We start from the raw sequence: 56,993 nt of genomic DNA on the forward strand, positions 1-56,993 counted from the left end.
ATATATATATGTATATATGTATATATATATGTATATATATGTATATATACATATATATATATATATACATATATATATATATATATATATATATATATATATATATATATATATATATATATATATATATATATATATATATATATATATATGTATATATACATATATATACATATATACACATATATATATATATATATATATATATATATATATATATATATATATATACACATATATATATATATATATATATATATATATATATATATATATATATATATATATATATATATATGTATGTATGTATGTATGTATATGTATATATATATATATATATATATATATATATATATATATATATATATATATATATATATATATATATATATATAAATTGGTAGGTCATAATACATTAGATAGTAAGCAATCAATCAATTTTTATTTCTTGTAATTAATGTTCTGGACGATGGAGAAGATCTGAGCTGCACAAGCAAAATGTAATGGTAAAACTACTAAGTATCTCTGAAATGGCAAGGCAGTGGGTTAACAAAAACGATATTTGTCCAAACCAGAAAACAAAGGCAACACAAAGAGGCTAAAAACGATCATTGGATACCTGAAGTACTTTTATTACTTTACTTCAATTTGGTGGCCTGGCTTGAATGGCTTCTTTACATTCAAACAATGGTAACATTAACAAATTGTTTTTAACATAGTCATCAAAAGAGGGCTTAACATGAAGTAAAGTGCTTCTCCACAATGTCATCTGTAGCTTTAATTTGCATGCGTCCTTTACATTTAAAAAAATTCTGACTGTCTATCAGCGTTTTATAGTTTGTTGGTTGGACAAAGATGGTTCTCAAAGTGATCCCAAGGATATTATTTCTCTACTTCTTAATCCTTATAGTCTGAGCTCTGCCTTTGTTTTAACACTCAGAGCTATGTCTTTACTGTTATAAATTAGTGTGAACGGCCCTTTATTCCTGAATAGCAGTGATAAGAATTGCTCAAAAAAAATTTCACATGGCAAAAAATGGCCTCAGGATGTTGGACTCCCAAGGCTCTTTGAGGCTTGAAGGCAATAGAGGCTGTCCCATCTGGCCCAAGCCAACAGAAAAGTACAACACATTTAGATGGTTAGGGGGGGAATGTATTGCAACTCTGCCGCTTATGGTAGCATAACATAACACAGCATAACAGTAGACCAATCAGACTGCAAATGATGACCACCAGTGGATGTGCCTACAAGGAGCACAAGAGTGTCTGAACTGGACGGAAGTGCCTACAAGAAGCACATGAGTGTCTGATCTGGACCTTGTAGCAGTGGAAGAAGGCTGCCTGGTCCAGCGAGTACAGTTTTCTTTGTATGAACACGAGAAGACAATGAACTCCACACGATCCCACCCCAGAAGGTACGTTTGCAAGACTTGTGCTGTTTCATATCATGTTCAAAGTGCCTTAAAGTACACTGGCTGCTTTCTTTACTCTCAGATGAAGGGAGACCCACCTGAGTGTAGACTAAGTGAGGTATCCTTCTACATCTTGTTTCATGTTGGGAGACTCTCAAAGTGATGAGCAGGTGAAAAACCCAAGGTCTTTTTGCCAGGTCCTTGAGTTTCTTAAGCTTCCGGAGGACTCTGAGGGGAAACGTTATATCTCGTGTTTAATAAAAATTTCAGAAGCAACTCACATATACACAGACACACGGAAGGACCTTAATACACAAACGCCACTTACAAGTTCTGTAAAGTTGCCTTTGTCTTTGTTTTTCCTCTTCGGATCTCTTTTGCTCCCTTCCCTTTTCTCATTTGAGAGACTGTTTCCCGCTCAACCCCTGCCCTTGAGTTTTTCCCAATGTCAGCGCACACTTCAAACACCAGCTGACAAGCTCAGAAGAGTCCGCTGAGAATCCCTATTCCAAACAATTATTCGTCTGCTACACGCTGGCAGATTCTTCCCAGAGCATTATGCCTAATCAAAAGGTCCCTTTGACCCGTCAACAACACTGTGGACGTGCTAAATGTGCCTCTCGCCGGTAGGTGTGAATATAGTAATGATAAAGTGATGCACACATATGTTTAATATATATCAACAAGCATCCCTGCTGCCGATTCCTACACCCAAGAACGCCTGGAGAATTTGTTTTGCAAACTCTGTATCTTGAACCTTTGGCAGGCTTCAGGCAGTGACTGTACCTGGGAAAGTTTTGCTCAACAAAACAAACAGGCTTTCATCTTGTGAAACTAGATCATTTAATATAGATTAAAGCTGGGGTAAACCACCTCAGGAAACCTGTCCGCAAGCACTGAGAGCTTCTCTAGATACAGATTCTCCTGCGAGGGACCTTTCTAAACCCTAGTTTTTACTTTGCAATAAGTTTGCTCGAAAGTCTTGATGTTTAAATTAAAATTTTAAAATAGCCAAACCGACGACCCTTAAATCATGACGTGCATTTATAACGGCCTCACAGGAGTCAATGATTACACTCACTGATTAGAAACAAGATGATCAATAAAGATCACCGCCATGTTTTTGGAGTATCCATCAAGTGTTGTAATCTGCGAACGGAGCTTGATCTTTCAGCGCCCCTCCCTCAAACTCATCTCCACCACCTGAACCTCCTCTGCGGGCTTTTTTCATTTATTTGGAGAGCAGACGACTATTTCCATATTGATTGCACTGCAACTGTGGCCTTTTTGTTTGGTAGACCTCAAAGCCAGCATGAAATATGTGCCTGGCTAATGTATATCAGGTTGCAGATGATTAGTTTCAGCCTTATCAAGAGGCTGAGTGCTTCAATTTGGTCACTGCAAACCAACTATTCTTAACTAAAGTTATGTCCATTTAATTAAAGACCTTACTACTACACAATTCCTATACATTATGCAATTAAATGAACAACAGTGCCAAGACTGCATGCTGTTGTGTAGCACTTTTTAAATTTTCTTATAAACTATCATGCTGCTGACAACATTGCAGGCCTACTTTGTGTTCAGGATAGAATCTTCAACGCCAGTCCTTGAAGCTAATGCTAAATATCTAGGCTAATAACAAAAATTAGATAATAATAATAGTAATAATTAGTAATAATAGATAACTAATTAGTAATTGGTGTCTCAGAAAAAATTTGCTTATTCTTCAATGCGGATTTAAGTTAGACAACTAGGACACAATTGTTTTAGGACTTCAGATTCATTAACCTATGAGGGAAATGACTAGGAATAACAACCTGCTGTAAAATGTCAGAGTCAGACTTGCTCTACAAACAAGTTTATGACAATAAATAAATATAATAATTAGGAAAACAAACTAGCTTACAAAATCAAGAACCGTAACAAGCTGTTTTTTATGGTTAGAAATCAATGGAAGTGAATGATGGCGGAAGTCTGGAGACCTCACGTTTAAAAATAAGGTCTGCACAAGACTTTGATTTAATAAATAAAATAAAGTCTTCAGGAATGACAACAGTCACAATTTTCAGCCTGTAATACTGATTGAGGGGCAACACGGTGGCGCAGTGATTAGCACTGTCGCCTCACAGCAAGAAGGTCGCTGGTTCGAGCCCCGCCCGAGCCAGTTTGCATGTTCTGTTCATGTGGGTTTCCTTAGGGTACCCCGGTTTCCCCCGGTGAATTAGGTAAGCTAAATTGTCTGTACATGTCCTGGTCCTTCAAGTTGGGGTTGACCGTTGGGCTAACGATCCACCTCATAAAATCTAGATGTTACGAATCATCAATATGGTGCGGTTAAATATCAACTTCGATATAAAATGGCCCTGGGAGTAAGCACTTCTAATTGTAAGCCTAAAAACACAGGCTACATACTACATACATTTCCCATCATCAGGCCACATAACCTTTTACTTGAATGAGGATTTATTGATATTGGGTAAATGCCAGCAGTTAAACTCACGTTAGTCTTTGTAAAAAGCCATTTAACCTTCTGTCTCGTCCGCAATTTAATAGATTATAAATACTCGGCTGATCTGCCAATGACAAATAATTTATCTGAGCGGGATCAAAGCTTATGAACTTTTCCTTATTAATTTCGGCAGCTGAGTTTTGACAAGAGTGGCTGAAGCAGAGGCAGACATCGGGCCGTTGGTGCCAGGTGAGACCCGGGCGCAGGTTTGATCTCGTATACATGTATTCCTTCACTACTCTGTCTTTTGGGAGCTTCGTGCCAAGGTCAACATTGAAAGACGAGTGTGCGCGGTGAGATTCTCCTGCACGAGCGGCGCGCGCCTCTCTTTTGTTGTGCGCATCACCGCAGCTTCAGAGGCGGCGGATTGACACCAGTGAGTCCCCGGATAACAAGACATCGAGAGCGGTTTCCGTCCCCTTCATGGGAAAAGCGGGTATATGTTCTAATTGCATCATTAATATCATTAGGGATTAATTGGCTTCATCTTCTGCTTCGCTTTTGCAGTGTTGATAAGGCTCAAAGTGCAAGTTTTGATGACCTCCAGTCATTAGTGAATGAAAGAAATCTTGTCTCCGCTGGATGAATGGAGTTTCTTGATGTGTGCTTGAAGGACAGCTTTTATTGTGCGCGGGATTCATTTTCCTAAACTATTATCCGTTCGCGTATGTCTCTTTTAACCTTTATGGAAGATGTAGAGGTTTGGAGGAAGGCAGGAAAATTCAACAAGAAAACAAATGTGCTGATATACAATAAAATAGATGCTCAAGTTAAGTTTAAAAACTAAATAAACAACAACAAAACAGTTTTTAGCTAAAAAGCCACATAAAAGCATTGAGCTTATTTGGCTGAAATTAAAAAGGCAAATCAAAAACAAAACAGTTAAAACCAACATAGGGTCATTCTGACAACGTAGCCCTATATACATTTCCGGAGATCACGAATTGTGTAGCCAGAAGTACATATGGCTGCATTACGTCTTTAATACAAACGATATGGGGCGGTATGACGCCGTTCCTTTTCGCGCTTCCCAGCTGACTGATTACCCCGTGTAGACAGCTTTCCGCTGTTACCAGTTTGTTCAGTTAGCTCGCCATGTACGTAGGCGGACTTGAGACCACTCTGCGTGAGTTAGACAAAAACAGAAGCTAAAAAAAAAACAAGTAAATAAGGTGAGAATGTGGTAAAATTTGAAAACGTGGTAAAAATCAAGCAAGGGCTTTTCTTTTTCTGGATTGCTTTTGAAAACTCTCGCTTGGGTTTAGGGAAGGAGGAGGGTGGCTCAGTCGATTAGTCAGTCAGTCAGTCAGTCAGTCAGTCAGTCAGTCGACAGCAGCCTCTGGTGGATTTATGTAAGAACTGCAGACACGTAGTGCACTCGTAAGAGAAATTTGAGATCTAAAAAAGCATATGCAGCGGCCTCTAGTGGATTTGCGAAAACAAAAACTGCAAAAAAAATGTAGCTCCTAGGACGTATTTGACGCTCTCTAGAAATGTATATAGCGGTACGTTTTCAGAATGAGTTTGGGTTGGTTAAAACAAACAACTAAAGATGGCCTAATATTAGATAGACTATTACATAAAATCTTCATTTGGTTTGTTAGCAATACCAATCTTCCAACAATCCAATCGGTTCCCAAAGAATGAAATCACGCACCGCCCTACATTTCTTTCTTAAATTCCGTTTCATGGTGACTTTAAATTTATTTTTTAAAAACTCGTATAGCTTAAATCTCCAATAAATATGAAGTCTGTGTTAACCGGAAGTTGCGAAGACATTTCAGGATGCTGGTGTACATCCAAATAAAACTGAATATTGAGTTGGGTGTGGGGCTTTGTTTTTGCACATCGTTCCCTCATAGCAAACTAACGGTACTGGGGTGTGGTGAAGAATATTAAGGCTTAAAACCATCAAACTGACCTCCACTCCAAATGCAGAAGTGGTCAGACTTTGATTAAAGAATATTCATTGATTTTCCTTCAGATTAGTCCCTTATTTATCAGGGCTCACCACAGCGGAATGAATTGCCAACTATTGCGGCATATGTTATAGGCAGCGGATACCTTTCCAGTCACAACCCAGTACTAGGAAACACCCATATGCACTCACATTCACACACACTCATACACTACGGGCTTTTTGTTTACCCAATTCACCTGTACTGCGTGTCTTTGGACTGTGGGGGAAACCCGAGCACCCAGAGAAAACCCAAACACAGAGAACATGCAAACTCCACACAGAAATGCCCAGAAACTGGCCCAGATGGAACTCAAACCAGCAACCTTCTTGCTGTGAGGTGACAGTGCTAACCACTGAGCTACCATGCCACCCCTAGATTGTTCAGTAAACTATCTTACACAGATCAATAAATCGCCTAAAGACTAACAATATGTGTCAGCAAAATAAACATAGTAAATTTAGATTTCACACACTTTCAAATTAAAAGACAAGAAATACAATCAAACAACTTAAATGACCTAACTTAAACTGAAACAAAATCAGCACACAAACAAATAATAAATTGATTTAATGTGACTACTTCAAAAAATTTATTCATATATAATAATTGCAACATCAAAAAATTCAGCTAGTGACGAGCCCAGCTGCAGCTATATAACTATATTACATCCTGACTAGCATCTAACATGTAAAACGAAGTTGTCAAAAGCAGGTCCCCTAACACTTCACATACATCACGTGTGTGCAAATGGACAATATCTGTTTTGTCAAAAACTCCGAAACCAAGGACGCCAAAAACAAGCATGTTAACATGCAATCGACACCAAACTGTCAGGCCTGATGTCAGCTCAACAAATGCGACAAATTATTCATAATCTCACTGGCAGTGTTTCGAAGACAACTTCTGACATTCTGTCACAGATCTTTTACAGTCGTTTTGCTCTCTTTTGTCTCCCGGTATGTTAAAATTCAGCAGGAGAGAGAAATGACGTGCCAATGATAAGCAATGGCACCCTATCAGAGCGAATGCAACACACTGGATGTTTCTGTTTAAGCCTCCTTGAGCGACTCTCAGACAAATGAGGGAAGCATTAGACGTGTGTATGCTATTAATCACACAGAATAACATGTTTTCATAGCAATTGATTATGCTGCCGCTGGGTAATGTGTGCACAAACCTCTAAAATCCTGGCTTGTGATGAATGTGGTTGACAGGTGACTTGCGTGTCGGTAGAAATGTTTTTTTTTTAGCCTGGAAACAGAAACCCTGAGCGCACCATTTTTCACAAGTGCTTGGAGGAACAAAGGGAGAGAGAGAAAAAAAAACATGTATGAATAAAACAGCAGAAAAGCAATCAATCTGAAAGAAGACATTTGTCAGTGAGCGAGGGGTTGACAGAGTCAGTCAGATTGATTCAGAAAGCGGGTTACTGACACAATATACAGGAGTGCTTGCAGTGGCTACCTCATCTATGCCACACACGCTGGATTCAAATATAGGAATGGCTACTTAATACTAATCTAGCCTGGTAATGCTGGAAATCAGGGCCCAAATTTAATATTTGCCAGACCTGTCAATGGTTTATGAAATAAGATACATTTTAGTCCATAAATAAGCCTGTAAATTATTATTAATAATATTAATTATATTTAAAAACATTTTAATACAATTTTTATATAAATATATATATATATATATATATATATATATATATATATATATATATATATATATATATATATATATATATATATATACATACAATAGTAAATGCCATATAAAATATTATCACTACTAGTATTGATAATAATTGTAATTATTATTAATAGTAATTAATGTATAATAATTATGTAAAATGTATATGCATAATGAACTTTTAATTAATAATAATAATAATAATACATGTTCATAATATACATAATTTTATTTTGTGATAATACTTTTAATTTCTTTCAAATAATTCTGTATGATGGCCAAAATCCTCATTATAATAAAAATACTTATTAAAACCATTATAAAATTACATATTAAAAATGACAAGGTACAACAACATTAATAAATGCTATATAAAATATCACTAATATTAAATATCATATTATTAAAATTATAATGTCAAATGTATTTGCATAATTATACTTTTATTAAAACAGAGTATTTGTAATATTAATAATAATAATAATAATAATAATAATAATAATACATGCTGTAAAATATACATCATGTTATTCATTTATGATTATACTTATAATTTCTATAAAATATTTTTGCAATAATAAAAGTTAAAGTAAAATATTTCTAGTATATTTTAGCATGAAATGGAAAAAAATATAATGATACAATTTTAATATGAGATTGGATGGATGGATGGATGGATGGATGGATGGATGGATGGATGGATGGATGGATGGATGGATGGATGGATGGATGGATGGATGGATGGATGGACGGACAGTAACAGAATAATAAATATGGATTTATTATATAAACAAAAAGTAAAGTTCCTTCTGTCCCTCAAGTTAAAAAAATGATATTAATATATTTATTTACCCTTATTGACATGTTGATAATAACAGTAATACATACTTATAGTATAAATAATTATATTATGCTAAATTTATAAATATATTCATTTCGTCATAATTCTGGGGGCTTCAAATACACAAAAGAATATTCTTCATGGGTCACGGATTTTCAATTCCTTAATTCTTTCTGTTCAATGCTTTCAAATCCACATCCACATATTATGTCAGAGATATAAAAATGAATAGTTACCTGCAAACTAGAGACAGAACTTTTATTTACTTGCCAAAGCTAATTTCACTTACATTTGCAGTTGGAAAGAGTTAATTTTGGACGCCGCTGGGAATGCTATTGTGAACCACCGAGTTTTACCGTTACAAGATTTCTGAGGGATGTTAAGAATTGTATCAGATTGCATGTCAAATGTAATGAAACACTTCAAATGCAAAACAGCGCCTTGAACAGACCTACATATTCTAATGAATAATTCACATGTAATTCAGTCATTCCCTTTGGCATTTCAGCTGTTTCCTGAGTTCATTTACATTTCATTCACTGCATGACCTCGTAATCAAATTAGACTGCCAGAACAAATGGATTTGTTCATAAAGATTTGAAAGAAAATGTGATATAGGACGGAAACAGATGAAACTAGGTCTGGTTATACATCACATATTCACAATATATTCAAGCTACTTTTGCAGCCAAACCACATAATAATAATAAACTTCAGTAGGAAAAATGGTGTTGGAGAGAAGTGTGAAGATTTTTTTTTTTTTTTGAAAGAAGTGATGTTTTACATTTTGAAAAAAACATAAAATAATGTCTGTTAAATTACATAAATATGCCGTAAAATAATAAATATTAAATTGCAAAAATTTACCAGAAATTTAAATTTAAGGAAATTTATTTAATTAAATATCTGTTACTTTACAATATATTTATGTAATTCAACGGCCATTATTTAAAGTTTTTTAACGTTTTTAATGTTTTTTTTTTTTTTTTACATTATTTAACGTTTAAAACAAACCATACAATTATAGATTTTTTTTTTTTTACAGTGTAGGTTTTTAATTTAGGCAGCTAAAATGCTGTCTAAAACAAGGCCTGAAATAATCATTAATAATAATATACATAAGAAGAAATTGATATTAATAATTGCGATAATAATTAATTAATTACAATATTAAAAATAATAAATTTTACATTAAATGTTTTTTTTGGTTAAATGTATTTAAATATTTCGATTTATTATTTGATATGTGTTCTTAAAAGATAATAATGCATGGATGAATATAATAATACTTCATTTATATTAAAGTGTATGTAGATTTCTGTAGATCATATTGGCAAACAAACACCAAGTTTCTTCTGTTCTTCAAGTTTTATAAAAATATAAGTTATTTATCTCCATAAAACAACAAGATATATTAAAATATAACTTTTAATCCCTTATAATATGCAGTACTTAGATTGTTTATTTTGGCTGATTAAAGTGTCAGCGAAAATCAAGATTAATAAAATACATGTATTAAATCTGCCATCTACTGTATTTCAGCTCATATGAAACAAAAACCACAAGTGGGGTTGATTTACTGCCTAAAAAAATGAAAATATAAGGAAAAGAGCTTGGGGGAAAAAACAGTGAAAAGAAGCAGAGGAGAGGAAGTGTTGTCTGTGGAGGAGAGAATCAATCGCTCAGTGTTATCTGGCCTGGTGGCTCGGGCCACACGGCTCCAGATTGCAGATGATCTACATGCCTTTATGTAAGTGAAGCTAATCTGTCATGGCCTCGGAGAGGTGGAGACGCAGGCGGAGAACTGGAGCTCCATCACTCTTACTCTACACTGAGTCACTGCTGATGAAACACACACACCACAGTCAACCACACACACAATCAACACGTGGCAGATGCAAAAAAGATGGACGGATGGATGGAGAAGCAGACAGAGGGATAAAAAGAGAAATAAAACAATAGTGATAAAAAGATTAAGGCAGGCATGACAGAAGAACAGAAAGAACAACAGAATGGATAGACGGATAGAACAAAGAATGATAAAATAGATTAAAGCAATGACAAAGATACAATAGACTGACTAATAACAATAAGAAATTGATTGATAGAATGATAGAACGATAGATAGAACGACAGATTGAATGACAGACAGCGATAGATGGATAGATAGATAGATAGATAGATAGATAGATAGATAGATAGATAGATAGATAGATAGATAGATAGATAGATAGATAGATAGATAGATAGATAGATAGATAGATAGATAGATAGATAGATAGATAGATAGATAGATAGATAGATAGATAGAAAAAGGAATGATAGAATATAGATAAGAACAATGACAAAGATATATAAAAATATATAAACAGAACAATAAAATGATGGATAGACAAATACATGGATGAACAGACGGACAGACAGAAGAATTAAATTTAGATAAGTTGAAACAAAGACAAGGATAAAACATATAGACACAACAATAGAATGATAAATGGATGGATGGATGGATGGACCAAAGAATGATAGAATATAGATAAGAACAACTGAGATATGTATATACATATAACTGAGAATATATTAACAGAACAATTGAATGAACGATGGATGATGGATGGATGGATGGATGGATGGATGGATGGATGGATGGATGGATGGATGGATGGATATAGACAAATAGAACAATAGATAGAAGGATAGATAGATAGTGAAAGAACAGTAGATAGAACGATGGATGGATGGATGGATGGATGAATGGATGGATGGATGGATGGATGGATGGATGGATGGATGGAAAGATGGATAGATGGATAGATGGATAGATGGATAGATGGATAGATAGATAGATAGATAGATAGATAGATAGATAGAGATAGATAGATAGATAGATAGATAGATAGATAGATAGATAGATAGATAGATAGATAGATAGATAGATAGATAGATAGATAGATAGATAGATAGAATATGTAGGCAGACCGATAGAATGAACGACAGAATGATTGATAGAATGATGGTAGGGTGGATGGAGCAAAAATGAAAGAATATAAAGAACACTGACAAAGAGAATATAAACAGAACGATAGCGTGAACAATGGATGGATGGATAAAATGATAGGTAGAACAATACATAGATAGAACAATAGATAGAATGATACACAGATAGAACGATAGATAGTTGGACAAATAGACAGAATGACAATACAGACAGGTCAGATACTGAATGGATAGATACAAATTTTTATTGCAAAAGTTTTTCTTTCTTTTCCCCTCCCAAATCAGGGCTTTAATCAAGTTCTAAATAATTCTTTTAGAGTGTTAATTAGCTCCGTCTTCTGGCCTCCCGCTGCTTGTGTCTCTCTCAGGACTGCTAAAACCAGCTCTACAATAGTGCTTATGCAGGTGTTATTAAGCTTTTGTGAAACCAGCTTTTACTGTGAATACAAATCTATCCTTGCTCCAGTTTTTCCGACCGAACTTCGCCAAGTTTCCACCCCGCTCCATGCACTCGCACCTCTCCGGCTCATTCCCAATTCCACAAATTAATTCAGTCATTTATCCTCCATCCCAGTCAAGGGCACGGCCCGCGATCTCTTAATTAAAGAAGAAAGAGAGAGAGAAGAAAAAAGAAAGTTCTCTGTCTTCAAACGAAGCTCCAACCGGCACGCGGCTTTATCTGATCATTTAAACTCTCTTAACCCCTCTTAATTAATCCCAAACACACACTTCTGACATCCAGCGCTTGATTAATGAAATTAGCTGAGCGGAAGTCAAATAACATCAGGCTCGGACAGCGATAGCGTAACCCCAGGTGCAGATTACCAGATCTGCACGCCTGTCGGAGGAACAAGCGCTGCTGGGAATGGCAGATATGAGAAAGTGATGCAAGAGGCCTTTGCGCTGATGAAAACTGAGCACTTTTTACTTCTGATGGTTCAGGTTGCAGCATGTCATGCAGAAATCTGGAGATGTTCTTGGGTTGTGTTATTCTACAAGACTCGCAGAAAGAAAAGTCATCATCGTCGAAAGTTTTTACAATATAGGACTGCATTTTAGGATTACGCTTTTTTATTTGGTGACACGTTTTGAAAAAGGTTTCATTTTGTAACTGATCACATGAATGGACAATGCACCTATAGTATTTATGATTATTACTTAATGTCCTTTTAATATTACAGCACCACATTTTAAAAATAAAAAGTAATTGTTATATTGGTATGTTGTATATTATGGAAGCTTGTTTTCACCATAGTATAACTGCAACGTTTTTCTGGAATAATCCTAGTTCTGGCATACATGCAGCACTTTATGTATTTGCAATTTGCAGATGGGGAAGAATTTGAACTGCAAGACATAAAGCCAGAAATTTAATTTATTTATTTCAACTGTAAATTTACAGGCTCTTAAAGTTCTTAATTTATTTGACTTTATTACTTAAACTCTAGAAATTCCGAATATATAGCTCACATCTGCAAGTTTATACTGTAGGTTTTCTAGCAATTCTGACTTTGTCAAAATTCAGTGCTTGCCTCTTGCAATTCCAGCTTAATTCTTTCACATTTGTTCATTTATAACATTTCTTGCCGTTCTGTCTTTACTTTCGAAGTTTATTCAGAAATTGCATAACTATTTTTCACTTCTGAGAGCTTTTATGCTTTCACACAATTCTGACTTTATTTCTCGCAATTAATAATCTATATTTAATTTATTCATTAATTATTTTTTAATATGCTGCGCACATATATATATATATATATATATATATATACTTGCATCTTACAATTCCAGCTTTGTTTGGAATCGTTTATTTATAGGATTCTAGTTCTGTCTTTTTGTTTTTCCACAATTGCAAGTCACAAGGCTCCACTGCTGCTAATAATCGCAAATCCTGAATTAATATTTCCCAATTTTCGATGTTTTAAATACTTCCACACAATTTTGACTTTATTTCTTATAATTAATAATCTATTATTCCATTATTCATTAATTAATTCCTAAATTACTGCATCTTTATATATACTTGCTTTGTTCATTTCTAACCTTTCTTGCTGTTCTGTCTTTATTATCAAAATTTTTCTCTCTCAATTCTAAGTTTATATCAACTTTTGACTCAACTTTGACTGTATCTTTCATAACTGCAAGTTTATTTGCTCATACAATTCTGACATTTTTTCCTGCAATTGTGCTACTTTATTTTTTATTTCTGAAAGTTTATATGCTGTCACACAATCCTGACTTTATTTCTCATAATTAATAATCTATTATTCATTTATTCATTCATTTATTCCTAATATACTGCATCTTTATTAATACTTAGATCTTGCAATAACAACTTTGTTTGGATTTGTTTATTTATAGGATTCTGTCTTTATTTTCTGAGTTTTTCCACTAATGCAAGTTACTAAGCTCTCACCGCTACTGATAATCATAATTCCTGAATATTTATCACCCAATTTCATTTTAAATGCTGTCACACAATTCTGACTTGATTTCTTGTAATTAATAATCCATTATTAATTTATTCCTAATACACTGCATCTTTATACATACTTGCATCTTGCAATTCAAGCTTTTTTGTGTTTATATTTTGTGTCCTATATTTATTTATAGGATTCTAGTTCTGTCTTTATTTTCTGAGTTTTTCCACAATTGCAAGTTACTGCTGCTGATAATCAAAATCCTGAATTTAAATCTCCTAATTTTGATGTTTTAAACGCTTTCACACAATTCTGATTTTATTTTTTTTATAATTAATAATCTATTATTGTTATTATTTAATTTATTCCTAATATACTGCATCTTTATATATACTTGCATCTTGAATTTCAAGTTTTTTTGCGCTTGTTTATTTATAGGATTCTGTCTTTATTTTCTGAGTTTCTCCACAATTGCAAGTTAATAGGCTCTCACTGCTGTTGCTAATCACATTTCCAGGATTTATATCTTCTTGCAATTCTGTATTTAAATCATGCAAACTTTTTCTCATCATTTTGTGAAACAAACAATTGTGCGTTTAAAACTGCAAGATATTCTGTGATGAAACAAGATTTCATAGTGTAAATATTACTCATTGCTAATTCATGTTAGCCTAATCATTTACTAACACTAACAAATGAAGTCCTTAACACAGTAACTTTTTTCATAATTGACCTTATAAACACACGTGATGGCTTAGTTATTGCATTCTTGGCTGATCTGAACACCTTTCTTTCTCCCGAACCTCCATGTTTTTGCATTTTTCTTTCCCTCAGATTTAGGCCATGGGAAGTTCATGATAGGCAGGATATCTTCCGGTCACGTAGTGGTAAATCTGTAACAATAAAAAGCCAGTTTAAAATAACACTGAGCCTCAGTTAAGCTGATAGAAAAACACTAAGCATATAAATAAGAGAGCTAATCTATATCCTACACAGCACAGGAGACCAGAACCATGATGCCGGACTCCCTGAATAGTGTCTGTTTCCAGCCATAATGGATGGTAATTATCAGTTTATCACACTTGAAGCTGAATCGAGAGTGTGAAGCGCTGCACAGCTTTAATTACCTGCCGCTCGATGTCAGCTAACAGGCTGCTTGCTCCGAGTCGGAAAAGGTGTGGATTGAGCCAGTCGTCTCCGAGTTCTTCCTTCATCAGCGTCAGCCAAACCACAGACTCCTGCGCTGTTCGGATGCCTCCCGCTGGCTTGAAACCCACCTGAGGATCAACGAACGCATCAGTCAAACAGGGTTTATGTAAAATAAGGTGGTTTTCAGAGGTATGAAGGGGGCTTTACTTTGTGGCCGGTCTTCAGGTAGTAGTCACGAATGGCACGCACCATTACAATGGCTACCGGGTAGGTTGCATTGACTGACTCTTTGCCGGTTGAAGTCTTGATGAAGTCAGATCCTGGTGGTTAGAAAGTCAATGAGGTCAATTATGATAAAAGTTACTATATTAAGGACTTTATTTGTTAGTGTTAGGAAACGATTAAGCTAACATGACCTAGCAATAATTAATATTTAAATTATGGAAGCTTGTTTTCACCAAACAATAGCTTGACATATGACCACTGGTACTTGTTAGAATTTGTTATGATGAAACAAATGTTGATGTCATCAGATATTTAAAAGTTTTATTAAAATATAAAATTGATCGATGTGTAATTTTGATTGATTTTGTTGATGTTTTGGTTTATATACGTTTTTATTTTCAAAGAATTTTTCTATAAACGTCTTGTGGTTGTGCATTTAAAGTTTTTGTAAATATGTCAATATAGTATTAAACCATTTTCATTTTAGTTTTAGCTCTTTTTAAAGCAAAAAAGCTTCAGCTTGTCAACTAGCTGAAATTTATTTGTTTTTGTATAAAAATTTAATTCATAATTTGTTTTATTTCAATCCACAAAAATATTCGTTTTATGGCATTATGGAAATATGATATACAGTTGAAGTCAGATATTAGCCCCCCTTTGAATTTGTTTTTCTTTTTTAATTTTCCCACATCTTCACTCCGTTAAACAGAAAAATAAACAGGGGGCTAATAATTCTGACTCCAACTGTAAATTCAAAGTATTTTTAATTAACATTTATTTCAATTAATATATATGATTATTTTAAAAAAATCATGGAATTTCTACTTTTGAAGAAACTATTGATAGTACCTTCAAGATGTCAAAATACACTATTGAGAAAAGTGCTAAAAATATTTTGATTATAGTTTCATATTCACTATAGTTTGATTATAAACTTGCATAAAATAGCACATAATTTTACCCTCTTAGGAAAATATGATTTGTTCCCCCAAACAATATTTAAGAATTAATAATGAATAATATTTGGAAAAAATATTTTTTTTTTTAAAAACCCAGAGATGGGTTGCGGCTGAATGAATGAATGAATGAATAATATTTGCAAAAATAAAAATCAACAAAAAATCTACTGGGGTACAGCTTTATGTAATGAATTTAAATGTATCCAGGGTTGAGGTAACGAGAGTTACATAATAATATTACTTTATTAAGTAACAAGTAATGCATTACTTTTAAAAATTAAGTAATAATATTTGAGTTACTTTTGTGAAAATGTAACACGAGTTATTTTTTAACTTTAATTAGCTTTTTGTGAGTTCATACTAAGCTAATGATTGATAATAAAGTTTATTTGGCATGCTATCCCAGGAGAGCTTAGAATATCCTCAAGCCCGGGGCTCCCTTCTACTTGAAGGGCGAGGGGGAAGTTTGAGCTCAGGTAGGTCTCAAGAACTCTCCTGCTTGTAAACGTGCTGAGATTTATCTGGCTAAGAGTTGTCTTAAGATGCTATTTTGCAGTAGTCAATTTACTCATGGTGTATGTATTTAAACGGTGAGAGGAAACCAGGAAACTAGGGGGAAACCAAGGTGAACAGGGGAAGAACATGCAAACTCTGCACAGAAATGCCAGCCAGCATGGTGAGGGGCTGAACCGGCGGCGTTCTTGCTGTGAGGCAACAGTGTTAACCACTGGGCCGCCATGCCACCCTATCAGAAAAGGGGAGGAGTAGGGGTGGAAGGGGGGATTCTGGAAAACTCCAGTATTGATCTGTATTCATCTGATTGGTGCAATATACGGCGACAGGCACGTGCACACATAGGGCTCAACCTGTGCAGTGCACATGCCCTTTTTAGTCTTGGATAGAAAGTGCCCTTCTAAAATGATTTGAAGTGCCCCCGCATGCCCACCGCCCCCACCACCCGCTCTTCAGTTTGCGACAACACCCAACCGCCACCAACCAGTTACTAAACTTGTTCCTGGAGGGCTGGTATCCTGCAGATTTTAGCTCCAACACTAATCAAACACACCTGAAAACTCTAATCAAGGTCTTACTGGGTATACTTAAAACACCCAGACAGGTGTGTTGAGGCAAGTTGGCGCTAAACCCTGCAGAGCACCAGACCTCAAGGAATGAGATTGGTGGTGACCCCTTGACCTAGACCAAGAGTGTCCAATCCTGTTCCTGGAGATCTACCTTCCTGCAGAGTTTAGTTCTGACTCTAAACAACTACTAAAAAACAACTAAACCAGCTAAGTAGGATCTGAAGGAACACAGGTGTGTTTGATCAAGGTTGCAGGAAGGTAAATCTCCAGGACCAGGATTGGGCACCCCTGGCCTAGACCGTCTGTCAGGGTTTAGAAGGCCCTGCTGCCTCCCTTCTAGTTATAATCTTTATTTGAAGGTCACGCTGCATGACATTTTCAGAGTCATTCTTTTAAAATTTTGTCAGAGAATGACATGCACTGTGAAACTCCAGGTAAAGCTGTCTAGTAACTTCAATTCTTCATTGACAAAAATCCTCCACCTGACACTCCTTTTTTGTTCAGACTGACCGGTCAAAGTTCACTCAGGCTCTGAAAATAGAAAGCCCAGCTCATTTTTAGCACCTCCACCGAGGCCTGTTCGGAGCAAGCGTCAGACTCAGGACATTAGTCGCCAAGGCCAGAGACGGCTAGACAAGAACATATGGTCCCGTCGGCAGGGTGTGCGTTCCTTCATCAATAAGAGCTCTCATTTCTCTCCCTTCATAGCCAATTACGGTTTATCAGGGTCCCGATAAAAATAGAAGATAAAATGACGCTGCTAATGGATGGAGCACAAACTGTGGAGCGGCTCGAACCCGCGTCCCGCCTGCCCTTCCTCACGTCTAATGACTGTTCATTACCGCGCAGAACAAGATGAACATTTTCCAGTTCATTAAAGATACGTTTCTATGTGTTTTTTTTCCCTGCGACACTCTTTCACTCTATTGCTCAGCCTCTCCCTCAAACTGACATAATCCTTGAGATTCGTTCTGGGGAGTCTTAATTACACGATAATGGATAACGGTTATTAAACGCCGGCGACAGTAATGAAGCTCTATTCATTTGCGGCGGAGCGGGGGGACACTGCCGGAGAGCGTGGGAGTAAAATAGCTCCGGCGTCGCAGATTAATAGGTGAAATTATCATTCAATTTCAGAAACCTCATACGCAATTCATAGGAACAAGGGGAGATTAAGGAATGAGCGCGGCGACAAAAGCAATGCATTTTAATAACGATCCCTATCAGAGCCGCTGACAATTGGGTACAGTAATCGGCTTAATGTGCAATGGCTATTTAAGCATACAGTGCCTGGCCTGCTCTCTCTCTTTCTTTGTATGTGTGTGTGTGTGTGTGTGGACATCTGCATGCAGAGCGCTGAAAGAATGAGTAACGGCGCCACGCTGTGGGCAAAATATAGAACTTGTTAAGATAAACAGCCCTTTTTTTACCATAAAGAGTAAAGTGGAACTCATCGGCTAGAGCTATGAATTTGCATATTTTAATAACTATATTTGTTTATATTATTATTCATTGTGTTGAAATGATTAAAATGTACTTAAAAATGTTTAGTTGCTTCATTAATGCCATATTCATTATAATTTGTTTTATAATTAAATAATAAACAAACAAAAAAAAAATATTCACTTATCATGAACTTGTTTAATTAGAACATATATTCATATGAATAAAATAATGTTTATAATAAATAACATTCAAAAGCAATGTGGTGCACACCAATATTTTAGAAAACCACTTTAGACATTAAAAAACATTTACATTTAAAAATATACAATTATAATTAATATTTTGATTTAAAATGATACACGTTTTTTGGAAATCATAATAGTTATTTGTAAATAGAAATAATAGTATTTGTTTAATTTCCCAGTACTGGGTTGCAGCTGGAAAGCCATCCACTGCATAAAACATATGCCGGTTTGTTTACATATAATAGTTGGCGGTTCATTCCGCTGTGGCAATTCCTGATAAATAAGGGAGTAAGCCGAAGGAAAATGAAAAATTTAATTTTTTTATTGCAGTCAACCAGAATACTGCAAAAAAATACTTTCCTTACTTATTATTTGTCTTGTTTCTAGTCCAAATATCTAATGATTCTTAAATCAAGAAGAATTTTCTAGACAAGCAAAACATATTGTCTTGTTTTAAGAAATAATATCCAAAAATGAAGCGAGCTTTTCCTTAAAACAAGCAAAATAATCTTATGTCAAAAGGAAAAACAAGATTGTTTTTTTTATCCCATTGGTAGATTATCTTGCTTGTTTTAAGAAAAAACTAACTAATATTGGCATATTATTTCTGAAAACAAGACTATATGTTTTGCTTGTCTAGGAAATGCTTCTTATTTTAAGAATTTTTAGATATATGGACTAGAAACAAGACAAAAAATCTAAGTATTTTTTGCAGTGTTATGACTTTCCTTTGGACATAAAGACTGCAAAGATACCCCTTTTGCAAATTAAACAATCCCTCTAATGTCCTCACCTGCCATCATGGACACCAGACTGGCCTTATAGACGTTTGTGAAAGTTCCCAGTTCTCCTACCGCCAGGATGCTTTTCATATGAGCGTCTCCACAGGCCTCTCTGAACTGCCGGATCTCCTCATAGAGAGCTGAAGAAATCATATAATCAAAATTGACAAAAAATAAACTGATGTCTAAGTGTACATAATATAAAAAAACAACAGGTTTAACACTATTTTCAGATCAGGGGTGCCCAATCCTGTTCCTGGAGAAAAATCAACTAAACCAACTAAGTGAGGGCTGAAGGAGCACTTGGTGATTAAACACAGGTGCATTTGATCAAGGTTGCAGTTGAAGGTAGATCTCCAGGAACAAAATTGGACACCCCTCTGTAAGATGTTTTTTGGGGAGAACTATATATTGATGCACTGTATAGCACTAAAATTAAACTGTTTACTTAATATTTTAAATGGTACAATTTCAGTTTTTTATGCGTTGCTTTTCTGAAGTTCACCGGCCCATGGCATGTTTTGTAAACTGCCAATTAAGAGTAAATTAGGAGGCAACACATTCAATCTTGCCAAATGTTTTTTGATTAAGAGATCAACACACAAGTACATCATTTATCTGATTTGAGACTTTCGTTTTTAATACTGATCAACAAGCATACATAACAATACATGAAAGCTCAAGTGTTAAGGTGTTTAAGTCTTTCGGCCAGTGAACAGGAGACACACTTCATTCATTTACACTTTATTATCTGTAAACTTTTAACTACTTCAGCCTCATTTACAACATTGCACAATTTATATGAGCTAAACGGTGCGTCTTCGCTGGTATTCTATTACTTTGTTATTATAGTCCTGTTTAATACATTCCTACATATGTCAAATGCCTTAATATTTAGGTTTTTAGGTAATTGAAGCTTTCCCATGTTTACAGTGAGTCTGAATTCATTAGACTACAAATATCTGCACTTCAAACACAATCAGCAGGGTTCATAAACACTTATTTTTTTACTTGTTCAAATACTTATTTAAAATGAGCTGAAACAACACAATTCTTGAGATTTCATTAGGACAAATTATCTTTTTAATGTTCAATTCACATAAATTTGTTTAACGTGTCAAGTTAATAAATGCATTGTGTGGAACCCTGCATTTTTTACAGTGTACTACAAAAATTTCAGGACTTTTCCAAAGCTTTCAGGTAAATTTGCAAGGTCCCATGAAATTAAAATAAACATTTGTAGATGTTAGTATCAGTATTAGGAGATTTAAAACTGTAATAAACAGTGTTGTATACAGATATCTGTTAAACAAATTTCCATGCATTTTCCAGGTTTTCCAGGACCGTACAAACCCTGAATCAGGTCAAATGCTTGCTCATTTACATCTGGATGTGAGGTATAAATGTTATAAATGTTGATCATTCACTGCTGAGGGATGTCTAATTTATATAACACTGAAAATATATAAAAAATATCAACTTTGAGTTTAATTTAACTCATTTTCCAAAATCAAAACTCTGCTTATATTCCTATACTAATATTATTTGTTTCTATCAGCTAGTGAATGAGACACAAACTTGATTCATTAATCCTTCTTCTGTTCACTTTTGACTACTTCAGCCTCAATTCCAACATTGCACAATTTAAATGAGCTAAACGATGCGGCTTTGTTGGTATTTTATTACTTTGTTATTATAGTCCTATTTAGTATATTCCTACATATATCAAAGGCCATAATATATCACTTAATACAGGTTTTCCCATGTTTACAGTGAGTCTGAATGCATTAGACTACAAATATCTGCACTTCAAACACAACCAGCAGGGTTCATACACATTTTTACTACTAAAATTCCAGGAATTTTCCAAAGCTTTCAGGTAAATTTGCGACTTCCCATGAAATTAAATTAAATATTTGTCGATTTTAGTATGAGTATTATAAGTTTTTAAGATATCTATAAGCTAGCGTGCTCCAAAATTTGTGTTTAGAAGATTTAAAACTGTAATAAACAGTGAAATTAACCCAATGTTATCAAATTAAAGCATATTCAAGTACACATATATCTGTTAAACTAATTTCCAGGCATTTTCCAGGTTTTCCAGGACCGTACAAACCCTGAATCAGGTCAAATGCTTGCTCATTTACATCTGGATGTGAGGTATAAATGTTATAAATGTTGATCATTCACTGCTGAGGGATGTTTAAACTAAATAACACTGAAAATATATCAAAAATATTAACTTTCAGTTTAATTTAATTAATTTTCCAAAATCAAAACTCTGCTTATATTCCTATGCTGATATTATTTGTTTTGTTGGAGTGAATTTCTGTCTTCACATCCGTCCAGGAAGGATCAACGTTTATCCCTTTTCTCATTACTTTATTATATTGATTATTTGAATTAGTATTTAATCTTTGAAATGATTTTGACTAATGAATAAAGTTAAACATTACCTAACGTAGAAATGTTCAGTTGAAGTGCCTCATGTTAACCTGACAGGTCACAATTGTCTCTTCACCCTTTCGATTTATTTTAGTACTGATACCAAGGTATTACATTCTGTTATTGTATGTAAGCTTAATGATATTGTTTACACACACACACACACACACACACACACACACACACACACACACACACACACACACACACACACACACACACACACACACACACACACACACCTGCCCACTGTCCAGTGAGTGCCAATGTCCGGTTTATGACGATATCAATTTCTGCAGCACCGTCCTTCACAGCCATCTGGACTTCCTCGAGACGGGTCTTCAGTGGCGTCTGTCCAGCAGGGAAACCAGTGGCCACTGTAACGTAGAGAAAGATCTGTAAACAACATGAGGCGAGACAATGCTGTTGCACCCTCTCTAGGATGATGACTAAAGAAAGAATTAAGTGTTTTTTGAGATAAGCGGTTTCTAACGGCATACCCGACGCAACAGGAAGACTGGAGTTGGCAGCTTTCAGAGACTTCACAGCGTCAGCCACCCGTGATGGGTACACACACACAGCTGCAGTCGAGATGCCTTGAAACACACACATGCACTCATAAACACACTCGAGCAGTGTTCCAACTATATTTTCAATGCACAGACAAAAATTAATAATAAATGTACAAAACATGAATAAACAAACAAAAAGACACTTAAAGGTTCTGTTTATGTATGCTATTTATTATGTTGCACATTACTATTATTAAATTTAGTCAGTAAGTTAATAAGTTACTGGTCAATTCACATAAACAATTTCTTTGAAAAGAGCTTTGTCTCCCTCTTGTGGGCAGATATAAAGATATGTGATCAATACTGAAAACATTATACAAGATAAATATATATAAATATATATAGATCTTAATATTTAAAACATTATTTTTCACATTACTACAATTTATAAAATAAAACCAGGGATTGACATTAACTTTTTTGATCTCCAGCCAGTGTGGCTAGTAGTTTTCCAACATTACTAGCCACTTGCCATTTTCACTGGCCACAATCTTGTTGTTGAATAAATAGATATTATAAAGAGAAAATATAAATAGACTTTGGCGTGCTAAAATTATTCGATTTAAATTCTGTGTTATGTCCACATGCCTCCTTAACTTTTTTATTTAACATGACTTTTTAGGGCTCAACACTTAGGATTTACCTTTTTTTTTTCTCTGGCCGCTCTAAACTAATTATTTCTTTGTCATAATTTTTTTAAAGTGTCAAAACAAGCAAAATATAGCTGTATACCTACACTTTTTACTCAAAAAATATTCTTAAAAAACATTGACATTTAAAAAAATTATTCTAATTTATCTAAAACTATATGCAGTAGTTTATCCAGGTCCCAGATCATCAGGTAACTATAGATAAATGGAGAGTTAATATCCTATTATGTTTATATTATGTTATTGTAAAGGATGATAAATAAACCATATCAATAAAAATAACTGTAAGCAAAAGAAAGCAGGTGTGAACCATTCTGTGTGCAATGGTGAAAGTATAATCAGGTGAACACTGTTACTGTTGGGTCCATTAATAATCTGTTCAAAAAATGGTAAAAGCGAAAGCGGCAACAGTTGCTGCTTCCAAAAATTCTGGATCTCTTGAAAGCAGCAGGACTGTGGGTGCGCGAGGATAGCCTGTGTCGAATCCATTTGCCTGATCATCCTCTCATTCAGTAATCACCTGCTTTCTTTTGCTTGTGTGAAAAGTTATCAATCGTGCGGCTTCTCTGTTCTAAGATCACATTTGCGTGCACTGTGACAAACAATCTTAAAAATACATTTTAATTTTTAGGGACGAGGCAAATCTGGCAGTTTAAAAATAACTTCAACCAGCCAAAGTGGATAAAGGGGTTGTCTGTCTAAGCCACAACAGTTGAGATCTACCTACATTTGACAGGTGTTAATGTCAAGCCCTGAATAAAACATACAATGTTTAAAAGTTTGGGTAAATATATAGTAAAAACAGTAATACTGTAAATATATTTTGAATTTAAAATGTATATATACTATTTATTTTAAATAGATTAATATTATTAAATTATTTTACTTTATATTACAATGTATTATCAAAAAAAATACAGCATTTTGGCCATTTAATAATGACTTATTAACTTGTCATTAAGCTTTAGCAGTACCGGTGTAATTATCCAAGTCTCTGAATTTATTTGACACTTTTTTTTTTTTATCTAACAAGCTAACTGTAATTTGGGTTAATTTTTTTACCTACATTTAATAGAAAAAAAACACACATTTGACACTGAAACTGCAATATGACTGACAGAAAACAACAGAGACAGAATCACTCATTCAAGTGCACCAACAGGATTCAAGTGACAAATCCCTGCAAAAAAATCCTCCAGGCAGACCTTTGTCATGCATGTCCATGCTCTTCAGCAGATCATGTCTTATGGGCTGTGTGGCCTTCATACACAGTCGATGGACATTGGAAGGAGTATCGTCACCGGCGAGGGTCGTCAGATCGATGCATGTGACAGCCTTTAGCAGCCAGGCAGCCTACAATAGCAGAGGAGGTGAATGTATGTTATATTTAAGTCCGGCAAATCTAATAATTATGTCTGACAAATCTTGCAGCTTGTTTACCTGCCACTGCTTCTTGGCCATTTTGCGTCCCTGGATCTGCTGAGCTCTTTTATGAACAGCCTGAGTGTTGACCCTGACTTTTGACACCCATTCCAGATCTAAAATAAAGCAAGAATAAATGACATAAAATAACTTTAAAAGGGCAGATTTGTATTTGTCCTTTCTCCCTTCTTCTGTTAATGCGAGTCATGAGACACATGGGTCATGGGAGATTCATCAAAGGCATTTCATTTCCATTCATCTCAGAATCAGCAGCATACATGAAAACAAGAAAGAAAAATAAAACCACATTCAACATTCACAGGACATGTTATGAAAGTTATAAGTGAGTTAATAACTGCTGGAGTTAAAGATTAACCACACAAAACACAAAGAAGATACTTTGCACTTCATGTAAAATAGTTTAAGTGAAGCCAATATGTTTACAACTCTGTTTTAAGAAAATGTGTTTGTAAATAGTAATAGTATAGTGATACAATATAGTAATGGTATAGTTTTTATTTATATTATTGAATGAAACCTTATCACGTGGGAAAGTAGCGGTATTAAAGTAAGCTTCGTTTTGTTTTGACTGTAAACATAATAAGAACGAAGATGTACTAACCAAGGTGCATTCCTGGATTTCTCGCAGACATGATGAAATGTAAATCACTGAATGAAATAAATTGTAAAAATCCGGTTGTTTGACAAGCTGCAGCTCCTCACGTTGACAGCTTACGCTACTTGCCGTCTTCCTGGATTGCTTGCTAGTCACTGATACGTCAACGCTCTCAGCCAATCATTTCACAGCTAAGCAAGGCGTAGAATAATGACGTTTTTTGTATTTACTAAAAGGCTCGTTTGAGGTGCACTATGGCAAGCCGTTTTAACATTTACTACTTTGTTTTGACTATCCATAAATATATTTAGAGATATCTCTAATTATATTTTGACTAGTCAGAATGACAATTAGAGATATCTGCAATTACAATTGTACTAGTACGAAATCATATTGGAGATATCTGCAAATATATTATGACTAGTCATATTCCTCCATTGACTTCCATTGAAACATATTTGCAGATATCTCTAAATGAGTTTTGACTAGTCACAATTGTAATTAGAGATATCTCTAAATGAATTTCGACTAGTCACAATTGTAATTAGAGATATCTCTAACTGAGTTTCTACTAGTCGTAATACATTTAGAGATATCTACAAATATTTGAAGATATCTCTCATTAATTTACTATTAGTCGAATTACAATTGTATATCTTGAATTGGATTTTTGACTAGTCAAAATTCATTTAGAGATATCTTGAAATGGAATTGTGAGCTTTGTGACTAGGAAGAATATAATTGTAGATATCTTTAATTAACATTGTGACTAGTCAAAACTCTGTTGTAGATATCTGTATTGTATATTCAAATCACCTGCTTTGCTTAACCCCGCCTAAATTATTACGCATTTGGTATTCGAGCGCGCCAATAGGCCTTTTCACACTTCCTGGTTCCGGTGTTAGCGAAACAGCGTCCCAACAACATACGGTTTAAATGCGACGGACTAAATATCATATGAAGAAAAATATTAAATTAAAATACTACTGAAACAATAGCACATGCATTTAGTTAATTTGTCTTTTATTTAAGAAAGAATGGCAGGGTCATCTCATCGCTGTGATTGCTGCGTTCTCGGCTGCTCCAACTGAAGAAAACAACACCCTTACTTTAATGACCACGATCTCCCGAAAGACGAAGGACAGGGAAAATCATGGATGACATTATTAGAGGGGTTGAATGCCGTTTCAAGTTATATGCGGGAGTACGTTCGTATGCTGTATGCACTTCAAAGCGGAGATTATCATGTTTTATTAAAGACTGGTGGTCTTAGTTTTATTTTGATGAGTAACGTTAATTATAATAGAGACAAAACTCCAATTAAGATATCTGCCTTCTACAAACAAGTGCTCATCATGGTCATTCATCTATAAGCATGATTTCTCCCCACTTTGTTGTTATTTTGGAATAATAGACAATTCATACAAACGCAAATCTCGCAAAAATGCAAAATTATTTGTTTAGTCAGTTATATAATAAAGATGGTATACTTTTCTTACAACGGAGTCCTTTTTCGTTACAAAATCTCAATAACCCAGCAAGTTTTCTACTGTTATTGGTTCAATTCCTTTGGAGACATGTTATTCATTCATGTTATTTAGATGTATTAATAAGACAATCCTTCTGATGCAATGTCTTTTGATATTACTAAATCTTATGTCTGCAAATTTTGTTTTACTAAATACCAAAAGTAATGATAGAGCTATTCTCTTTTCCAAAAAGAAATGATTACTGTACCTCATATCCAATTTTATGTCTTTATTAAAGGGTGAATTAAATAAGTTTGGCTGTTACCACAGAAATATCATGTTAGAAATAGAATTAAAGAAATATCCTATAAACTTATCCACAGGTTTTATCCAGCAAAACATTGTTTGCGAAAAATTAAAAGTGGGATTGATGTAAATTGTATTTTTGTAAGGAAGAGGAGACAGTTTTACACTTATTTTGATATTGTACATAGTCAGCTTATGGGGTGAGGTGCAAAAATTTATTAATAACATTTTTTTGTGTGTTCAAAACCTCTTTCATCATTATGGAGAATTTACATTTGGGCTTGATTATCCTAATCTAGAGGAAAATAGTTTTATTTATTTAATTTGCTTATGTTGTTGACAAAATTGTACATTCATAAATGTAAAATTACTAATATGAAACCAGATTTTAAGGGATTGATGACTGAAATATGCTTGTATAATATCAGGATTAACTCTCTAAACAAGAAAACTCGACCCACTTTAAAATGTGTTTACTCTACAATGTATTTCATTATTGTTATATTACATTTTGTATTTTATTTATAATAACCCCCTGGCATGTACATTTTTGTATTGTAAAATGTTATTTGCTGTTCTTCAAATAAATAATAAAAATGAATATTATCCACGAGTAGGAGCTAACGTGTTTTCAGACTTGAGAAAACCTCACAAGCATTAAACAACCTGTAATGAATGGGGCTGCTGCATTGCCCGATAGCAACTCGCCTGTACAACTAACTCGCCATTCACTATATCTGACTCTGAACAAAAAGGAAGGAGGGGGTTAGCACAGTATGCAGACGGGACTACTGACATAAAACTCATCCTGCTGGATGTTAAATAGCCAGGTTAATCTTGCGCACGAATGGCTTGAAAGAGCAGATTGTATGCTGTTGGCTGTGCACCTTACTGTAACCTGACGTTGCAAACGCTGCGTGTAAGACACGTTTTCTGCACAAATTCTGCAAATCGGTATCATCTTTTAAATGCTGTTTTTTATTTAGGCAGTTTTACACATTCACTGAACAACATCTTCCTGTCCAAATTATGGCAAAGTTGACCGTGAGAAAGTCATCCGCTGTCCCGAGGCTGTCATGTCTCTGCGGCTCCTAGCGAATCCGGAAATATCGAAATATCGAGTAGTATTATAGTAAAATGGTCGTGCCCAACTGAGTCTGGTTCTCTCAAGGTTTTTTTTCTTCACTCCCATCAGGTGAAGTTTTTTTTCCCTCTCCGCTGTCGCCACTGCCTCGCATGGTTCAGGATTGGTAGAGCTACGCATCGATGAATTTGCTCTTCAGTGTTTGAACTCTCAGTAATGATTAAATCACACTGAACTGAGCTAAACTGAACTGAACTGAACTTAAACACTAAAACCTGAACCACACTGTTCCAGTTACTGAACCACACTGTTCCAGTTACTATGACCATTTATGTGAAGCTGCTTTGACACAATCTACATTGTAAAAGCGCTATACAAATAAAGCTGAATTGAATTGAATTGAATATCGATTCTGACTAGTCGAATTATAATTATGACTAGTCAAAATATAATTAGAGATATCTCTAAATATATTTATGGATAGTCAAAACAAAGTAGTAAATGTTAAAACGGCTTGCCATAGTGTGTCCGTTTTAAACAATGGAAAAACCGATATTTAAAATGCAAATAGATAGAATTAAGTTATTTCAAGCAAGATAAATGCATCTTAGTTATATTTTTATATCTAAATTACTTGGCACTCGGTAAATACTTGGTAAAGCACAAATATTATCTAAAACAATATAGCATGTGGTGTTTCCTTCTCATAATACGTATTATTTAAACCGGAAACTATCTACAATATAAGAGTTGAATCCAGCACATTGGTTTTAATACGTTATGATAAAATGTAAAGGAAAAGATGAGTGAATGATATGAGTTCATGCATTTTTAACCTTGAATAAAACAGAAGGCTGCTACTGTTTTGTCTGGTTTATTCAGATGACAACCATTGAATTGATCTTAAGCAGATGTTAAACAACCATATATTGATCTTATAAAATATTCACATGCTATCAATAACAGTCAAATTCTGCCAAAGCACTGAATCTGGGTTTTACAGTTATTAAACTTTACATAATCGTTTTGTCCGGAAAAACATTGCTTCAACCGTAATATAAACCATTAGAAACACAGAAAATACACAATTGCACCTTAAGTTTTAATCTAAAAATGTTTAAAAACTGTTTTTAAAATGATGTTATTAAAAAACAGTTGTCTTCCAACCTGGTCTATAACTCTTTCCTTGGATATTTATGAAATATTGGTAAAAAATCTTGTACTCCTTGCATTCAATTCAGTTTGGCAGGTAACACAGAACTCACATAGCTCTTATAAAGAACCACAAGATATTAAAAAATATTGTTTTTTAGATGCAAGCAACAGTGGGTGAAATAGGTCAATTAATAATTGCTAAACTTTTTTTAATTCTTGAAAATTCCAGATAGACTGATTAATATCGTTCCAGCTTTGGCATGTCTGGTCAGAGACTGACCATTCTAAGGCTGACCCCTGTGAGAGTGTGTATCGTCTTGGAAGAGCTGGCGGCTGGATTTGATGTCAGGACTGGAAAGGGACAGAAGATTCAGCCTTGAGCTGACCATTGGAGACTCTTCTGAAGCAGTTTGCTAAAGCAAGACAAAAAGCACAGAATGTTACTAATGTTTAGCCTAAACAAACTCATACTATCTATTGTACATAGCTTGACATGAATTGTAAAATAGATTTTCAGAAGGATGAGCAAAGCTACAAGACATCAACCATCATGAAATGGTTATTTCTGGAGATTCCATGACGACATTTTGGCATTTTATTTGTGCAAATACATTGAATATTTATATCTTCATTATAGCATGATTGTCATTACACCAATATGCATGTAGCAAATTTTAAAAAAGATCCCCTGAACATTAAAGGTGTACATGAATGTTTGTCACTGAAGAAGAATTAAAATCCAGGAAGAAAACATTCAAGGATTTGTCTCAGAGAAGGAGGCTCAACATGCAGCATTTTTAAAAGGTACAAAATCAATGCATAGGCAGCTGCAGAATAATAAAACAAAACAACAACAACAACAAAAAAAGGTTTCTTTCGTAATGTAAAAATAAAAAACTAATAATGCACTTCCTGTTTGTTTTCAGTTATGTTATCAGATTACACTTTCTGAGGTATTGGGTGTGGTTAACATACTTAGCCACGCCCCTCCAACTGTCAACTGTCAAACTGAAATGGTGAGGAGGAGGAGTCAGTTATGTTGTAATAGCTCTCCCCAAACCCTCTTCCAGATCTTTCAGAATGAAATGCCTACTTTGCTACATCCAATCAGCTTGCAGTAAAAAAACAAGCCACGCCCACTTTTTTCTCATTTAATATTCTGTTTCTGCGTCACAATATGGAAAAAAAAAAAACAGCTGCAGCTTCCAGTTTATGCGGACTTTAACACCATTATAAAAAGCTACAATTATTTCCAGAAGTTCTAGTGCATCTGTTACCTTTGGTAGTTTAGATGGCGTACTGTAGATGTCTTCAGCAATCGTGCGTTTTGATCCCCTGCTGCTTTCATTTGGGGATGAGCTGAGCGTTGCCAACAAAGCATCATCAACATGATTAGATAATTCGGTCATATTTTCATTCTGCACCCTGCCAGCCTCATCGCAGCTGTCCATGGGTGACCACGAGTAGGCTTGACTGAATGCCATGTCATCTTGCAAAGAGATATTGGACGTTTGATCGCCTTCTCCATTTTTGTCAGTGTAGAGGTTTCTTGCACATGAAGGTCGTGTACTGGACAACATCTGAGGGCGGATTGGAGTTTGCGAGGCCACTGGGGTTGATTGTGAATGCCCAAAACTGTGGTTCAAGGTAGTCTCTGCTTGCCTCTGGGTGGAGGCAGATGTAGTCAAAGGGTCTTGTTGGCCAACTTTAGTGTTGACAAAGCCGCAGAGTCGTGTGTTACGAGGGGTGATCCTCTTCCTGATGGCACCTTCTAGATCATACTCTGTACCCACCACATACACACGCTTCTGACCACGAGTCACCGCGGTGTAAACATGCTGCCAGTTTTGGGCAGGACTGTCTCCAAGAATGTATACAATCGTTTCAGCTTCTGAGCCCTAAAGTGGAGACAAAAAAAAAAAAACAAATCAGTTGCATGAAGCTGAAGTATTGCTTTCACCTGGTATTAAAATCCACTTTTGATACCATCGGAAAGTAGACAAGGTTAAACACAGAAAATAATGGTTTTCAAGATATTTTGATCTTGTTGACTTCGTCTATAAGTAGTCAAATCCGCATTTGAATGTATTGTTCTTGTAGCGTGTAGGCTACATATTTAATCTAATATCTATGTCATCTGGGGTCTAACACATTTGTTTTTGATGTATATCACTGCATTTCAAACAAAAAAAACCCTACTCTTTCTTCTTTATCCACATCATCTAGCTGACACTGAAATATTTCGCTAAGTAGCATATTAATCTGGTATTTATAGGAGACAACAGAAAAAGTTGTTTACACCTGTGGAAGTGGCTGAACATTTTACACCTCATTGACGTCAGTATTTAGCATTGCCAACTTGTGATTAGATCAAAGAAAAAGCATCTCAATACCAGGTGTAAGTGATAATCTTGTCTCCGGGTCACTAAAAACACATGTTAATGCCAGATGTCAAACAGGGCCTTAGGACAAATGGTGATGCTGGGTGTTAATAGAGCCCTAGATGAACAAAGAGCATCAATACCTGAAAGGTGTGAATGGTTCTTGCCCAAGAATGGCGCAGTTTACACTCTCTCTGTAGCTCTTTGTAGTTACAAGTCACCTGGCGGTCGCTTTTATCATCGAGTGTCAGTTGACGCACCATTTTATTTTTTTCATTCTCGACAGATTTAGTCACATCCTGTGATTGGTCCAGAAATAAGTTAAATCAATCAATAAATAGATCAAATGACTTCTTACATTTCGAATCAAAATATAAAGATGATCATAAATCAGTAAATAAAAGTACATCTTTAATGAAGAAAATTTCGCCATTGCACAATCGCTCTTTCTTCTCTTTCTTTTCTTTCTTCTGATCATCTTGTTGACTTTCAGCACGATTATGTGAAGCTCTGATGTCCGCCAAAGACGTCTCCTTCTTATCATAGTCTGTGACGTAGCCATTCTTAGTGCAGCAGACTTTATCACCTACCTGAAAGTTGAATGTTTTCTTGGCAGTTCTGAAACGAATTAATTAAAAAAAGCATTACATTTATGTTGTGATGCTAGTATATCTGTGAAAATAACTTGTTTTCTCACTTTGTGGTATGGTTTGAATAATGTCTGCAGCAAAGCTCATTGATTAACTCACAATCCTTCCTGTGAACCAGAAATCAAAAACTTTACACTTAAATAAGCCGACATCCCCACATAATGCGACAAGCCCAAATCTGTCCTACCTCCGAAAAGCCACAAACTGTGACAATATATGATCTTTCAGCCCAGGAGCTTCCTTAAGTAGGAACAAGATGGCTTCCTGGAGGTCTAAGCAACAAAAATAACATAAATGAAGTCACAAAAATAATGAATCCTTAAAAATTCAAAGCATTTAATGATCTTACAGTAAGATCTTTGACAATTTAGCTTGATAGGTGTCTCAACGATGTGTCTGATTTCTAATTGGAGTTTTGGAACCTCCACTAATGTGGTTTTGGGAAAGTAAAATGTATTGTAGGCTGTTATGTAGCTTCTTCACTGATAAATCTTGACCCAAAGAAAGTGTAATGTGTGTCAGAGGACAGGAAGTGTATTTTCTGGAAGTCTCCACTGGATCGACGCGAGTTTCTTTTGTTATTCTTATTGTTATTTTGTCTTTAGGTTCACATATTTACTGCATAAGCAATCAATGTGTTCATGTGACACAATAGTAGGGACATATGGCTCTCGAGCCACATGTGGCTCTTTGACCAAAAATACATGGCTCTCCAGCTGTCTTCCTTCAATAATATTTTACAGTTTAAAAATGATAACCATCACTAGAAATCATTTTCCTATCGAAAATACAATTACAGTTCCCTCTTTATTGTAATTTTTACAGCAAAATGAATAAGAACTCCTTTCAATAAAAGGACGCTCTTTTTTCATTCATGGAAACCTGCATTATTTATAGTAGTAATACAGTAGCAAATGCACTTTAAAGAGGCATTTTGAGATAAATATACATCCAAATGACTCTTTAAAAAAAAAAAGATATTTGCTAAAAAAATCTTTGTTGAAAAAAGGTTCCCGACCCCTGTATACTGTAATAATTCTTCCATTTCTAGCATGCATTATCATTGTAAGTGTTGTGAAAAAAAGATACCATTTAAAGACTGCTCACTTACCAAAAGAAAAATTGTCCGAACTGATTTTGATAAAAATGAATCTTTTGTCGGATGGCACTGCAGAGGGGTTTGTCATGTCTATGGTGGCATCAAAGTCCAGAGGCTTGTAATACTTTTTTTTACCCATCTCAGAGATGCTAAAAGATTATGAAAATAGCGATTAATAAATTATTATTTAGTTGTATTAGATTAAAACATATACATACAACCCACTAAGGAACTAAATGTTTAAGAGAATAAACCATCAACTCACAGTCCAGCATTTCTGACGATGAGCTCAGACTCGGCTCGATGATTGGTCCTCATCTCAATAGCCCAGCGGACTCTTCTGAGACCTTCAAACAGATCATATAGTGTGTTTCCAGGCTCAATGCTGGGCAACTGCCGCACATCACCTGCAGACAGAAAATATATAATCATTTAGTTACATTTTATTTAGCAAGTATGATCTACAGAATACTACAGAACTACATGAATTATGTCTATACCCAAAATGATGAACTTCTGGAGTTGTGCGTGTTTGGTAAGCATGCTAAGAATGGAGTGAAGGATCTGAACAGAAACCAAGCTTCCCTCGTCAACCACCAGCACCCGAACCTTTGAGAACTTCCAGTCCTGTGGATTCCCACTTCGATCCTTATCTACAGTCATGAAACTCCATAACACCTGCAAAATGGAAATGAAGAAAGTTATCTTAACTAGTCAAATAATAATGTTTAAATATTCAATGAAATATTGTGCAAAGTCAAGTTTGCATTATTATAAATACTAACTATTATCAACAATCTCATTAGAATAATACACATTTTAAGACCTAACATTACAAAATATGATTTAAAGTCAAGTTTAGCTTTATCGTTTTTTAAATTGTAAAGTGTAGCATCATGTAAATTGTTGGTCATGTTTTAAAATGTTTTGTTGTTTGAGGTGGCCGAGTGCAAAATTATACATCAATTCTGATTCATCATGAAGTGTAATGTTATGTTTTGTGGGAATATAAATTTATATTATCTATATGTAACTGAAAAGTTGTTTTTAGGGTGTGACAGACCTTAAAATGTCTTAGTTTCCTGAACCCTGACTGTCTCCAAAGTAATGCAAATTGTCTCTTTCACAGCACAGCTGTGTCTATTGTTTTCTAACAAATGGTCAACCAGTCAACTGGTCGGATGGGTTTTGACTTTAGAAAATCATTTGCACACTGTTTTCATGAATGGGTACTTACCTGGAAAGGCAATTTACCCTGCCGACAACAACACTTCATTTGCAAGCTTTGCTTTAGTCTGTCCCCACCTACATGTATCAATGTCTGTAAAAATGTATTTAAACTGAGTGTCTGCTGTTCCAGTAGACTTCTTTCAATGATGCCACAGCAACGCCAAATTCTTCTTATTAAAGTATTCTGCTTTGAACATACCCGGAAGATCTCCCTGGTTTTTGGCTCGTCTTAGAATTTCACAACAGTTTTGGTGCCGTGAGCCAGATAATGAAATTCACAACAGTTTTGGTGCCGTGACCCAGATTGAGAAATTCACAACAGTTTCAACCATGTTAAGTTATCATGCAAAATGTTATGTGGTCTGAATTTAAGCAATTGGGTTATGCCACGAAGCACAATCTTATATAATGTTAAGCATTTTTAAAGTTCTATTCTGCTGTATAATTTAACGTAACGTCTCAGCCATGTAAAATTAATAAATGTTTTGCGATGTGTAACAAAGTTTTAAACTCTAAAATGATACATATTATAAATCTGTTTTGAAATGTGCGATGAAATCACACAATTTATGTCACACGTTATGTTGCTGTGGTGTAAATGTATGTAAAGACATTTAAGTCATGAATTTTTATGTAAAGTTGAAAGATTTAATAGGATGTAAAGTTATGTCAAGTTGTGACATGCTATGAAATTTTATGTAAATATGTAAAATCGTATACAGTGTTCACTTCACATTACGTTACGCAACATTGTATTATGAAATGCTATGTAATGTAATGTACAGTTATGTATACCTGGTGCATGGTGTAAGCAGTGAACCCAGTTCTTTTAGTGAGAAGTGAAGCAGCTCTGCCTGTAGGAGCAGTGAGGAGAACTTCCACAGATTTTTCATTACTGATGCTCTTCTCGCTATGGTTTTTCTCCTCGTGCACATCCAACGCCAGCCCATTACTAGAGCCATGAGAGTCATTCTGAAAGTCCTCGCAGGCCTTCTGCACCTCCTCCAAGTCGCTTGTCTGCTGCTCCATGGCCGCCTTAAACACCAGGCTGACCACTGTGGTTTTCCCACAACCCCCTTTCCCACTGATCACTGTAACCGGATTTGCACACATCATTTCGGCTGCCCGCACCTGATCACAATCCAACTCTATCGTACTGGGATCAATGTCCAAATCTGAGTCAGAGTCTGATGTGAGATTTTCCTCTTTAATAGTGAGCGTTGTATTTTCAGAATCATCACATGATGGTGTTTCTCCATTGTGGACCATGCTTGAAGTACCAGGCTGGTCTAAATCAATGCCTAACTGCTCAAACACAGCGGTGGAATTTTCTGCTGCGGAGGCAGATGTGTTTGCATCATCCTTTGATTTCATAGTTGCATTGTGTTTTTCACAAGCCTTTGCTCTTAATCTTTTTATCTGAGCTTCACGGAGAACCTCCTTGACATCCAGGTGGATTTTCCAAGGGTCTCCTTGAACCAGGCCTGTCAAACATTCTGCAATTCCTTTCTCATACTTCAGCAGGTTTCGAAGTGCAACCTTGGTGCTCTCCTTCATCAGCACCCCCTGTGTCACAAGGAAGTGCAGAGCTGCCCAGGCACCATCCGCCCCGGTTTCAGAAAATATTTTGTCCACAAGCATCTCCTGAGTTATGTAAGTGCTTCCGGTGACTCTGCAGTGTTTCTTCAGTTCTGCATATAAAATCAACGCGTTACGCTGAAGAAGCGGGATAGCTGAAAACAAATCGCACAGCTTGAAGGCTTCAAGTTTTGCTTCACACCTGATCAGATGCAATTCCTTAAACATGATCTGTTGAAAGAAGGAATATTCATTTATAATGAGAGCAATGGGAGATTCATTTTTAAAAGCGAGTTTAAAGCAAAAGGAATCTTACATAGTTGAAGCCCAGCTTCCACACATTATTAGTATTTATTAGCTCCTCAAGTTTGGACAATACATTTGTTTTTCTCTGCTCGTTTTGAGGGTCTTCATCCATTGCTGAAGTTTCTGGAATATCTTCTATTCTTGCTCTTTTTATAATGTCCAGATACTGGCCTGGCAGCAAAGTTGGCAGATATTTCATGATTCCAGGGTACAAGCTGGCAGCTTTTACGTGCGTCCAAACAACTGAAATGAACAAGAAAAGTAGTGGTGATTAATTCAGTAAAGCTTTATTATAGTGTTATATGTAGGTTTGGATCAGATTAAAGTCTTCAGGGTCTGGTTCTGCTCAAGATAAACATTTATGAGGTTTTTTAATTTGTTGTTTTTTTAGGTTTTTATTTGTAAATTTGTTGCAAAACTCAACCAAATATCACTTAATTATTGTCAATCAATTAATAAAAGTGTCAAATAAGCCCATAGAGGACAAAATGTAACAATGAATAATTAAATAAAATAAATAAATAAATAAATAGTACAAAAAAATTTTATTGACAAAAACAAATTTTTTACTTTTTAAGGATTTAACCTTGGATTCAACTTTGATGCTGTTGTATTTTAATGAATATATATATATATATATATATATATATATATATATATATATATATATATATATATATATATATATATATTATTTTTCATATAATAAAGGCTAAGCATTTTCATCCTAAGAGGTACCATTTGATTTGATCTGATTTATTTATTTTCGAACAAAAATATCATACATAAAATATCATTCACAAAAAATAAATTTCAACATGGTAGAACATTTTGGCATTTAGAGTAAAAATGGCTACATATTAAAAGTTCAATAAAATGCAACCTTGATTGACCCTGTAAACCTGGATCTAACACAAGCAAAGGCAAATTATTAGATTTTTGTTTAGTCCAAGCGTAGCGTGTTATTGCTTTAAATAGGAAAATAACACTCAAAGGTCATCCTATGTCATGTGGATTAAAGCAATAACTAGCAACCTTGCTCTGAAGAAGCTGACATACACTGTTAAAGGAATATTACAATTTTTTTTATCAAATATGGACCCCCTTTCAACACTTTTTGAACCAGGTGGACAATGCAACATTTTTTGATGTTTGAGCTTTCAAACCCATGTTGGTGTCTTCTTGTATTTTTCAGATGTCTTGCATTTTAGCAACAATTAACAAACTTGTTTAACTAGTAACAAGGGAAAGCTGTATAATGCAAGATACAAAAATGCACTGAACATTGTTATTATTTATTTATTTTTTAACCATGTACAGTTTGAATCTATGTAATTTATTTACATATTTATTTTCACATTTTTAACCATTTCTCTTTTAACTTTTTATTTATATATATTTTATTGATAATATATTTTGTTTTGTAGTTCAAACAAAACCCAATAAAAATGCACCTTTGGCCAAAATTAATGCTGTTTACGTTCACATAGCCAAAGTGATAAGAAAAAAAAATTTTAAAAAAATAAAACACATCCATAAGGGTTAACTTTGAGATGCATTTTACGTGTCATGTATATATTATATGGATAAACATGCTACACATTTTCTCACCTGAACAATTGACACTTGACTTGAGCTGTTGAGCCACAGCTTCATGCTCAAGTGAGGAATCTTCAAACTCCTGCAGGACGTCCAGCACATTAACAAGCTCCACACGTCTGTCAGTGGGCAACCAGTCCATAAACATTTTAACATGATCAGCTTGTGCCTTACATGCGGTGAGAAAAAGAGACAAGAGTGACCGACCCTCTGATTTCAGATGAGTGCGGAGTCGATAGAAAGGGTAGCCTTTAACAAATGCCTTGAGTCGGCCTAGGCGAATTGTACAGGTTACTTCCCACCAGGGGTCACAGAGGGGGAATCGGCCCTCAACCTTGTATGTCTTTTTACCAACCAGAATTGACACTGTAAAAGAAGAAAATGCATGAAATAACCGTTATAAACAAAGTAGTACCTTTGAAAGCGTCAACTCTGAAAAGCTTTTACTTGTAGATATGAGTAGATGTACTGACTCTCCCACACTATTCAAATCTAGACTTAAAACTCATCTGTTCAAAATAACATACTCTGTTTAACTGCATTACTCCATTTTGTATTCAAGTCTTTGTATTTTATCGTCTTCTCTATTTTTATACTGTCTATTTATGTTGTACTGTTTTTTTTTTTGTTTTTTTGTTTTTTTGTAGAATTGTATATGTATGTTGTACAGTGACCATGGGTTTCTTGAAAGGTGCTTTCAAACTAAATGTATTATTATAATTATTATATGCAATTATGAACAGTATGGTATGCAAGACAAGTATGTAGATATGTAGGAGACAGACTGTAGATAGAATTCATAGAATGATAGAATTCAGACTGTATATATGAATATTTTTACTTATGTGTTAACAAACTGACTTTTTAACTCATAACAATGTAAATGTACATTATTTTTATGTATGTTTTACTTACAGGTATAACATGTAAAGAGTGTGATGCTGTATATTGCAAATATGTTCAGTTTTCAGTTCAGTTTCCTTTATTTTTGTCATTCAAAACATCACAATAGATAGTAATGCAGAACGAAATTACATTAAAAACTCAGCAAGAACATAAAAAAACACGTTAAACACCTAATAAATAAGCTTTTGTAATTTCATAAATATATAAAAATATAGTTATATATAAAATATACAATCCAGTTGAAAAAAAATCACAGAAGTAACTAAAAATACTTAAATACTTATTGCATAGTTTGTTATAATAGTTCTAAATACTTTTATGTTATAATGTAAACATGCATGAATGTGTAACAATTGAATGCGTAAACATACTAACCAATAATAGGTTAAAATTATGTCAAATGCAAATAGGATGATGGTAACAGTATAAAAAGGTGGGGACTTTGGAACTTCTATTAATGTGAATAGAAAATTATTGTGTTATTAAATACATTGTTACATTTTTTATTATATTAATTTAGAATAAGATAACATTTTTAAAATAAAATAATATATTTTTGTAAACTGTCAATAGTCTAACTTTTCAACTTTTAAAACTGTAAAGTGTAAATACGATTTACTTGTTATACCGTAAACAGGCTGATTTTGTTAGTCATATCAGGGTAAACAGTAAACGTCACTTGTTTAACTTGAATGTAAACAGACTTTTGTGTGAAAGCGTAAATTATAAATATTTTTACACCTTCTCTGGTATATTTCCCTTATAATTTCAAAAGGGGTGTAAGTTAGCGTGAATACTTTATTTCTTCACGTTAGTTACTTTGTTACTTACAGTAAACAAAGTAACGTTAAATGTTACATGTAGCAATGTGAACTGTAAACATGTTTGTCTATACTTAGGTAAAGGTAATAAATAAGTAGTTTTACCTTCTTTTGATGTTGGCACTAAAGATTTGAACATGTTTCCCCCAGATGACACCGAGTTCATCTCCTTCATGTCCAGAAATTCAGGCTGTCCTTCCTCCTCTTCATCTTCACTTTCTAAACCATCGTCTTTGTTTGGCTGGACAGCTTGTTCTTCTGGTAAAATGTAACCAGTTATGGTTTTTAATCCCGCAATGGGACTTTGAAGCGCCATGTTGACTGATAAAAGTCAGTTTGAAGTTATCTGCATTTCGCGGTCCAACACATGACTCATGACTGTAAACACTGCATACAACAGCCAATCACATCACGCCAAAATAAAAGTCTGTTTATTACTGCTTCCTGTTAAACATACACAAACGCGTTAAATAATAAAATAAATAAATGATTGAATGAAGAAAATGGTTGAATAAATGAATGAATGAATGAATGAATGAATGAATGAATGAATGAATGAATGAATGAAAATGCCGGCCACCGTCCTAAAATGACAGTAGTTGTAAGTTTCTGTTAAATATATTTGTGTATAATTCATTAGCTAACAACAACAGTGAGCAGCGTTCATTTTTGGATGCCTCATTTACTTTAACAGCATTTATGAATGTTGCTGACGTTAGTAAAACAAATCATTGTTCATTGTGCGTTACTTTTAACAAATAGCCACTATGGATTTAAATAATGAATTCGTAAATGCTGAAACTAAGTGACTAAAACCCTAAAATGACAACATTATATACAACATAAAATAACATTTACATCCAAGCAGCCTAAATTAAAAATAAGTAGTAATAATAACATAAATAAAAACCTTCAATCATATTAATGAAAATATATTCAGGGAGGTCAATCCATATAAGCTGACAAAAGTTTAGAGAGCCACATAAAAATGACTAAAGTGAAATAAGTTCTTCAGTTTTTAATAACCCCTGATTGCACAGGTCATTTTTTATTCTTAATTTTTTTCATTTTTTTCATTTATATAGGGAATGCTTACAATTAGTTAATAGCAGATCATTAGCAATCATTTTTAAAGCATTTATCAATTTTTGTAACGTTTAAAAACAATGAAAATGTAAACATATTTATCATTGTTCGTTTCCTATAGCTACATCCCTATAGTCATTCCCCTTATAGCTAGTGTTGGGTGAGCGCACTGTCCTGTGGCTGCCGTCACATCCTCCAAGTAGATGCTGCACACTGGTGGTGGTATGGAGACCCCCCCCCTCTCCCCCCGGTAAATGCACTGTATAAATACACATTACATTACAGTTTATGTTAAATATAGTTAGATTACATTAAATTAAACCTTTTAGTAAAGTGACCTTACATTTCTGCTTTATACATCAGGTTTTATATTAAATACAGCTTTACTTTAAAAGCAGATACATATAAAATATTTAATACAGGACAATCGACAACAGTAACAACAACAAAATTAATAGAACTGCTCCAGTATTAAATCTTTATAAATATCCATCTGATCCAGGTGAATCACTCTGACTGAAGTGAAAGAAGTTCTTCAGTTTTTATTAAGCCCTGATTGTACAGGTGAATTTTATTCTTCATTTTTTCTTTTGCCGGATTCCTGGCATCATTCGGAGCAGGCAAGGCATTATCATCATCTGAAAATGAAAAATGTTGGCTATTAATTCTGAGCTTGACTGGATCTAAATTACTTTGCACTGACAATGAGCCTCAACACTTTCCAAAAAACAAAAAAAGTCCTTATAGACTAAAGTGATAACATAGTACCCAACATACATACCTATAGTGACATATACAACCGACTGACTGAATCCATTAGCGCAGCAGTCGGCACAAGCCTGCGCTTCGGTTTCAGTGCTACAGCTGCACTCCACCGGCCAACTGCCATACAAATCCAGACGAGCTGCAGAGTCTGAATGCACACTTTCTGATGATGACACCCTTTGGTCACTTTCCTGATGACAATCTCTAAGGAAGCTGCGATCTTCATTACTCAAGAAAGTGACTTCAGACTGGCTGCATTCACATGGATCTGCCGGTTTGGAAACTCTTGGAGAATGCAGTTCCTCCAGCTGGCTGTGCATTTCATCGTCTTCAATAGGAAAGCTTTTGTATGGTCGCTGAGGAGGGATGGTGTCATCCAGAGTGTGAGGTTGGTCCTCGGAGAATGCAGGCAAGGGATGAAGAGGGATTAGTCTCTGAAGCACCTGGAAAAAAGTTAAGGTAAGACAGCGGGTAAATAGGGTAAAACATGTAACTAATAGTTATTATCATACTTTATTAATTGATTGATTTTATAAAGATTTGTAAACTTTTGTTTTATGATGTTTAAGTAAGTAAATTAGGCATTATTTTATTAAATGTGTGCTAATTTCTTAGTGTTTGAAGCATATTGTATTGTTTATATATAGTACAAGTGTAGTACAACTACAAGTACAAAGGAAATGAAATTGCCTAAACATATTAACCCAAACAATAAAGTAGAAAATTAAAAATTAAATAAAAATTAAGTAAATAAAGTAAATAAATATAAAATGGAGGATATTTACCAATCAAAGTTCGATTAAAAGAGTATGTTCGGCTGTTACAATGAAAGCACGCACAAAACACTGATCATGGCACATAGTTTTGTTGATTTGTGCAATTTTTTTGTATTTACGAGTCAAACATTTTTATATCTTTGGGGTTTTGCTGAATTTTTCTTTATCACTCTATAAGTCATAACATACTGTCAATAGCCAGGAAAAATAAATAATCACAATATTTTGTATAATAAAATGTGCACAGACAAAAAATATTGTTATTTCAACCCAAACTTGGATAAAATATTGATAAACCCAACCATTGGGTAAAGAAATTGACTATAAAAAAAAAAATATATATATATATATATATATATATATATATATATATATATATATATATATATATATATATATATATATATATATATATATATATATATATATATATATATATATGCAGCCGTTTTGGTTTGCCAATACACCATTTATGCAAAAAAACAAACACCAGCATTTTTAGAGTGCACAATCAGGCATATTATTTATGAACTAGTAGTGGGCTGTTATCGGCGCTAACGCAGCACTCTTAATGCGCAATTCAAAAAAATATTGCCGTTTATCTATTCTAAAAGTTGGGTTGGGAGCCGGGTCTATTTTAGGCAAGCTATGATGACTTTCACCTTGATATTTTGGCGTGGATGTATACCTGACCGGTTAGCCGTCTAACAAAAAGTGCCCTTCTGAATCAAATCAGCAGAATGCATGACTTTAACTGCAGTTTGGCAATTTCACTTTAACTTTTGTACATTTCATTCATGGCCCGTGACAAACTGGGGTATTAGACACAAATAATGAGTAAAAACTGATGCGAGTGTTATGGAATTTAATAACGCACACCAAATGGAAAGAAAAAAAAACTTCCACATTAATCTAATTAATTGTAAGTTTAATCTAGATAAAAAAAACATCATCTACGCCCACCTGTAGTATAAATATATCCCTCTGTAAAATATTCAGTACATAGATATAAATAAAACAGTAGAGTTTGTTTTATAGAAATGCTGCATTTATGGCTTAGTTAAGGAGAGAAACTCATTTAGCCTTCAGAAATATATATCATAACTGAAGCGTACAGACACAAATTGATAAAGTGCGTTTTCTTCATATTAGACGTACAGAAAACATTTAATGAAAAGCAAAAATCTCAAAACTGACAGGTGTATAAAAACATTTTCTTATGCTTCAGTGTGTCTCATCAATAAGTGTTTATGTTGTGTGTGTAAAGAACATTTACGAACCATTTCCATGTCTGGCCTGACTCGCATTTTGCTGCCTGTGCACTCAAGTCCGAGTCGCAGCAGACAAAGAGCCACAGCAGGAGGCCAGTGCTCAAATTTAAGATCTAAAAACCGCAGACAGGCATCCACGCAGCCTTTTTCTTCTACCTCTGAATGCAGTACATCTCTCTAAACAAATCCAATGACATTAGTCAATTTGTTTTACTTACAAAACATTTTGGAATGATAGTGTTAAGGTTCTCACTCTCTCATGGACACCACATTTTTTTGATGACTTTCCAAAATCTCTAATAATTTTAAATTATGATCTTTGCAATTCACAGCCCCAGCATATATACAGTAGCACCATGAAAGTCCTTATTGGACTTAACATTTTACTTACACTTAATATTTACGTCAAAATACCACAGTAATGATGTTTTGAATGCATCATTTTCATAAATGTAGAATCATGTTCAAAGAACATTAAAACATTTAGTTAAATTCAATACCGGTAATATTTAAATGCGATGTCTGAAATATTACTAAAATGTGCATTTATTGTCATAGTTCTCATATTAAATTTAAGATTTTTTAAATTAGGAATTTCTTAGTTTTTAAAAGCAGCACAGTAAAATCTAAACACCAAAAACTTTCAATTCAAGCACTTTCAACGACCTATGTTCATTTTTAAGCACTTTCCAGTCCTTGAATTCATAGGTATGAAATTCAAGTAGTTTCAAGAAGCGTGGGAACCCTGTAGTATACAATTCAAGTTGATTTGTATAGCACTCTTATACAATAATTATTGTTTTAAACAGCTTTACAAAGGGTGCAAATTCAAGGATTCTACAGGTTTCATCAAGTCAAGAATTTTAAAGACCTTTTTAAGACCATTATGAATGAAATTGCAGACTAATTGCAGACTAATTGCAGACTTTTAGACTAAACTTTTCTAATGGCCCAGTTAAAAACATTAAAAACAAATGTTCCTGTAAGGAAGATAATTAATCCATATTGGTAAACTTTTTTCGAGATAGAATATTAGTGGTTGGATAGGTGTCATCCTGATTGGGTGACTTTTAGGCATGGGCCAGTATATGTTTCTGAGGGTATGATAACCTTGGATAAAAATATCACAGATTAAGGCTTGTAAAATTTTATTTAAGACATTTTAAAACTTTTTAAGACCCCGCGGATACCCTGGCATTATTGCTTTATGATCAAATTAAGTTAAACACCTATCATAAAACCACTCATAAGTAATATATGTAGATCATAAAGTGGATTCTTATCAAACTTACCAAAAACAAGTTTTTTGAGGACTCTTGTTTAACCTTTTGCCCTGTACATGTTTCCAATATAACCTACAAGCAAAAAAAACTGTTATATTTATAGTGATATTTCATATTGATATTAAGTTGGAATTGATATAAATCAATTAAACCATCAACAATAAAATAAAAAAGTAAATATCTTAGTTATACAAATTAAACATTTTCTTAGACGCTCCAGCTTCTCACCACACCAAGACTGTAAACATCAAGTTTGACTGACAGCTTTCCATCTCGAATGTACTCCTCTGGAAGATAGCCTAGATTACTATGTAGAGCAGTATTCATGACAATAGTGCAGCTCTGGTCAACAGAGTGTGGCCGCAGGCGAGCTAATCCAAAATCGCACAATTTAGGCTGCATGTTTTCATCCAGGAGAATGTTTGAACTGCCAAAGGAACACAAAACTCAATGCATGCTCTTTACTGCCACCTACAAAAGTATTTTTGGCTTTTAACGGCACCTTGTGATGTTTCCACATATAACAGTGCACGGTTGTGAAGTGTGTAGATGATGGACTGCCTTCGCCGTGCCTTTGATAATATTCAGCCGTTCTTGCCAAGATAGAGGCTTGTCAACGTGCTGTAATAAAACCAAAAGTAAGAGAAATAATAGATCACAGTTAGAAAAGACAGTTTGCTTGTGGATGACTGACCTCATGAAGTCTGTGGAATAATGATCCATTTTGAAGGAACGGGTAAACCAAACAGAAGCGATCCGAATCTGAAAAGCTCCCCCATAACTCTAAGATGTTAGGATGCTGGTTGCTAGGATGACAAACAAACGTAAATAAATAAATGACAAAATGATAAATGAACTTATTTGAATGTGGCTAGGTATGCAAAGTCCGGACTTACAGTTGGAGAACTTCAATTTCCTTGGTGAATTTTTCCCACAGTGCCTTCCAGTCAGTTTTATTTTCCTGTAAAACATAATAGAAGTCATTTGATCAGTTCTTTTCACAATTTGAATATTATTATATTCCAAAAATCAAGAAAGCAAAACATACAATTATTTTTATCATGATTCTAATTTTCCCCAATTTTCCAAATTCATTTGAGGTTTCATTTGTTAATATTAGTTACTTGTGTTAGTTAACTTTAATTATCTATGAAAAAATGTGGTGGTTCATTCCACTGTGTTGTACTCTGATTAATAAGGACTAAACTGAAGGAAAATTATTGAATGAAAATGCATCTACAGGGTTTATTAATTTTCTTTTTTTAGCAAATGTTAGTTTCAGTTTCACTTTATTAAAATCCAGAGTCATATTTGATCACGTGTTAATTACTAACATAAGCAACTTAATTCCATGCAATTATATTTATTCAAATAAAGCATTATTATTGTTGTTACTAATATGTAATTTCATAATTTACTTTTTTGTTATGTTCTTGTGGTACACATATAAAATGGCTGATGAATGTAAAACCAAAGGTAATCAAAATTTAAAAAAGCATTTGCTGTATTAAATTTATACTGAATATAAATATTTGCTCTGAATGTAAACTGTAAAACATGTACTGTAAATTAATAATTTTTCATTTAAAAGCCTTAACAATAACATAATTTCCCTCAACTAATTGTTTATCCAGCTGTGGCGAGTTCTGAAATAGAAACTAAGCCTATAGAAAATGAATGAATGAATGATTGATATAACTTCATAATTAGTACATTACATATAGCATTATTTTTACTTGCATTAACTGTTCATTAAAGACCTTGATTTTGTAGTTATATGATTACAGTGCTCAGCATAATTGAGTACACCCCATTTTGAAAATTCATATTTTTATCAATTTCTCAGTGAATGTAGGCAATGTATTTTGTTGCATTTAAACAAAGCAGATTTATTAAACAGATTTATTTATTAAATTAATATTTTAGTCACCAAACATATTTAGTACTTGAAAGATAATAAAATTAAATTCAAGCTAAATATTGCAAAAAAAAAACCAACCTAAAAACCTACAAAATTTCAACTAAATTTTAACAATTTATTTTTTTTTTGCTTTTTTTTGTATTTAATAATTTTGTGTAACATAAATTTGGGTGAACTAGTTTTTGGACCGTTATTGCAAGTTATTTTGTTAGATAAGCTCCAGATTTGGCTTGAGTACTGACTAATCTAATGTATATGCACAAATATAATATTGTATAGCTTCCTATTAAAAATATGAACTTAAAAGATAGATTTGTGAGGGGTGTACTCATATGCTGAGCACTGTGTATTATTAATTTAATATTGAACAATTGCAACACAATAACAAAATACAGATAAAACTGGTGTATGAAGGTTAACACAAGGTGAAACCCTAAGTACTGTAAAAAGAGCTATTAATAGTTTATGACCTGTTTGAAAACTTTCACAGCAAAAGATCTGTTTCCCCATCGTCCACAGTAGACCTCAGCAAATCCACTGCCTCCGATTTTTAAGTCCTGGTGGAAATGCCTGGTTCCCTCAATGACGTCAAAATATGTGATGAAACACTTCTGTTTTTCACCTACGAGATGAGCAAACAAGGTTTCACCTTATATGCCTATGAAACTGCTCAAAACAGAAATGAAACTTTACACCTAATATTAAAAAAATCTGTTCTGAACTAGCTGAACTGTGCTGAAACACAATCATATCCTCAAAAATCTGAAAAAAAGAGGAAAACTTGATCTGCGTCATCACGTATTCACCATTTGATTATTTCAATCCTGTTAAAAGTTTCTTCCTTCTGTTGAACACAATGGAAAATATCTTAAAGAATGTTAAAAACTGGGAGCCTTTAGATTTCCTTTGTATTTTTTGTCCTACTATGAAAGTCAATGAGGGCCAACATTCTTCCAAATTACATCGTATTGTCTCAAAAAAAGGTTTGGAAACATTAACTAAACCTAACTAAACTTAACTAAACATAAACTTTCATTTAGCATTTAACTTTCCCTTTAACTAAAGAGCAAACACTTAAGTGTTTATATTTAAAGAGTGAACTACCTTCAACAGAAACAGACTCTGCATGTAGATCTGATACTTGACAGGATTTCCCAGTACTTCGTAGATACTGATGGGAAAAAAACAACAACAGATAACATACAGTATAATCATAATGTGACTAAATTAGCAAAAACCAAACTGCTAACATTCTAAAAGATCAACATTAGATTAAACTAAACCTCTGATCAGCATCTTGCGCAAAGGAAGTTAATAACAGCAACAAAAAATATATTAAAAGACAGTACCGTGGGATAGTGAGGTGGTGAAGACGACTTCAGCACACATGAATCTAAAAAATAAATAAATAAATCAACAACATCAATCTTTCAGCTGGTGTGTTGTGGGTGAGAATACTTTGGGTAAGAGTGGCTGTGGTTTTTTTTTTTAAATCGGATGCTTTGTTTTGTTTCATTTCATAGTTTATTTCCGTTCATTTAGGTTTGGTTCCTTTTTAAAGCAAAATATATGGATGTTTTTTCAATCTAAATTAAATCTAGCTGATAAAAACGCAGTACAAATTAAACAAGCTAAAATTGAATGGCCTCCAACCATCACTGAAAATAATGATTCATTTGATTTACTAAATTTAAGGTAAGTGTTTGCAAACAATTTATATAAGCTGATTTTAAACAAATAAATTCAATTTAGTGATGTTCAACTTAATTTGTTTGTTTAAATTCAGCCCATATAAATTGTTTGTAAGCACTTAACCTAAAAAAAATGTATTAAATCCAATGAATATTTTTTTTCAGTGTATATTACATATAAGGCTTAATGTTTTCACTTTATTTATCAGCATGCTGAATGTGTATTGAGAGTATAACCACCTGAGAAAGAACATGGTAATATAAGGTAACTACAGGAGTTCAAAGATAGGTTTCCCAGTTTATGTAAATGCGACACCTTTAGTAACTGTAAATGCATCTACAATACATACTAACTACAACTGTTACCATATTATCATGGTATATTACTGTAAATGAAAAAATAAATCTCATCCAGTATTATATTCTTACAGTCAACATAAGGATGTTACCTTGCGATTGAAAAAGACTCCTGGCTCGCGCGTGACCCATCTCATCCAGAACCTTCAGCAGATCCTCTACAGTTTTATTCCGCTGGGCCCACGACCACATCAGCTCTTTGGTCGGACTTTTCCCAGCAACTGCGTACATTTCAATACATCTCACCTCCAGCTGGCTGGAAAGAATGCGAGACGCTGTAAAGATGAATAGTGATGAGTATCAGTAAATGATTCCCATAATATCCAGTGCATTAGATACACGAAGATGGTTTCTAGCTGATTCAAACTCATTATTAGTTTGAGAACCAAGACTAACTTGACCACCATCAGCTTGAGTATAAAACATACTAGAAGGCAGTAGGTCATCTTGAACCATGAGTAAGTCTTGACCAATTAACCAATTCAGTTTCTTCTAGAAACTCAATATAGAGACCAGTATTAAATGTTTGCTACGAATAACCATGTTAGTTGTAGTTATATTATGCTAATAAGTTATATTTAATGTAGTTCAATCATTCTTGTAGTAAAAATGTAGTTATAAAACTCATTAATGCACCACAAAACAATAGGCTTTTACTATAAATGGTTAATAAAGAAATATAAAAACATCCTTGAGCTAAAGGTTATTTTACATCTAACTATCCCGAATTTAACACCAACTCATTCACATGACGCCTAAACTGATACCGTTGTGGTTTGTTTGTACTTACAAATAACGGGTGTATGGCGTTATAGCCTGTATGAAGATATTGAGTTAGTTTTACCTAAAGTTCTCCATCCCAGCCCGTCGACCCCGCTGTCCATCAGTCTACAGAAGCTCTCCATGAGCACCGGCGGCACGTCGAAGAGGAGCGTGGACGGCTCGGTGTTACCTGACATGTTTCTGGTGGATCCAGGTGTGAATGTTATGATGTTTGGATGTTTCATGCCTCTCTCACTGACTGATGATGATGATGACTCTACACTGCTCTCTTGTGTTGAGGTCTATTTCTAAAATACGGAAATTCCCAAACCCCACCTACTTCCTCAAACCATTTCACACTCTGAACATAGTTTATTTGTGCGTAGAAGAGAGAAAACAGGCAAAACAAACATTTCCTAGCAACTTATTAGTAAATAAATAGTACTTTTCATACGTATAATAACAACAAATATAACAGTTATAATAACACCAACAAATAATACACTATTCCTTATTCTTAATAATAATAATGGAATGTCCTTGCACTGTTTGCTTGTGTTCTGTTTAATTTGAATAAAAAAAACTCTTCCCAACAACTAATATATATATATATATATATATATATATATATATATATATATATATATATATATATATATATATATATATATATATATATATATATATACATACACACACATATATAGTTTCAACAATTTATCATATATAATAATTTTGGTTATGAATATGTAATGTGCCTATATATATATATATATATATATATATATATATATATATATATATATATATATATAGTTTCAACAATTAACCATATATAATAATTTTGGTTATGGATATGTAATGTGCCTATTTATATATATATATATATATATATATATATATATATATATATATATATATATATATATATATATATATATATATATATATATATATATATATATATATATATGACTACCTATTTTAATAAGATAGTCATTATTGCTGTTACTATTATTATCAAATACATCATCATTACATCATCATCATAAACAATATAATAATAATTGTATCAAGAAAATATATTTTGCCATTTGCTATTAAGTTAAACATTATTATACACTAAAAACAGTAAAAGTTATGCACCAAGCTATACACAGTGAAAACAGTAATTACAAATATATAATAACAACAACAATAATAAACAAATGATAAGATACCATTTTATACTTTATGTAATTATTTATTTACAGCTCTTTTAAATTAATTTAAGATATAACTATCAACAGCAGACCATAATACAACTTTCTGATGTTCAATGAGGAACATTAACGTGTATATATATATCTCCTCTAGGCACATTACATGTTCATAACCATTACCATTTATATTACTATTTTATTTTTTGATAGTCATTTTTAATGTTGTTACTATTATTATATAAACATCATCAATATTATCGTCATCATAAACAGTATAATAATAATAATAATAATAAGTAATAATAATAATGTATTTTGCCATTTGCTATCAAGTTATACATGTACCTTTTCTGATGGCCTAACAACCATTTTCAATTAACTAAACCTACAATAGTTCATAAATGCAAAGTACCAATGAGCACATAAACATATATTTAGGCACATTTCATATTCATAACCATTTATATGTGTATTTTATTTTGACAGTCATTTTTGCTGTTACTAATAACATTAACATCATCATAAGCAATATAATAATAAGAAGAAATAATAATAATAACAATGTTTTTAGCCATTCGCTATCAAGTTATACATGTATAACTTGACATGTAACTAACAACAGTGAAAACAATACTTAAATAAATAAATAAATGATAAGACACCATTTTATATTTTATGTAATTATTTTATACAGCTCTTTTAATGTAATTTAAGACATAACAGCAGACCATAATGGAACTGCACATACATGCACACACAGAGATCCATGTAAACATGAAACTAAAATGCAACTTCCTATTTTTTCTGATGGCCTAACAATACTTTTCATGAGCTAAACCTACAACATAATGAAAGTAAAGTAGTGACAAATAAGTACAAATAATAAAGCTAGAAACATACAAAAAAATAGTTAAATAAATTAACCAAAAATAGAAATTGCAGAAGCTAAACATAGTGACCTAAAATATTTCTGTTCTGCTTTTGCAATTTCTGTTTTTATTTTATATATATAGCCTATTTTTTTTTATTTTTATATATATATAGTTTGTTGGCTTATTTACAGCTTTATTTACAAAATAGGATAGAGTATTAGCCTAAATCTGATGAGTTGCACTTGCACATCATTTGACTTTCACGGTTTTATTAGTGTTATTGATATGACGTAGCTAGATTATGCAAGGCTTGAGAATCATAGCGAGGCTGGTTTGTCACATCACAAATTTTCTGGGAAATCATGTGACTTCATCTCATATTTGATATGGCGCGCTAGAGCCTGCAGCTTTTACAGTATTCCACCAAACGCCATGAAAACAGCCTACTGTCAGAAAATAAAAATAAAAAACCCGTAGAGCACAGATCGAGGACTTTACCAGTTTAATTGCGGTTTAAAAAGCGAAACTATTACTTGTTTCATTTTAAATATCCAATCACCACCTAGCTTGCTCAGTTGCTAGGCAGAAATGTATGTTTTAGGTTAGCCACATAACAGAAACTCAATGTAGGCACTATAAATAGCGTTGATTTAACTTAAATTACAGATTAATTGAAGCAAATAAACACCAATGCTCCATTAGTTTTTTCAAACTTTTATTTATCTTCTCTAAGTGACAATCATTATTTATTAAAGTCCCAAAATTGAAGTTTCCAAATGTATATTAAAAAGGAAAATAATAACAGTTTTAAAAGGGAACATTGACAGTATTTTTATTAAATAATTACAGAAATTCCAACATCGCTTTATTTTTAAGAACAGCCAACAAGTGCAGAGTTTACTGCTACTTTAATTTACACAAAAATGAACATACAGTGCAAAGCAAAGAATCAAAGCCAACCCAAAAACCTGTAGCAGCTACTTTGGTCAAATTATTCTACCTTTCGTGAAGAAAAAGAAAGGTTTCAGAAACTGTCATGGAATTTACAATGTAATTTAGCTATATAAAAAGCTCATAAAGCAACAGCAGCCCGTCCACACCAAGAACAGGAACTATATTAACATTCTGTTTATTCAACATATTAATATTATGAATCAGATTGAAAAGAAATCAGCGTAACAGTGATTGCAACAACGATATTTTGTTATAGTCCTTTTAAAGTGAAAACGATTGGCAAAACTAAAGCCCTGGCTTAATCAATATTGTCATAGCTAAAGTTCTTGGTGTGAACAGGCCTTAATTTGGACTCAGTAGATGACGTAAAATGTCCAAAGACACACGAATCCATCCTATAAAAGAAAAGAAAACACCTTTATTATATTTCTGAATCATCCTTTCATTTGTTTTTCATTGATAATTAACAGAAACACTTACGCTCCATCGTCCGCCTCGCTGCCCGGTTTGGATTTACATGTTGGGCTCTGCAGAAAAACACAAGACGTTCAATCCACATGTAATGTCAACCCATAGCCTAAGGTATTGCGAAGATGTCTTCTAAACGAATGTGAATATTAGCATATGATACTACTCACCCCAACTAAACTTCTTTGTCTCTTTCATGTGTCGAACGCTGCAGGTATATTCATCTCCTTTCTCTGGGGTGAAGGCAACGCTCTTTGTGAGGTGAAACTGCCAGCCCTTTTCGAAGGCCAGGTCGGTCTGCTTGGTGTCCGACATAACCTGTCCGTTCTTCAGCAGTTCAATGGAGATATCTGGAGGATGGAAGCTGCTCACATAGCAGATCAGGGTGTTTGGTTTTCCATACTCTCCTGGAAAATGACTGTACACATGAACTTTCGGAGTGGCTGAAAAAGACATTTTATAAAGTTAGTTTGCGGAAATGGTCGTGGCAGAATGCAAACATGGACATGACGAAAACGAAAGCATGAAGGCTGAACATGCCTTCATTGTGTAGAACGTAGTTTTCAGGCGTATAAAAAAACGCTTGCATGTTTGTATTCATTTTAAAATGAGGTAATGCTACCATTTTGACATAGGAAGTATTAAAATATCAATATTTGGCGAATTAAGTCACCGATAACTCAAAATTTTATTCTGATTAAAATTGTCATTTTTGACAAAAAAGGGCTCTAAATGACAAAATTTTTATTAGAAATTCAAAAAGAAATGTTCTCCGACCTTTATAGATTAAAACACGTTAACATTTTACTTAAACCCACACCTAGTAGATCCAAAAATCTGTAGAAATCGAGAAATTTCGAGTGAACTCTCATTTTATACTTGCTAACTTGGCAAATTTGAGGCTTTTCAATCACAACAATATTTTAGTTTGGCTATATACTGGTTCTAAAACATACAATGAAGCACGTTGCCTTCTTAACAAAGGCAAAAAAAAAAAAACAATCTTAGAAACTAAAATAAAATCACTTCTAGCCTAAAAATAGATACATGAACATATTTGTACACACAGAAATACATATTTTATATTCTAATCATAGATACTTCGAAGTTATTCACTTGCAATCATCAGAAAGAACCAACAATGCAGCACAGTAAACAAAAAACAGAACAAAAAACAGAATTCAGATATGCAATCTAAATGACTTACAGACTTTCCCCTGTACAGTGATGTACAGCAGACAAAGAAGTGCAAAAGTGATGAGTGCTCTCATTGTGGCCGTTTTATTCGAGAGAGCCAAGCAGACAATCCTTCAGCATTCAGGACAACAGCAGTTGATATCGAAAGTAAATCGAGGATAACCTTAAATGCACTGTCACCAACGACAAAAGCTCAGCCTACAAAATGAAAAGCAGCCAATAGTAAAAGTCCTACAAGGTGTTGCCGGGTGGATTTGTTCTAGGGAGGTTATACAAAATATGGCGTTGATCTGGTAGAAAACACACTGGCAGCCATTGGAAAGCCCCAAACTTACCTAAACAATAATAGGATGCCTCCCTATTGTTTTCATAAACACAAGTGATCCACCATTTTGCGAATCGATCATCACTATGATTGTGGTTACATGCCAAAGCAATCCAACAAACATATTCATAATCTTAAAAGCTGTAAACAGACATGTAGGCTATCCTAATATTGTCTAAAAGGAAATAAAAACTGGTAAATGCCAGTGAAATAACTATTAAAAGAATGCATTTCTTTGTGTACGAAAACAATAGGTATTTTACAGTTAAGGAAATTGGTAAACGAATGAATATAATTGTAGCTTTATAATGTTTAAAACAGTAAAACAAAAGGGCAGTGAACTGTGTTAAATACAATTGTGACTTTCAAAACAACTGAGGAGTTTAGATGCAAAAACCTCTAAATGCCATCTGAAATTTTCTCTAAAATTAGCATTTTTATTAGGCATGTTCAGTAATATTACTTTTATGGCAAATAATAAGTCCTTTGTCTGGTCTTTAATGTGAAATATCTTAACATAAACAAAGGCGGCTGAGAAAAATGTTCATTTTCGATGGACATTTCAGACTTCACTTAGAGGTTTTTGCATCTGAACTCTTCAATTTGAATATTTAAATAATACACTTAAATTACAATATAGTTTCATAGACTACATAGTTTACTTCTATTGCACTTCTACAAATATTTACCCCACAAAACTGTTTATATTAATTGCATAAATAAATAATTATAAATATGAAATAAATTGTGTGCAAATGTGTATTTTAGTATAATAATGATAATAATAATAACAACAATAATAATAATAATTATTATTATTATTATTATTATTATTATTATTATTATTATTATCATTATTATTATTATTATTATTATTTATCTTTACATTTAAATGCATGATATTTTGCTAATATTGTTTTTTAAGGACATGAAAAATCAGTTTAAGGCCTATCTAAACAACATTAGACTGGAAATAAGTATTTTTATTGTTGGTGTTTTGTTTTTATGTTCAAAGTAGTTAAAAAAAAAGTACTTTCATTTTAATTTAATTTAGTCTTTGTTTCCAAATCAACTATATATTTTATTGTTACAAAGGCCCTAAAATGTCTTTATCCCACACACTGTAAGAACACAAAGTTCAATAAGATATATATATATATATATATATATATAGCCTAAATGTGTAAATTTACCACTGAAAAAACCCTCTAAATATGCTATGTAAAGCATCGGCCAAAAGGAATGTTGAAGTTATCCGTGTTCCTCTGGATTTTGGACTGTATGGAGTGAACTGGCGAGCCAGGGTAATAAAGAAACACATATGAATTGTGGCTTGGCCTTGTTTGCCAGATTCCCTGCCACAACATTCTTCATCTCAGTCTCTATGGATACTAATCACAATATTATGACACCGTGCTTTGTGTAGATCTGTGCTCCAATGTATTAAACGGCTGGGGGAAAATGTATAAAAGTCTACTTTCTGCACTTTTGTGCTCGTCTGATTCAGAAGTGCTTTAAGTTCAGCGATGAAGGATGCTTCCTTGTGCACTGGTTTGTTTGGGCATTTGAATGAAACCAAAGCAGATTTACCAGCCTGGGCACATTTCAGATGCCATTTTTGGAAAACATGCCTCTTCATATAAATAATTAGCATACAGTGATAAAAAAAAAAAAAAAGATTAAACAGCTATGGATATCAAATCAAGTGATTTATTTTTTAATACAAACATTATTTCTTTTTTTACAGTTGTCTTATAAGAAATTGATTAGATCTACTTTAAATGTTCACATTTAATGCAACGTTGCTTTATGTTTCTTAGTAAAGTTTATTAGACATTTTAGAGTTTTTTCTACTCCGGATGTTTTAAACGGATCTCAAGGGAGAAAAAATCTATAAACAGCATTATTTTTTTAGGTGTTTGTCATGCATTTATTTTTGTGTACATAAAATTGGGTTGTAAATAAATGTTATAAATGTATAATAAATTAAATGTAATAAATAAAAAAATAATAATTGTAAAAATAAGAAAATAATAATTTCTACATTT

General features: G+C 33.7%; 4 protein-coding genes across 11 annotated transcripts; all 4 read right to left on the reverse strand.

The window, feature by feature from the left end:
- Positions 1 to 611: 611 nt before the first annotated feature.
- dera (deoxyribose-phosphate aldolase (putative)) lies at positions 612 to 25,617 on the reverse strand. Of its 5 annotated transcripts, XR_015481957.1 has the most exons (13): positions 25,438 to 25,558; positions 24,834 to 24,931; positions 24,599 to 24,746; positions 22,672 to 22,767; positions 22,414 to 22,548; positions 19,738 to 19,866; positions 15,195 to 15,307; positions 14,966 to 15,115; positions 14,625 to 14,731; positions 8,711 to 8,790; positions 7,063 to 7,176; positions 1,286 to 1,640; positions 612 to 1,245 (listed from the first exon to the last, which is right to left on the reverse strand). XR_015481957.1 is itself a non-coding variant. In NM_001006097.2 (9 exon segments), coding segments are annotated over 9 exon segments (957 nt in total). In that variant the 5' UTR covers positions 25,469 to 25,617; the 3' UTR covers positions 14,337 to 14,674.
- Positions 25,618 to 29,148: 3,531 nt separating this feature from the next.
- On the reverse strand, positions 29,149 to 40,410 carry helb (helicase (DNA) B). 2 transcript variants are annotated; one of them, XM_087248103.1, is made up of 14 exons: positions 40,121 to 40,410; positions 38,496 to 38,654; positions 38,301 to 38,407; positions 36,700 to 36,932; positions 35,601 to 36,614; positions 34,076 to 34,253; positions 33,841 to 33,982; positions 33,588 to 33,724; positions 32,664 to 32,748; positions 32,524 to 32,583; positions 32,234 to 32,444; positions 31,970 to 32,125; positions 30,723 to 31,343; positions 29,149 to 29,858 (listed from the first exon to the last, which is right to left on the reverse strand). In XM_087248103.1, the coding sequence occupies exons 4-14, from the start codon at positions 36,886 to 36,888 to the stop codon at positions 29,730 to 29,732; spliced, it is 2,922 nt and encodes a 973-aa protein (XP_087104229.1). In that variant the 5' UTR covers positions 36,889 to 36,932; positions 38,301 to 38,407; positions 38,496 to 38,654; positions 40,121 to 40,410; the 3' UTR covers positions 29,149 to 29,729. The 2 variants fall into 2 exon arrangements, with proteins under 2 accessions (XP_087104229.1, XP_087104228.1); XM_087248102.1 differs by having other exon boundaries at positions 38,301 to 38,654.
- A 608-nt stretch (positions 40,411 to 41,018) lies between these two features.
- Positions 41,019 to 50,211, reverse strand: irak3 (interleukin-1 receptor-associated kinase 3). Of its 2 annotated transcripts, XM_087248113.1 has the most exons (13): positions 50,010 to 50,211; positions 49,258 to 49,440; positions 48,467 to 48,510; positions 48,222 to 48,288; positions 47,588 to 47,739; positions 46,093 to 46,157; positions 45,891 to 46,002; positions 45,699 to 45,817; positions 45,425 to 45,623; positions 45,206 to 45,268; positions 43,923 to 44,090; positions 41,883 to 42,309; positions 41,019 to 41,739 (listed from the first exon to the last, which is right to left on the reverse strand). In XM_087248113.1, the coding sequence occupies exons 1-13, from the start codon at positions 50,170 to 50,172 to the stop codon at positions 41,609 to 41,611; spliced, it is 1,893 nt and encodes a 630-aa protein (XP_087104239.1). In that variant the 5' UTR covers positions 50,173 to 50,211; the 3' UTR covers positions 41,019 to 41,608. The 2 variants fall into 2 exon arrangements, with proteins under 2 accessions (XP_087104239.1, XP_087104240.1); XM_087248114.1 differs by lacking the exon at positions 43,923 to 44,090.
- Positions 50,212 to 52,699: 2,488 nt separating this feature from the next.
- b2m (beta-2-microglobulin) lies at positions 52,700 to 54,797 on the reverse strand. 2 transcript variants are annotated; one of them, NM_131163.2, is made up of 4 exons: positions 54,631 to 54,797; positions 53,594 to 53,866; positions 53,436 to 53,482; positions 52,700 to 53,350 (listed from the first exon to the last, which is right to left on the reverse strand). In NM_131163.2, the coding sequence occupies exons 1-3, from the start codon at positions 54,692 to 54,694 to the stop codon at positions 53,469 to 53,471; spliced, it is 351 nt and encodes a 116-aa protein (NP_571238.1). In that variant the 5' UTR covers positions 54,695 to 54,797; the 3' UTR covers positions 52,700 to 53,350; positions 53,436 to 53,468. The 2 variants fall into 2 exon arrangements, with proteins under 2 accessions (NP_571238.1, NP_001153240.1); NM_001159768.1 differs by lacking the exon at positions 52,700 to 53,350 and having other exon boundaries at positions 53,429 to 53,482.
- Positions 54,798 to 56,993: the final 2,196 nt, after the last annotated feature.

Source organism: Danio rerio, chromosome 4 (assembly GCF_052040795.2).
Source record: "Danio rerio strain M-AB ecotype USA chromosome 4, GRCz13ab, whole genome shotgun sequence".
Classification (NCBI taxonomy): Eukaryota; Metazoa; Chordata; class Actinopteri; order Cypriniformes; family Danionidae; genus Danio; species Danio rerio.

What these genes read in the sequence shown, in the direction of transcription:
- irak3 (XM_087248113.1), bottom strand. Translation starts at nt 50,172, where the DNA reads ATGAAACATCCAAACATCATAACATTCACACCTGGATCCACCAGAAAC. An exon ending in AGAGTCTGTTTCTGTTGAAG is followed by an intron (nt 47,740 to 48,221) that starts GTAGTTCACTCT and finishes CTCATCTCGTAG; the next exon opens with GTGAAAAACAGAAGTGTTTC. An exon ending in CCTCAAAAAACTTGTTTTTG is followed by an intron (nt 44,091 to 45,205) that starts GTAAGTTTGATA and finishes GGATTTGTTTAG; the next exon opens with AGAGATGTACTGCATTCAGA.
- b2m (NM_131163.2), bottom strand. Translation starts at nt 54,694, where the DNA reads ATGAGAGCACTCATCACTTTTGCACTTCTTTGTCTGCTGTACATCACT. An exon ending in CACTGTACAGGGGAAAGTCT is followed by an intron (nt 53,867 to 54,630) that starts GTAAGTCATTTA and finishes TGTCTTTTTCAG; the next exon opens with CCACTCCGAAAGTTCATGTG.
- helb (XM_087248102.1), bottom strand. Translation starts at nt 40,331, where the DNA reads ATGGCGCTTCAAAGTCCCATTGCGGGATTAAAAACCATAACTGGTTAC. An exon ending in TTCGGACAATTTTTCTTTTG is followed by an intron (nt 32,749 to 33,587) that starts GTAAGTGAGCAG and finishes TTTGTTGCTTAG; the next exon opens with ACCTCCAGGAAGCCATCTTG. An exon ending in CGCCATCTAAACTACCAAAG is followed by an intron (nt 29,859 to 30,722) that starts GTAACAGATGCA and finishes GTCTTGCTTTAG; the next exon opens with CAAACTGCTTCAGAAGAGTC.